Source organism: Mercenaria mercenaria, chromosome 4, assembly GCF_021730395.1.
Source record: "Mercenaria mercenaria strain notata chromosome 4, MADL_Memer_1, whole genome shotgun sequence".
In the NCBI taxonomy this organism is placed as follows: domain Eukaryota; kingdom Metazoa; phylum Mollusca; class Bivalvia; order Venerida; family Veneridae; genus Mercenaria; species Mercenaria mercenaria.
The window spans coordinates 67,628,300-67,690,230 of record NC_069364.1 but is presented as its reverse complement, the minus strand read 5'-3'; the positions used below and the strand labels follow the sequence as shown (position 1 = coordinate 67,690,230).

Below are 61,931 nucleotides of genomic sequence, written 5' to 3'. Positions count from 1 at the left end.
TTCACTGAGGTTCCATGTCCACAGGTTGGTTGGTGTTGGCAATACATCATACACAGAGCGCAGCAGAAATCCTATCCTATGCTGGTCCATCTTCATCATGTCATTACACGACACATTCCTTGCCTAGACCCCTTCTCAATTCAGCCAACTGCCCTGCTTCTTCATAGATACTGCCGCCGCTTGCCTTGTTTCCTCCTCTGCTGACCGGACTTCTTCTGCACTAGCTTTCTCCTCTGGAAGCGTTGTGTCCTTCCAATTTGCTCTTGTAACACATCTCAACCCTAATCTGCCTAATGTAATCGTCCCCACGATATCGCTGTGTCTGAGTCTGGCCTCTGCGTTGCTGACAGCCTTGTCTGCACTTCACTTAAGACCTTGTTGACTTCCACCCGAGCCCCACTTACCTTCTCATCTAAGCTGTCTCTTAGCATCATGACTTGCCTGGCCTTTGTGACCTTGAATTCCTCTGTGACTGAAGATAGTGGCAGTTGAAGCTTGCTACCTGAGTTGTAAAGGCCGATACTTGAGAAGCTCCTTGGAACTCCGAGCCATCTTCTGATGTAGCCACTCAATGTTCTTTGAATGACCTCGAATGTCGATATTGAGACGTCATACACCAAAAGTGGCCACAATAGTCTTGGTAGTACTCCATGCTGATAGATCCAAGCCTTGTACTTCCTTGGTAGCCCGCTCTTGTCAACAGTCTTTATCCATTCTTCGCATTGCTGTCTCATCTCTCTCACACTCTTCTTGTCACTGAGTGAGCTCCGGAACCACTTGCCTCTAGGCTCTTCACTGGCTGTTCGGTCACTGTTGGGATTAGCTCTCCGTTGATCCTGAAGCGGAAACGGTCCTGGACCTTTCCTTTCTTCAAGACAAGGCTTCTAGATTTTGCCGGCTTGAACTTCATCCTTGACCACGAGATCAGTCGTTCTAGGTTTTCCAACATCCATCTTCCCTCTGGATCTGACTTCGCTGTAATCGTCATGTCGTCCATCAAGGCCCTTGTTGGCGGCTGGTGAATCCCTGAGATTTTGATTGGACCTCGGCTCATCTTCTCAGCTGTCTTCACTAAGAGATTCATTGCTACAGAGAAGAGAATCGAGGCGTTGCCAGGACGTTGTATAGTCTATCATTCATATTGTGGTCATTGTTTGTGATTAAAGAGGACAAATTGTCTCAAAATGGACAAATATCAATGTGAATGTTACAAAATAAAGAAAAGAAAATATTAGTTTCAAAGTGTAAAGTCAATTTAATGGAGCAAAAAGTTTTAATCTGGTCTTAAAACTTGTCAGTGTTGTCTTAAATAGTATTTCATAACTCTAATGATATTTTCTTAGTCCAAATAGGAATATGATTACTTAGTTTGCATAAAATGAACCACTGCCAAAACCTACGTCTTAGGAAACAAGAGTTCTATATAACTGAATAAGATAATAAGTGTGAAACATCCTTACACCCTCTAGCGCCGGTCTAAGAAAAATTCTGTTTTAGTAAAATTTAACTGACTACAGAGTCCAAATGGATCAGAAAATTTAACAGCACTGATTCCGAGTACGAGGAGACGTTTTACAACCATCACCTACTCTTGTGATATTAAATATTTTTAAAAATAACCATTTAGAAGCATAGAACTTAACCAAACAAAACAAACAAACAAACAAAGAGAGCAATTCTGCTAGATAACATATTTATCGAATTTGGCAATAAAATTTACAGTCAAGTATTTGGTTTCACGATGGGAAATAACTGCGTACCACTAATTGCTGATTTATTCTTATACTGTTATGAACGAGATATTTCATGTTTACTTTATCCCCTGAGACACAGTTTGAAATCATTTTAGCTTTTAATGGAACCTCAAGGTATCTTGATGATATTCAAATATGGATAATCAATATTTTTCAGAAATGGTTAAACATATATTTACCCAAAAGAGTTACAGCCTAACAATGCTAATACGTCAGATTTAAAAGCGTCACTTTTTGATATAAATTCAACAGTTGTGAATAATTATCTAGAAACGAAAATATATGATAAAAGTGATGATCTTTTTGAAATTGTCAACTTTCCCCACCTCGAGCAACATGATACGATGTTTATAATTTATAATGCCCTCGACACTTTTATTATTATCATTTATGACTGCACCACATTTATATAGCACTCTTTTCATACACATGTACACGTTCAAAAGTGCTTCACAGAATAAATTGCAAACATAATAACAAATATGCATACCAAAAGTAATGCATTCCACATTAACAGAAATCATAAATGTAAAACGTACAGATTAAACAAGACAAAAAGCATCAATGGATCTGTCTGTTAACAACATATTGTACAAAGAAGTAGGTTTTTAGTAGGCTTTCGAAAGCAGCTAGCGTGTCAGCTTCCCTGATCTTGACGGGAAAGGAGTTCCAAAGCTTTGGAGTATTGCACGAAAAGCTCCGATTGCCATACATCATGGTTTTAGATTTTGGCATAACTAACTAGTGACAGCGTGTCTTGTGATCTTAGGTTTCTGACCAATGTATACACTTCTATAATATCCCTAATATAGGCAGGGGACTGTTTTTTATAAAGCCTTAAAGGTGTGGGTCAGAACCTTGTACTGCACCATGTATTTCACTGGCAACCAATGGAGCTCCTTCATAACCGGTGTTATATGATTGCGACGGGGCGTCTTAGTGATGACGCAAGCTGATGTGTTCTGGACATGTCGCAATTTGTAAAGTGTGCTGTTTGGAATAAGACATAACAAGACATTACAGTAGTCTAACCGTGAAGTAACCAGGCTGTTGATTAGGGTCTTTGTGGCATCACTGGTAAGATACCGTCTGATGAAAACTATTCTGTGAAGTTGTGTGCATATCCAGCCCGGTACACAGAATTGACAAGTTGTTTCTTTCCATATTGTTGTCAAATACTGCATCGACCTTCACAGAGACGTCATCAGTGCACTTGGAGTTACGCTTTCATGTGAATAGCCTTACCTCCGTTTTATCAGCATTGTGCTTCAGCATGTTGCAATTCATCCACGAGACAGCTTCAGCCAGATAGCCCTTAATGCGGCGCAAAGATCTGAAACCCCAAGTTTCCTTTTATTCCCAGGTTCCAGGGCGGTGCCCCATTTTCTCAACTGGTTTTCTGGCTATTTTTTATTTTCTGTTGCGTACATTTAAGGCAGCAGTGTTACCAGAATAACTATAAGATGCGTCTTAACAAGTGAACGTCGAATGACTTCAGACACGATTTTTTTTATCGAACGGTCATGAAGAACAGAGGCTTCATCCAGATATCTGACTCAAAAACCCTATATTTCCTCCTAATATGCTAACTTGCTTTTTTTTTAAATTCTTTTTAAGGTGACTGTTTCTAGAATTCAAAGAAATAAGTTTTATATATTAACTTGATTTTTATTCACAGGAATGAATGCACATAGCAGCTTTATAATCGTTTGAATGCACATATTTGTTTCTTGTATTGAAATTCCATCTAAAATGATAATAACAAGGATGGTGTAATACATATATTAGGCAGTTTCTCAAACAATCTAAAAGTTTACACCTAACAGTTTAAATCAATCAGTATATAATAAGTATGGCTAGAGCGACCTGTGAAGTTTCCACCTTTTTCTATTTCAAAATATAATAGTCGTTTCTGGTCCTAGTACAATTTGATTTATAATTATAATGGAGAAAAAATATCAATGATCTAGTAAGTGTTAAGAGTCGTCTCAGGACCTACTTTGGAAAATATGTCTTAACAAGTAACAAGATTAGATTAAATGGCTTATATTTAGTTCTTAAGATAACCTTTTCTTCATTTTGTCGAAAATTCGATATCTTTTCTCTCACACAATAACCAAGTTTTCTGAGCAGATATGATGTATGAATACATGATCAAAATGAGTGTTTATTACTTTCATTTTCTGCATTACAATATGAAGATAGAGGCGTATTTCTTTTTTAAGTTTAAAAATGGAATAGCCTAACTTAAAGCGACTTTAATACTTTTGTCATATATTTTACTGCTTGTTCGCATTCTTCGCATGTGATTGGACATTCGCAAAAAATATACAAGTACTTGCAGTATGTTTTCATATTTATTTTAATTTTTTGGGTTTAACGTCGCACAGCCACAATTGTGAGTCATATGGCGACCTTCCAGGTTTGATGGTGTCAGTTTATGTAGGAATTTCATAGGACTACCAGAAGATTCTTTTCTGAGTAAAAGTAAGCGAGATAAGCACGCTGCGACAGCACGATAACACGACTGCAGGATGGACAGTACGACATTAATGACGCGTTACCGCATTGTATGTCGTGCTGTCGCATCGTGTTGTTGTAGAGTCTAGGTAGGCATTAAAATAGTATGGCCCTCTTAAGAATTATAGAACATGGAAAAAAAACTGACGGCTTTCATGATTTTTTTAAATGACGTATTAGATATTTAGAAATGTCAAACTGTCGTTTCGAAGGAAGGGTTTATTTTGTAATCGTCACGTTAAGATTCTACACGTGTTCTCTTAATCGAACGCAATCATTTATGTCGCATTGTCATACTTCCAACGTCCATACAACGACAATAAGATGCGAAAGAACGACAATATGATGTGATAACGCTATATTTCTACATCACCGTGTTATCGTGTCATCTCGGAATAGGCTAGCGTATTGTTTCTTGCTTAGTTTCTATCGATATTGTAATGATTAAAAGACCAATACTTAACTGTTGCCTTTAGACGTATTGCAATACTTCTCATCTATAAAACGACAGAATGCTAGCCATTTTACACATAGCTGACGGATGCAGTGAAACGAAGGTAGTAAATCATTGGTATTCGATTATGTTCCTGTGGACACATACCTGTGTCAAATCAGAAGAATGATAAGGTGTTGGCAGTGTTCGTTTTTGACATGTTTTAAATTAAAATTCATATGTTAAATCAATTACATGCTTTAGTAAATAGCTAAAACACCTTTGGCAAAAATACTATCATTGAACATAATTTGTACAGTGGTAATGTAGTAACTGCTTTTTAACAACACTAATAAATACATATGATTGTATAAAGTAACTGTCGTTGATGGTGGATGGACACCCTGGTCATCCTGGTCTACTTGTACAGTGACATGTGCTGGAGGAACACAAACCAGAAAACGGTCATGTACTAACCCTGTACCAGAAAATAATGGACAACAGTGCTCTGGTAGTTCAACTGGTACTCAGACCTGCAACACACAAAACTGTCCCGGTAAGGCTTCATCTGCCAATTGATAGTTAAAAATCGTAAACTAAGCTAAGCATTTTATCGGTATGCGGAAATCAAAAACGATTTGGTTAAAGTATTTTTGAAAAAGGTTTTTTACAGTACGTTATATAAACTTCTCTGCTTCTTCAGTGTTATTACAATACTGATGAACTCTTAGATGTTCTGAAAATCAGCATACTGTTACTTTGATGCGTGTTAAAGCTGTGGTTTGTGGAGGTTTACGATCAGCAGTTCGTTTGATATGTAAACCAATTAGCTTAGTCAGACACAAATGAAGCATAAAATATAACATCTGTAAAATACAATAACAACAAGCAACAAATGCATATCAGAAGACTTAAGTTTAAAATAAAGCCATTTGTTTTTGTTTTTCGACTCAATGTCGTCGAAGATTAGCTTTTTATCATAAACTGATGCTATATTACCTTGATACTGCACCACCATTGTAAAAATAATCCAGTTTATTACATTTACTATTTCTCTTTTTAACGTTATCGCTATTGGAAAATGGCAGAGGTGTGCGATAATGTTCGAAATTCAATTTATTTATTTATTTTATTGAGTTTAACGTCGCACAAACATAGCTTTAGGTCATTTCGCGGTTTTCTGGCTTTTTTGATCGAAGAAACTCCAAGGTGCCCATTCGTGCCATATTTCACCACAAGCAGGTACCTGGGAAGAACCACCAAAAAATTGTAAAGGTTTTGGAAGATTTACAGAATATTTTCATTTTGATAAACTTGGGCTTGTGTTATGATAAAATAATTTGCTTAATAACTGGAAGAAAACTTTTTAATGGCAGTTGTTCCTTATGGACAATCATGTACACCGTCAGGAGACAAATGTGCAGGTGACAATACAGAGTGTAGTAGCAGAGCTTGTCAATGTGTTTTTGGATTTTACTGGAATGGAAATGCTTGTGTTTCGAGTAAGTACTAAAAGAAGTACAAAACAATACTTGTTGTCAGACTTATGATTGATGCCATTTCGTAGGTGATTTATCTGTTTTGTTTTTCAAAAGTCGTACATATGCATTCTGTCCACTTGTTCGTCCAAAATATGACGAGCATTACAGCATAAATAGTTGATGTTGTTATCAAGAAGAAAGAATAATTAAAAACGTCTTAAGTAATAAAATATAAATAAATTGTGTCATTCAATGACTTCCAAAAAATCATGCTATCCTGCAATTATATCGTCATAACATTTTAAAGATCTTCTAATTGCTATTGTAAATTTTTATACCTAATGGAGTGTCTTCAACATGTCGAGTTGAATGATCGGATGGAATGGCGATAAGTTTGTTTGTCTTGCTTTATAGAAACGTGACAAATAAACGATTTCATAATGACCTTCACATTATTCAAAGGACTGAGATCGAGGACTTTCTGAGATAGTATAGAAATATCATTACAAAATCACTTGCTCTAACGCGATCCTGTTAAACAAAGAAGACTGAAACTATGTGTTATTATGGTGTTTTATTATAGGGAAGTCATTGCAATTGCATAAAATTGCTTTTATTTTAAAGAATGGTTCATTTTATTTATTCCTACGCTTGGCGCATAATCATAAACGAATGTTCCGTTTAAGATTTTGGAGAATATCATCAAAACAAAACAAACAACATGTTAACCAACAATCTACGTCAATTACATATTCTACTGTACGACCGAGGACTTAAAATGAAAATCCTCAAAAAAGTATTTACAAACGTTTTGATCTAGGGTTGGCAAACTTCAATGATTGCCTGTGGTCAGTTGATAACTCCTATTGTTTTTATGGCCAAAAGATCAATTGTCTAGGCCGCAGCGACCTTGAGACTGAAAATGTATTCTGCTAAGAACTCTATGGTTTATTCAAATATCATAGGATGTTTGTAGGTAATAGTGAGATGACCTCTTTTTTTGGGATCAATAGGTCGACGTTAAGATTACAACCTTTACACTGTAAATGGTTCACTTTAATAACAAAAATACGTTTTGACCTACATTTCTCAACATTCATAGGTATATTGCCATTGGTCAGTACCTGACGCTCTTTAGATTTCGGCCAGTGGGTCAAAGCGAAAAATCTGAGTGATGTCATGTCTGAAAATTTGGTATGCCAGCATGGAGGGCATTTGCATTCAGCAAACCGCTTTCATATAATTATTGTTATTACAGAAGTTGGACTTGGTTACAGCTGCCCTAGAGGAGACGCATGTAAAACTACCAATGCAGTTTGTATGAATGGAAAGTGTATATGTAACAATCAGTTTTATGATGACAACGGCTCAAGTCATGGAGGAAATTGCATAATCAGTAAGTTTTTAAAAGGATATTGTCTTTACCACAAAGGTCTTGATTACAGACCTCAATTATTGCTGAAATATGGTATTTCAATATGACCTGCCAATTTCATTTGCTACCGCAAATATTCAGAATGTAACTGTAATACGCAAGTAATTATTCAGCGTATAGTAAATGTATTCTAGATGTTCTAGTTATCCATTAAATACAAATTAAAATGGCCGTAAATTAAAGGTTTATGCTAGTCAAGATATGCGTTTAAGTTTACAAAACAACTGAAATAACTAAAAATGTTGTGGGCCAATGTAACAACTTTACAATGAAAAACTCCATAATTGGATATTTTTAAATGATTTAAACTAAACTTTCGAGACTTTCGTAGAGCTACTAGACTCAATATTTCGTTGGTAAAGCCTTTGTCGGTCCGCTTATATCTACGTAATGGAATAAAACTTCTTGGCACTAGTCTTATTCCTGTGGATGTTTGAACGTTAGATATGTCAGCGTTGTTTTATTTTCTAATATTTTGGGACTTCTGGGGTTATTCTCTACATCAGTGTAATAGAATGTCACTGAAGACAGCGCAAAGGGTCGAAAAGGGTATTTCAAATTTTTTGTTCTCCCTCATGAAAGACTAGACCAAATTGAATCCCTGTGGTACGTTCTATGCTTCCAAATGGTTCTCTCAAATTCTTGGAATTGATTCACACGTCACACACATATTTCAGTGAAGGCATAACATGCATTGCAAAGGCTATTGTACTCCGATTTGCTTTTTTGCTTTACTTTTGTCCCTTTTGCGACTGAACGTTGTTAATGTTTCTTGTAGGCAAACAGATAGGATGAACCCAAACTTATTTTGTTTGGAAAGAAATAGATCTTACATATTTCTGAAATGGAACAAATATTCACAACATATAATCCACCAACAGCCAGCCAATGCCACAAACACCTCAAAATAATATCGAAATTTCACATCAAGTCATCAAATGCACAGTGTCAGTCTAATAGATACTGTATATGTAACGGTGGCTACTATGACTCAAATGGTTGAAATAATTTGGTTGAAAATTGTAGAAAAGTAAGCTTTAGTTCCCAGTGTTATTTAATAATACTTTTTAATAAACATTTACCATTGTACTGTTAATGTTTGTAGAGATGTGAACATTCTAAACATGCAGTCAGATTTTTGCGGTCACATATTAGTAATATAATTGGTCATGTTGGTACAACTGTTTTGAATTTTCTCGAACTTCAGAGATAGAATTAGGATCTTATGGATGTTCAACACGTGTATCAGATTCCTGCAAATCACAACATGCACACTGTCAGTCTAATGGATATTGTACATGTAACAGTGGATTCTATGACAATAATGGTGGGGAAAGTGGTGGAACCTGTGTACAAAGTAATGAACTTATCACTATAGCATGTTGAACGTTTCAAATTTACTTTCTCAAAACCGTTTTATGTATAATTTACTGATCTTACACGCACGCGATTCTGGTACGAGCATGATAGTATCTTTTGCGTTGGTATTTCAATTATTATTACTGTTATCCCTATCATTATTATTATTATTATGGTTATTTATAAGGTTATTGTTATTATTATTATGCGCCTTTTACATAATAATCACGCTTTACATATTGCAAACGCAGCCACACAGGACGCGAAATCCATCCTCTACTAGCGCAGACACAGAGCAGTCCGACCAGAGGGACAGAGTGAGATGAAGCGCCAAAAGGGATAAAGAGAAATCCTTTTTAGATACAAGCCTGTACGGTTAACTTGGCCTAGCTCTTTGCAGATAGGCAGTCTGATTCTTTAACGTGCCCAGTGTATAGTTCCGATACACGCAAGAACGTCTTTAGTAGGAAGAACCAGTAGAGGCCTCTTAGTTAGGTGGAACACACTTTCAGAACTTTCAGTGTCTGGACCGCGATTCGAACCCAGGACCCCTGGATTAACAGTCAAGCGTGTTACCACTAGACCATCGGTCCACCTAATATCTTCATATATACGCAAGCTAAATGTATATGGGCATAGTGAAATAACGACATTATAGAATTTACTTCAGTTTATCAAATTGAATATCAAAGCGACACAACTCTTTTCGACTTTGAAAATTATACATGTATCTCACATTTAAGTTACTGATCTCCAGTGCAAACTTAAACATCGTATATCTAAAAGCACGTGATTATAGATTTGTGTAATTATAATTATTATTATTATAAGCAATTCTTGACGGGTGATAAATCTTATTCTAATGACTTACAAATGTACATAAGCTCTGTATCTTAAAGACACTGATTCTGGTATGCCTGGTATGTGGCCTATGGAGATGATAAGGTCTGCGTATTGGCGATAAGGGCCAATACACAAGTCAGGACCATTGGTAGACTTGCTTCTGTTTATCATAATAAGCTACTGTATAGCTACTGTGCAGTAAATAAATTGCAGGTGATATTTCTCACCTTTATAGCAAATCAGTTCTCACCTTTATAAGGAGTTTAGAAAGCTTGATTGAATTAGGGCTAAATAAACAAAGTGATAAGATACAACAGTGTTTTATCATATTTTTAATAAAGTAAGTTTTTTAACAATTACATCTCATTATTGCTGTTTTTTATTATCAAAAATATAAAAAATGCATTCAGGCACATAGCTTTTAGAAGTAATAAATTATTGTGTATTTTGAACAATGATATATCTTTATTGCTGGATTTTATTATACATAAAAGAAAGTTAACATTATTTAGACAACACGAGAGGAATTAAGCATTTTTAATATATAACATCCTTCTGTCTATATACCTTCTTTATCTATTAAAAATGCAACTGAACGCTTCTTTAATTTCTAATAAAATCCAGCAATTATCTTTTTTCCCCGTTTTTATTTTGTTACTTTTGATAAAAAGATCATAATCATTGAATAAACAAACTTGCTATAAGAGTTATAATTTAATTGGCCAGGACATTACTCAACATGACTGAGCAATCAAAATTAGTATCTTATCAATTAAAATAATTTTGTGTACATGCTGAAAAAAGACTAAAAAAAACAACAGCATTTCAATTAATACAAGAGCTGTCCGTAAGACAGCCAAGCTCGACTATGCGAAATATTGTCACAGAAGCTGGAAATTATTACCCAAAATGTTTAATATCAAAAGAGTTTTAAGTTCAAAAGGGGACATATCAGAGTTATGGGACTTGATGCTATCAACTAGTTTTATAACCCCGAAGAAACATGTTAAGTTTCAATTCAATATCTGCATTAGTTTTGGGGATAGTAACTTGCATGTAAAACTTTAACCAGAATTTTCTAAGTCCAAAAGGGGGCATAATTTGCTCAAAATACATGTTAAGAGTTATGGAACTTGACCCAGTGAGGTTGGTAATTGACCTAGAAAAAGAATAAATAAGTTTCAAAGCTATATGCCTTTTGGTAATAGCTGTATGTGCTTGCACGCAAAACTTTAACCAGGATTTTCTAAGTCCAAAAGGGGGCATAATTTGCCCAAAATACAAGTCAGAGTTATGGGACCTGGTGCTATAAACTAGTTTTATAACCCCAAAGACACATGTGAAGTTTCAATTTAATATCTGTAGTAGTTTTGGAGATAGTTACTTGCATGTAAAACTTTAACCAGGATTTTCTAAGTCCAAAAGGGGGCATAATTTGGCCAAAATACATGTCAGAGTTATGGGACTTGACCCAGTGAGGTAGGTAATTGATATAGAAAAAGAAAAAATAAGTTTCAAATCTATATGCCTTTTAGTAATAGCTGTATGTACTTGCACGCAAAACTTTAACCAGAATTTTCTAAGTCCAAAAGGGGGCATAATTTGGCCAAAATGAAGGTCAGAGTTATGGGACTTGGTGCTATCAACTAGTTTTATAACCCCGAAGACACATGTGAAGTTTCAATTCAATATCTGCATTAGTTTTGGAGATAGTAACTTGCATGTAAAACTTTAACCAGAATTTTCTAAGTCCAAAAGGGGGCATAATTTGCTCAAAATACATGTTAGAGTTACGGAACTTGACCCAGTGAGGTTGGTTATTGACCTAGAAAAAGAATAAATAAGTTTCAAAGCTATATGCCTTTAAATGATAGCTGTATGTACTTGCATGCAAAAACTTAACCAAGGTGTGACGCCGACACCGACGCCGACGCCGACGCCAGGGTGAGTAGAATGGCTAGACTATTCTTCGAATAGTCGAGCTAAAAATGCAAAACACAGGAAATAACCAATTTACCTGTAGGCAATAAAATTTATGATTCTCTGACAATAATTAGGCTACATGTCAAGTCTACAGGGGTTTTATGGACCCTTATCAGACTGGACCAGACAGGATCTTGTATATTGTGGATTAAAAAGTCTGGTATTTGTGGGGGGGGGGGGGGGGTCACTTATATAGGAGATTTTCTTTGCCTTTAAGTAAAGGGAATCTTATATATATATGCGTGTGCGTGTTCGTTTGTACTGCTAGGCGCTTTGCCGTAATTGGTCTGGTATATTGTGGTGGTGATTTAGTTCGTATAAATTCTCTCTACTATATATAATAATTTATAATGCGAACTTGTATCCTAGCGGATCTCACGTATGGGAAAGTCAGCTGTTCTGAATATAATTATATCCCTTAATGCAAATTATCTATATATATATTCAATGTATCCTTGAGATCCAGTTAACTTTCAGAGAGAGAAAATATAGCTTCTCTGGTCCCAAACAGTTATAAAGACTAAAAAGTCACAACTGATTTGTGAGACATGAAAACAGAGATTTGAGTATATATATGCAAATGTTGAACCTGTACGAATGTGTAGTACAATTCGGGCTCATATATAAAGCAGCATCGAAACTAATCTTATTGGGTTAGTGGACTTGCTGTGGCATGTGCGTGTTCGTTTGTACTGCTAGGCGCTTTGCCGTAATTGGTTTGGTATATTGTGGTGGTGATTTAGTTCGTATAAATTCTCTCTACTGTATATATATATATATATATATGTATACCTTCTTCGTATGAATGAAATATCTTCTTTCTTTCTTTAGGTAAGGATCTCGGCAAGTCATGTGCAGGAAAGACACGTGAGTGTGCAGACTCTAATGCAAAATGTTTGGATGATAAATGTATATGTGGTAACAATTACTATGATTCTAATGGTTTTACTGAAGGTGGAAACTGTGTTAGTGGTAAGTTTGATTGCATCAGTTGCTCTTTTAAGTATGTAGGAAGATGCTAAATCCCCGATTAAGAATTATGAAATAATAAATAAGCATTTTATACCTACAGGTGAAATACTGAAAAATATCAGTGAGATACTTCCCTATATCACTCATAGTGCCAAATTTCTTTTTTTTTTCAGGCAAAAAATAACTTCTTTCAAATATATTATGTTTAACATCCCTCTGTTGCAGGTACTTTTGGTTATCCTATTTTTAAGCCATACATGGGTCATGTACAGGTAGACAATTTGCAATCTGTATAGAACAACCTGGCTAAACAACAATTTTCAAAAGAAATAATGTTATGCTCTAGAAATGTTACCTCGGTTATTTCAACTTGTCATTTATGTATGTATGTGCTTTCTTCACTATTCAACTGTTTAGTATCGTTTGGTAGATTATGCTGGCGACATCACATCATCAAAATTGGTTGTTAACTCAACCTTACGTGATATGCAGGCATTAATATCGATGTATTTTCCAAGACTGTTGTACGAGTTATTATCCGTCCCAATAGCGCTACAAACTTTGTTACGCTATGCAGCCCCATATCAATATTGCCTAGCTGTTTCTATTGCATCTATGATAATATTGAAAGTTGAAGCTAGATTTACCCAGGTCTTTCTGTTATTCAGTAGTTATATACATTTTACAAGATGTTTATTAACCTGAACCTCAACGCGTGTGTTTCTGTGGAAAACAAATCAAGCTTCCAGTCATTCAACGAACTGACATCATTGACCCAAAAAGTATTTTAAATGCATATTTACATTTGCTACTATAGGGATAACGCATGCTTTTTCGTGTTATAACGTTTGCAGAATCTTGAGAGATTGGTTGGTGCCAGAGAACGTAGGACGATGGTACCAACGTATCCCGAAGCAATCTTAAGATGTTAAAACACGAAATAAACATGTGCTTACGCTATTCAAGCATAAAACGCGAAAAAAACAACTAATTAATGAATACATTGTACCTCAACGTCATTACATTTCCATGGAATATGCGCGAATATCTGAGTTGTTTTTCATTTTGACGTCATTTCCATTTGAATTATCCGCTTTGGGGCAGTAATACGTTTACGCTTTGCTATGGAACGCACATATATTAAAAGGTGTTATATCAACACGCGAGCACAAGAATCTCTCTGTAAACACGAGTTTTCTCTCTTTTCAAAACACCCCCGAAAATTGACAAGAACAGCAGTTTTATGTTAGAATATCTGATAGCCGCGGATCTTGTATTTTAAACAAAATGTTTAAATGCAGCTTCTTTGTTTAGAAAGCAAAATGGCGTCGTGTTGGTTTCTATGACCTAAACCCCTAATATCTGAAATCAGTTTGTATAAGTGCCCATGGTAATTTAGTGCATGCACCGTATGTTCACGGAACCCTAAATAAATTCGAATTTATTGGTCTCATTTGAATATAATGTCGTTGATCTTCACAAACTAGCGTAAGATAAAGAATAAGTCGGAAGTAAAATATTAAATAAAAAGTAAATTTATTTGTTATCAGTAAGATATCAAATATATATTCACCATCAAGGAACACACGTATAATAATTACCTTCGATATCACACTGGAAGCAAACAAATATCTCTATGTTCCTGTATTTTATTAGATAAACATATTGGCAGGAGTCCGGGTCTTTAATAACTAAATCACGAGCAGGTAATAAAGTTGGTAACATTATTCGTATACGAAAAATTCAAGATATTATATATACATGAGTACTCATAATAGTACCAAATATATACTGGACATTCTCCTTGGTACACTGTCACATTATCATGATTGACCAAAGTGTCGTTACCGATAATGGGCCTGACGTTAGCGCGGAAGTTACATCCGTTCACAGAAATGACCTACGAGCTATTATCTCTTATCAGGTTCATTACAATCAAAGGCATCGGTCTAACATTTGTAAACCTACATAAAAGTTTATTGGAACATATTTTCATTTCAGTTATTTCGTACTTTACAGCACTATATGATAGTTCGATACATCCTTCAGGCCGTATGCTGTTATTATTAGCTCTCTGCATTTAGTGAGCGTTGGACTGATAAAGGACATTGGTACTTTTTAAACACGGATACCAAACAGTGCCTGTGGTACCGCCTATGCCGGCGAGGAATGAAGGCACTTCGCAAATGTTTACAAAACAAGCGAAATCTGTGAGTGCTTTTTTTTTTATTTTTGTCATTTTGTAACTGCATGGAGCATTTTGTCAAAGATCGGGGTATGTACGGGGTGACCAAATGTAGATGTATCTTATGTACATATCCATGTTAAATTTATTGGCAAATGATCAATATCCTAGAAACGCAAGGACAAATTGTGTATGCTGATATTTGTGTCGTGTCTGGTGCTGGTCACTTGATCCCTTTTACGCAATGTATACGCATTAATTTAGTGATTTACAGGATCACGAGAAACTTTATTCAAATCTTCATTTGAAATGAAGATGTAGATTGTAATAGAAATTTTACAAACAAAATAAATCTGAAAGCTCATAAAAGGAAGTGTTGTAAGCAACGCATCTTAAAGTTAATATAATTTATTGCACAAATGTTTTCAGAATGGACGACTTTGCTTAATTTCTAAAATATCTTCGTAATATCTACCAAATATCTCATGACAGTTACAGGCATTAACGCGAAATTTTGCTCTAAAAACTTTCAGGAAATAGATTAAAGAATCTCGAAATCATTTTTTTTTTCTTCAAAAATATTTTCAGAAAAAATGCGCACATTTCCTGGAAAGGTACAAAATGATATTGATAGCTACTTAGCTATCGCGTAGCATAAATATGCCACCATACATAATCCATTAAGGTTGAAATATACATAATACATTGCGTAAAAGGGACCTTGTGACCAGCAGACAAGACACAAATATCAGCGAGCACCATTGTCAGAAAATACAGCAATTTCATAAATATACCAGTATAAGAAATTTACAATCGTGCAGTTTTGTGAAACAGAATGTACAGCTCTTAAACATGCAAATAGGAGAATTTATAATAAATCATAAACAGAATTTATTTTCCTTTCCTGAAAACAAAACTTTGATGAGAAAGAAAAAAGCATATCAAGCAGCATAGAACGGACAAAGAAGATACTTTCTAAAAAGCATGTTTTGGAAAATATAGTTTGCTTCAATTGACCAAAACAATTTTGTACTGAAAAGAGTTTAAGATTATCCGTGAAGACAAATAGATTGCTACACTATTTGATCTGATAATTCATCATTTTGGGAAATTATCTATACGGCATTGACGATTTTGAGTCAGTGAAAAGAAATGAGTCTAGGCCTAACTATACTAAAGGAACCAGCGTGGGAGGCATCTGGTCTAGTCGCGTAATGGCTGCCAGGTATTTGAACACTAATTTTTCACTTGGCATGGCAACAGAGGTCTAAATTGAGGCTAGTTTCTGTTGTTGATGTATTTTTGACATTTTGGTAGGAAAAATGGGAGAGCAGGTTGTATTTGGTGAAGTCAAGCTCAATTTTAGTATGAGAAGTACTTCCAGGTCACAGCAGTATGATTTTGATGTCAGTTTACAGTAAGCAAATGTGACCAGAGAAATCTCTCTTTGAAGATACATGACCCCTACGTTTCTCTTCATTTTATATCAGTTTTATCATAACTCTTTAAAATGGGTCTAGCTATGTTTGGTAGCTCTTTGAAAAAGGTCAGTTTTATATAGAATATATAGGGAAAACTATTTACTAGGCTATTGTGACCTATAAGAAAATGTGGGCAAAAATTGAGATTTGTCCAGATATTGATATAAATGAACTAGTTTGGTCAGATTTTGGTAAAAAATGAGCATTTCATTGAAATTTTGCTGCAAAAATTGATAAAAACCTAAAAAATCACATTTTCACTGTGTTGGGTGTATTTTTTTAAAAAATGCACATTTACACTCTAAAGTTTGCCCATTTATACCTTTCAGAGGGGACATTTGGTATATTTCAACGTGTAAGTGTTTAATTTATGCTAAAAATGTATGAAATAGGGCAAAAACCAGCTCTGGCTAGAAGAACTGGTTAAAAATTATGTCGCGACATCAATTTCGAAGGAAAATTGGCACAGGGACCCGCATTACTGAAAATGCCATAAAACCTGGGAAACTGATTTAATCAAGCTGAAACTTGGTATTTTTCATGCAGATGTGTTACTGGTACTATACAAATGAAATTGAGACTATTACAGAAAAACATTTTTTCTTATAGGCCTAACTATACTAAAGGAACCAGCGTGGGAGCCATCTGGTCTATTCGCGTAATGGCTGCCAGGTATTTGTACACTAATTGTTCACTTGGCATGACAACAGAGGTCTAAATTGAGGCTAGTTTCTGTTTAAATTTCATTGTGGATGTATTTTTGACATTTTGGTAGGAAAGCAGGTTCTATTTGGTGAAGTCAATCTCAATTTTAGTATGAGTAGTACTTCCAGGTCACAGCTGTGTGATTTTGATGTCAGTTTACAGTAAGCAAATGTGGCCAGAGAAATCTCTCTTAGAAGATACATGACCCCTACTTTTCTCTTCATTTAATATCAGTTGTATCATAACTCTTTAAAATGAGGTAAGAATTTGTTCTTTGAAATGGGTCTAGCTATGTTTGGTAGCTCTTCGAAAAAGGTCAGTTTTATATAGAATATATAGGGAAATCTATTTAGGCTATTGTGACCTCTAAACAGTAGCGGATGTGAAAAAATAACCAAGTTTAAATTTATTCCCAACTATTTCGTCAGAGGAAATTGATAATTTGCCACTAATTTAGCATTGATATCTATATGAGATACATCTACAGCCCCCTACATTCCCCGATTTTTGACAAAATGCTCCATGCGGTAACAAAATGACAAAAAAATGGAAAGAAAACACTCACCGATCCCGATAGTTTTGTAAACATTGGCGAAGTACCTGAAGTACCGGAAGCAAAGTGAGCAACTTCCAATATCATCTTAACAAAAATCAAAAATAAATACTTTAATCAAAGCTGACGAAGCCTGTGCTCTAATGGCTTATTTGTGCTATGTCGACTTCTCGCACTTTAACCTCGCAAAGCGAAAACATGAGATTTAACAAGTTTAAATGGGGGGACGCGAAAGGAAAACAGTCGAAACAGCGGGGCCGAGGGGCAAATACCCGCTAATAAGGAATTTTCGAACTCAAACGGTGGGATTGCTTAGTGAAAAGTCGACGTGAGAATAACGATTTATTTCGCGACACCGGCATTGTGTCTTATGTTTCTCAACATTTCAACCCGCGGCCTCGCTTATTAGCGTGCTTTCGATCCGCGTCCCCGCCCTTTTACTTTGTGCTAAGGTGAGATATTGTACCTGCTCACCGTCCAACCTCTGTCCGTCCGTCATCCTAAACCACCAGGTCAATTTTGATAAAACTGCACAGAGATGTTCCTCGGATGGTCTTCCATTAAATGTGTTCAAAGAATTGAATTCCATACAGACTGTTGGTTGCAATTGCAACAGAAAGGAAAAACTTTAATAATTTTCTTTTTCAAAATCACAGGTGTTAGGGCTTTGACATTTGGTATGTAGCATTATCGAGTGGTCCTCTACCAAGATGGTTTCAAATTATCCCCTAGGGTCAAATATGGTTATACAGACTTACATAAGGAAAAATTTGAAAAATATCTTTATATTAAAATCCATAGGGGATACAGCTTTGATATTTGGCATGTAGTTCTACTAGCATCATCTAGATGTTCTCTACCAAGATTGTTCAAATTACACCCTAGAGTCAATTATAGCCTTGCATTGGGGTCACATGGTTTATATAGACTTATAAAGGGCAAAACTGTGAAACTCTTCTTGTCGAAGACCGCATTGTCTAAGGCTTTGATATTTGGTATGTAGCACCTCCTAGAGATCTTGTACCAACATTTGTTTTCAAATCATTCTCCTAGGATTAGATATGGCCCCGATATATGCCACACCCGAGGGGTCTCTCGTTTTACACTGACTTCTATAGGAAACAATTATGATCAACGTCACAAGATACGTCACAAGGCTACTTATTTTTAAGGTAGGAAACTGGAGAAAACACGTTAGTTCCGCACGTTATTCATTAAAATGTGACAGAAGATCTATGGACCTGATACGGCGAATCTATGTGTCATATATTTAGATGATAACTGTGTTTAGAAAAGATGCAATATGCACAACGTGCATGCGTCCTTGCAAACAAGCATTTTACAGCCGAAAATTACACATGTGGCAAGCTTATAATTTGCAGTAGTAGCAACTCTTATAATTTCCAAGAAATCAAATAATATTTAGAATAAATATTTCAATCGACATAATAATTTTGGTTCTCGTCTTTGCTTTTTTTTTTTTTTTTTTTTTTTTTTTTGTTTTGCATTTCGGTCTTACACTTTTAAATCAACAAATCCATGTCCGAAAGAAAATTTCTTTTTTTAGCGTAATCAAGATATTTTATTTCTACCTAATGGAATGTTTTTATAATATTAGAAATGATGTAACATACCCTTCTGAGATTTAGTCAATAATTTCGCGGCCTACGTGGTTCCGTTTTACTATTTTCTCGACTATTTTATGATAACATAACATAACATACCATAACATAAATTTTATTAGTCTTAAGCATAAACAGCTCATCGACATAAACACACATATATATTCACAAGCATGCGTAAAAACATATATGGAGCACAAACATATTATACATCGAGAAACACATAATGCAAAATTCTTCTGACATAACATTGCATTAAAGTTTTATATTTAAGTTAACCCATCTCAATTCTGATATTAGACTGTCTTCGTTTAAAAGCCTTAGTAATGAATAAGGCTAGCTTATTAAGCACTGACTTGTTTGAACAATTTAACAATTCGATAAATTTGTAAACACTTGCATTCCAATAGTAATACATTTTAATGTATTTTTTCCTTAAATCATTATACAATGTACATTTTAAAATGAAATGAAATTCATCCTCTATATCATTTAAAGCACAAAACGAACACAGTCTTTCATTTCGTGGAATTGGGTTGGTACTATGTCTAGATTTCTCTACCAACAGACCATGTGAGCCGAGTCTTATTTTAGCAATTGCACGTTTATATTTCAAACTGTTTAACACTTCAAGATATTCAGCCATTCCAAACGTTTGTTTCATTTCCTTATACAGGTATAGGGATGGATAACTGTTCAAGTTTTCAGACCAGCTGGATATAAATGTATCCTTTAGCCTTTGTTTTAAAACAGGCAAAAACAGGTTAATATTTACTGATCTGGGAAAAACCCAGACCTCACCAAATCCTAGCTGATGCAGCACTATTTTATGATATTTTGAATCCGTCACTCATTTTATGATACCATTAGATTTATTTTGTAATTATACTTTAAGGCATAAAGTATTTATTGATGATTTAAGATATCATTAACTGATTAAAGGATATCACAAAGTACCGTTATTAGATGAATTTTAATACCAACATTTTTTAAACCTATAATTTAGTGATATCCTATTCTGTATCATATATGATTAGGAAATCACAAAATACATTTAATGATACGAAGAAATCATTAAAGTATTCATTAAAATATATCTTATTATAACATCCTTATTTCGATTGTTTTGACATCAATAATCTAAGCACAATAGTATTATTGTACTGTTTTATTATTTGTAACGATGTAAAGATATTCAGAAATAATCTTTATCACAAAATGAATTTGTGATATACATAAATGAATTCATGATATCTGAAAAGTAAGTTGTGATATTCGTAAATGAATATATGTTTTATGACATTTAATTTAGTCATATTGATCGACCGGCAATTACTCTGGGTTACCTTATATTTGCCAACAAATTTTAACTATTCAAAGTAACTCTGCATTATTTTCTAAAGACCACTGGGTAATATTTAAGACTTAAATTTGCGAGGTCATGGGCGAAAACTCGCTAAACAGTGGATGCGTTGGAAAAACACACTGATAAGCAGGGGCGCCGGGAAAAAAAGGGCGAGTTGTAAGAGAGGTAATGGTGAGTCGCGAAGCAAGAAGGCGCTAATTACCGTTCTGAGTAAGTCAACTTTTTGCCCGGAAACCCCGCCGTTTAAGTTCTAAAATCCCGCCCGGAGAGCGAATTTCTCGTTATTTTTCAAAGACCACTGGGTAATATTTAAGACTTGTAAGAGAGGTAATGATGAGTCGTGAAGCAAGAAGGCGCTAATTACCGATCTGAGTAAGTCAACTTTTTCTGCGGAAACTCCGCCGTTTGAGTTCTAAAATCTCGCCCGGGGAGCGAATTTCGCCCCGCCTCTTGCTAGCGAATTAGCGTTCCGCGTCCTCTTGCTAGCGAGTTATCGTTCCGCCACGAATCTGCCATCAAACTTTGCAGTTTCTAAAATTTTGACATCTCGAATATACGAATATATGAATACATGCTTAAACACTTAAATGGAGTCTGTACCACTGGAAAACTGTTCATTGTAAGTTACTTACTGTTACAACAGTAGACATTGGTGCTGCCAATGTTAACTGTAAGACGGTCAGACAGATGACCCTAATGTTGAACTGATATCATATGGGTACTGTAGACCGCCCAAATATTTTTGATTCTTATCCCTTACTTTTGTCTACAATAATAAAATTTCATTACACGAGAAAGAGATATTTTGATTATCAAAACTTTTTCAAACTTTTTGACACGTGACCAAGTAAAAAGTGACTGTCAGGCCATGTGACCGCGCTGATATTTTGAATGTCATATAAGGACAAATAACTGCCTCAATTTCTTAGCCAAATTTGTTCAAAATTATATAGCTTAATTTAATGAAATTTAAATGTATTACAGCTCATTTAAAATTGCATCTCACTCTATATTTTACATAAGATGAGATTTTGTTTTGATTGATTGTTTAGTTTCTGTTGTAGTTGCAGACCTGAGGGTGTTAACAGTTACGGTGCCTTCTGGCTCAGTAGGACTTACAGAATTCAATGTAACTTGGAAGCCCCCCGCTGCAAATAAAGCGTCACAAATAAGCAGTTTTTTAATAGACTGGAAACCGAAGACACGGCATAATAGTCTAACTGGCGGAGACAAAGAAGTTTCAAGAAAAGCCACATCCATGGTGATCAAAAATGGTGTCACATCGGGAAAAACATACATTGTGACTGTGACGTCAAGAAATATTTGGACACAGTCTAATGTACCCAGAACGACATCTTTGTCAATTGAACAAGCTGCAAGTATGAAAGCATTTTATTAAACACTATCAACCGTTCTGTTGCATTTTATAGGAACAGATTTTAACTAAGGAAAGAATTGTTGTGCGGTGAAAAATCAGAAAAAATCGTGAAAAAATCAGTATCATAAAAATGTATATCTTTCCTCACTCCCCTTATTGTCCGCTCCGTTCCCTTGCATTTATGCTACTTTTTGCATCCCCTCCCCTTTTACTTTTAGTAAGTTTTCGTGGTTCCCCTTTGTTTTGGCAGCCGAATCCTAAGACGTTATTTGATTGTTATTTTCCTACTTGTGTAAAGCTAGCAAACTGCTAGGAGAATAGACTTGGATTTCCAAATAGAAGCACTGGCTTTTCGCTAGAACACGATAATATTTTAATATTTTAAGCTTTTTACTAATTGTTACAAAAAAAAGTAATTTATACGGAAATCCGTGTGAAAACTGTAGATTGCTGATGTGTATTTTTCCACTGAAGAAAAATAAAGAAGATAATCTGGAACTGTGTTTTAACATTTGGACATAATAAGTAGTGTCATAATACCTACTACATACATCATATTTTTCGTCATTACACTATTAGTTGTTATGCATATTTGTTTCAAAAATTTTCTCTAAATATAGAACTAGTTTTATTGTATGTTTTGAAAAGTCAATAAATGAAATGATAGCGTCGGGTTGTTGAACCAAAAGATAGTTTCCACGAGAGTTTCTCAATTTTGTCAGTTACCAAATGTTATCTCTGTAAAACATTAACTAATCACTGAATTGAATGAAATGATATATTGATAGACTAGAACCAGTAAAAATTCATTAAGTCATGTTCATAAATTATTGACCTATCAGCCAGTGCACAATAAAAATACAGATAGTGAGCAAATTATGGCACCGTCATTTATGTAACATTATGATGTCATTTTGACTATTTGCTTTTGCAGAATATGTTACATGTATTTGTTGATAGATCTATGTAGTTTACAGAAAACTTTGGTTGCTTTACAATATAAAATTCATGTTTGTTTATTTTTATTTGTGTGGAAGAACATTAATTACATTCTGTAATACAAATAATCTTTACTTTTTATTTGCAATACTCTTTAACAAGAGGACTTTATATTTCTCTGTACTATTTCCTTCCCCGTGTAAGGAATTCGCATAGTATAAAGATAGTGTCCTGAACATTGTGATTCCTCTTTCAAGTTATTTGAACATTTTATATTTTACCATAATAACATTACTTACTTATATGCAGGTTTATTTCAATATTTTTAATGGGATTAGGCTTAACAGTTAAGCTAAATAAACTTTCTTTAGAATAGAAGGTCATATTAAGAACATCAGAACACCTTTTTATTTGTAAATTATCTTGAAAACTGCAAAATCAAGAAAAAAATGTCCGAGACGGGAACTGAACCCGGGTTGTCGTGGTTAAAAAATGCCCCCTTCTTCACTAATACACCACGGAAGCATTTGTGCTGCTAAAAGGCTTTACTAAAAGTGCAGTTTACCTCTTGTACCCCGTTACAAACGCTTTAAAATTTTGAATTGAAAAATGATAAAAAATTAACTGATTCTAATGTGCTTCCACAACATACAATATGCCAGTAATTAAATTTCAAGGCCCTCTTAATATACAGTACTATTTTTCTGGTGTCTAAAATTCTTTCTTTCTTTTGTCGTATGATCTAGTGCCTTTTAAACCATACACTGACAAAATTAGCTTGAATCTTTTTTTCAGTTTAAGATTCATACACGCGAATAACTTGCTGTTTGTGACAGCCAGACAAATAAACACAATGTCTTGTCTTTTTGATAATATTCTGTGGCATTAAATGGTTCAAAATGTTTTTACCACGATATTTTTTAATTATTTTCTATGGTTTCAAACCTTGTGGTTTTCCTCAGATAGTGTACGTCTAATAAGGATATGCCAGTTTCTTGTGATTAAAACAGTTCAGAATAGAAAATATTGTGTTTTCAGAACCTGATATGCCAAACTCATTGACAACCGAAGATTTAAATGCTAACGATGGAACAATTACATTTGGATGGAGTGCTCCTGAAAGTGGTGTTGTTTCTGGTTATAAAATAAAGTTGCAGGATGGCACAAGTGAAATAGAGAGTGCTGAACAATCATCTTCTCCAGTTAGTTTTTCTAGCCCAAAAATAAAACATGGATATAGATATAACATATCAATTGAAGCAAAGAGTGAACTCTATGATGATATCAATTACGTATGGAGTGATGCGTATGTTGAACAGATCAAAACTGTTGTACAAGGTATGAAGTGAAACATGTTTGTATCTTTCATTAGTTTATGCGAGAAACATTTAAGGTCCTGGGGCCTGTTTCACAGAACTTCGTACTTTTTTTTTCGTACGAACTTCGTACGCGATTGGTACGATGACAAAGCTGTCTCACGAAAGTTCATAAAATTGTGACAATCGTAGGCAGTTGCGATTTTAAGAAAATGTTATCACACGGACTATATATACAGTCAAATACCGTTACCTCGTCGATATTCAAAGGACTGCAGAAATTGCATCGACGTATCCGAAGTTCGACGTAACGATATCGACTATCTGGAACTACATTTTGTATCTGTGTAGGACGTCTATATTGCCATTATATTCCATGCTTCTTTCAGTGGGTTTGAAGTGGGAAAGAAATAATATAAAACATAAATACGATCTTAATTTTATTGACAAATAAAACATCTTAATTCGGTTGGTTACCGTGTTCTTCTCCATTAACAACATGCTCGGAAGAGTTGCTAGGTATTCCCCCGGGTTGGTTACCGGGTCCTTCTCTAAACAAGTCTGAATGCAACGGTTATGTTCCTGGTTGAGTAGTCATTTTTACTGCGCTTCGATAACAACATTTTTCGAGTTAAATACGCAAACTGTTACTCAATCCTAAATGGCAGATTTTTTCTCCGTCAATCAGAAAAATATTTCGTCTAAATTAATTGTTATACTAGAAACAGCTTGCCCGCTTGCACGCTGTTTTAAAAGACTAATTACTGGGAATTAAATGCAAACTTGCTGACATTAAAATTGGGTTTAAAATTAAGTAACAAACAAAATAAATACACACACCTGATTATAATTCATACATCGCCGGACAACGATATGTTGATTTTCATACCATACAAAAACATGGATTTGTTTTGACAAGCTTTGATATCGATGAAACCAGGTATACAAACAGTTGAACAGACTTAGAAATCTCATCGAGCTAACAAAATTTCGAGCTAATAATATCGAGGTAATGATAAATGATAACATTAAAATATATAGAGAAAAATCGGGACCGACTAAAACACATCGTGTTAACCGGAGTACCGAGCTAACCAATATCGAGGTGAAGATATTCGACTGCATGTAGTAAAACGCAGAACATGTTGTGTTATAGTATTTTTCATTATTGCAAAACACTTTAATGCAAAGAATTAAAATGCCCCATCATATTTTTACGTTATCAGACTATTAGTATTAACTTAGGACAAAACAAAAACAAACCCTGAGAATATCCCTTTACGCACATGTCACAGGGTCAGAAAATATGCAGCCAGACCAGGACTGGAACCCGGGGCCTCGGAATGCCGCTCTACCGACTGACCTATTCAAGTTCTATACTGTGAAATATTTCCCGAACATTTTGAAATTTATCTTAGAATTATCAGCGGGTACCTTTATATATAAGCAATTACAGTCGTCGGGAAATAACAAATGCAATGCCGCCACGGTCCCATGTTGGGTGCCAAATGTTACAGGGTGAGAAAAAATGTGCAGCCAGACCGGGACTCGAACCCGGGGCCTCGGAATACCGTCCGGATGCTCTACCGACTGGTCTACCCGGCCGCATTCACATTTTCTCCCCGTTTTAATATTCAAATGTCACACATATCCAGTACAACCTTGTTCAAATGTCAGCAAACAACAGATTTGCGTGTTTTTCAGCTTAGTCAGATAGTACTTTAATGCATTAAACACCGCAGAAGTGCAATTCTAGAAATTCTCTAATAAATAAGTCATGCACGAAAAAAGGAAGAAATAAATATCTCTAATAAATACCACAATACTGATTTATGGTTGCTCTACAAGTATTATGTACATGTGCGGATACATGCCCAGTTTAATACCATATCATATAAGTATATCCTGAGCGAAATAATAAAAACCTCGCGTTGCTTTCTCTTAAAATGTCGTAAAAGAAAACATCAAGTCATCAAGAATGACGCTTAAAATAGTTATTTTTTAGTATCATAAAGTCGGGAGGTCAAGGTCTTTTTGCATTTAAGTTGAAGAAAAAACATCATTTTATTGATTTTGTTGATATAAATAGCTACTTTGTAATGCATAGAAGCGGTAGCCTAAGGGATATTATCACGCAATACGTGTACATAATTTAATGTCAAATGCATTACGCCATAGCGTCAGACGTTATTGTGGCGCTTGAAAAAGAACAACTCACTAAACAGGCAAAGGAATTTGGCGAATATCTTTAGAGATATAGATTAAAATACTTGATAATGTGTTAGGATTGAAATAAAAAGTCTCAAAAGTGGTTTGCTCCCGAATGAATTCGTTGTTTGGCGTTCAGATGCGAAAGAATTATATCACGAGGATGCACCCGACGACAAATCACTGTTTGGGATATATCGTTTCTAGAATAAAATCTTATCGGCAATATATAAAATTATGTTTGTTTTATGCGATGGAACTTGAAGGGCTTGGTCTTGCGGAAGATATGATTCTTTGGTTCAGGTCATATTTATCGGAGGGACAACAACTTCTTGATGTTTCTGGTACATGTTTTAAGCCTAGTAAAATTACATGTGGTGTTCCATAAGGGTCAATTCTATGACCTATTTTATTTTTAGTTTATGTAATGATATGTCCGCAGAAGTCAAAAGTACATTATTACTTTATGCTGATGACTCCGCTAGCTTGGTATTTGGAAAAATCGGTCAGCCATTGAAAAAGAGCTAACAGAAGATCTTGAATCAGTTAATCAGTGATTAATTGATAACATGCTGTCCTCCTATTTAGGAAAAACAGAGTCAATTCTATTCGGCTCAAAGCCCAGTTTAAGGTCAGATAATAACCTTCATATAAGTTGCAATGGTCGAACTATAAATTCCACTTCATCTGTCAAGTATTTAGGTGCAACTTTAGATTAGAGTATTAATGAAGAATACATAGCTAACTCTATTATCAACAAAGCAAATACCGGGTTAAAATTTCTGTATAGGAAACAGAATTTTTTTTCCTGATCATACTAAAAGACTTTTGAGTTTTAGCTTTGATGCAGTGTCATCTTTTTGGTTTTACGGCTTATCTCAATTTCGGAAAACAAGCTACATGTTACCAAAAATAAATTAATCAGGTTTATACTCAATCTGAAAAATGGGTCCCATATTGCCCAAATACATTATTTTCATTGAACTGGTTACCCATCTGTAAAAGGGTGGAACAAATATAATTGTGACATGTTTTCAAAATTAAGAATGGTCAATCTCCTGACTATATGAGTCGATATTTTTTGTGATCCAAGATTCTGTGCATTCATATAGAACAAGGTCTAGTGACAGTGGGTATTTTATGCTACTATGCTACCTAGGGTGAAAGGCTTTGGTTTGAAGTCTTTTTCCGTTGTAGGTTGTACAATATGGAATATTGCTTCCATCTCAAATAAAGAATCTGTCTAGCGTTGCTTTTTTCAAAAGTGTTGTTAAGGATGTTTTCTTATTTTTTGTTATATATTAGATAACATTGGCATAACTTTGTCCTTTTGTGCAAAACTTTGTACCTAGTCTTTTATTAAATGCATGTTTTAATTAAATATCTTAAGTCTTTAATACAGTAGAATTAAGGGATTTCTTCCCTTTCTCTGAGTTATCTCAGATATTGATTTACTGATATGGTTCATTACATATGCATATTTCATAGATTTTATCATTTTAACCTTGCTGATAAATTTTAACATATATTAAATGCTGTCATTGTTACCATGTTGTCAATATCGAAGTAAACAAATACATATCGTATTAAATATACCATACAAAGAAGCGTCGAAATGTAAAGCCCACTTTCTTTACAACGATATAATCCAAGTTGATCAGGTCGGTGTGGGTGTTAGTACACAACTTCACATGTTGACAATAAATGTTCATGGGAAAAAAGAAAGAAATCTTAATGAAATTTTAGCAATTTGTTAGTTTTTTATGTACAAATATGTGGATTTTTTTAAAACAAAATTTACTCTGAAATACCTAAAGCATTCTAGACGAAATTGTCTTTGCACTAGCACATTATAGTGATCTAAATTGAGTCCAGGTTTCATAGGTTTATGTAAGATATGTCACAAGTTATGAAGCCGAAATAGCTATATCGATAGTATCCTATATAGTTAACACTACAAACTACCAAGGGCCATGACTCTGATTTTACTTGGGCAATCTGACTGAAACTTGACGTGCCGCATTTTCATATTATAGTGGAAATGTGCCTTTGGCGGGGGATAAAAGAAAATGTGAAGTATAATTCTCGTCACTTGAACGCGGGATGCTCTTCTTATATATTTTGCTGTAAATAAACACTGCGAAGAATGATATTATTATTTATCTGAAAAAGGAGCCTCGATTATATTTATTCATTATTCTATGAGCTTTCATGAAAGGATAACGAACTTTCAGATTCTTTCATTTTCTTTTCATTTACATCCGTTGTAAAGTATGTCTGGTGCTTATGCTTACTTTGGTCTTTATTAAAGATTTCATCATTATACACTTAATTGTTTTCTACACTGGAATAATCTGGCTTTCTGTAAAAAAGGTTTTATTTATATTCGCACTGACTTCGTACGAACGCTTTGTGAAACAGACGTAAAAGCTTCTAAAATGTTTGAACGTTTTCCGTGCGCAAAGTCGTACGGACTTCGTACGAAAACGTTTTGTGGAAAAGGGCCAAAGATCAAATATGTGTATCCAAATATGTGTATAAATCGTCTTAGGAACATGGTTTGATGTGCAATAAATTAACCACCATACTCATTATGAATTATCTTGGAGTGATGCTATTTTGGATGCATTTTGAAATGACCGTAAACTTAACATTATTTCAAAAAATAAAATACGTTAATTCCAGGTGTAAAACTGCAAATGAAATAAAAAAAGTCCAGTTTATAAATTATCATTTATATGCATAATTTACTTAGACGTGTTTCGAGACATACACGATTTAAAAAAAAAAAAATATTCAACGTGAAATGTTACATATTTCTGTCTTACCTTTGAGTTGATAAAATATAGTGATTTTTTATTGTTTATAAATGACCTTAAATGTGTCATGTATTCAATATTCGTAGTAGAACAAAGTGGAGATCCCACTCTATTTCTCCGTCAAACCCAGATAATAAACGGATCCGGAATTGATTGCAGTTTTATAAATGGCAAATATAAATTGCAACTCATCCGCTATATAAAAAACCAGGCTTTGTCCTAATATTTACAGTGCCGAGCGCCCCGCGAAATGTGCAATGTGACACAGTCAAAGATGAATCAATTACATTGACATGGCTGGCTCCGGAATTTCCTAAAGGAGATCTTGTTAGATATTTCATACGGGTCCTAAATTCAAGCCAGCAACAGTTGTTTAGTACAAGCAGTTCACATGTCGTAGAAGGTTATACAGTGACGTCGCTGAGGCCAGGTAATGTATATGATATGCTTTGATCGCTTGGTTCGCACATGTTGAAAGGAATTGTTAATGTAGTTATATTTATCAATTTCACGCATTAATTCAAACTCCGAGCTTATATATAGGTAATTGGGCTTTGTGGTGCCACAAAAAGAATGTAAATAAGTAATTATGATATTAAATGATTTTAGTTTAATTTGAATCCTTAATATTTCGGACATTGGTAGGAAACGAGTCTGAAGTAAACTGAATAATGTATATATTGTGAGCGTTTAACAAAAAAGTCACAATTAGTCAAGTTTTGCATAAAAGCTGATTCTTAAAGTGGTCAATTTTGGCATCACCGTTTATCACGGTGTATAATTAATAGAATAACACACATAATTTATATTGCTTGAATAAGAAATTATCACTGACAATTAAAATACTATTACTGGTACATCTCAGTAACGAAAGCAGTAGGCGACAAAGGAATTTTTCAGGTCAATTACATTTCAGTTTTCGATCTTTTTTTTTCATTGGTATCGTTTGGTGTGCATGCTCAGCTGCACACTCATTCTCCCTAACTTTTTCAACAGCCTGACATTGAATACTCTGTATTCCTGATATTCTTGCTACGTAGTTTTTTTTTCTTTGTGATTGCTGTCAATTTGCAATTGGCACATCTATGATAGAACATCTATATAAATACTCTAAATTATTTGACATAAAAGATCTTCTATACATGTACACTCATTGAAACATATTTTAAAGGATGATATCTGTCTTTAGCGCCCTTACTTGGATTCAGTACTGTTATATTTTCTGGACCGTATTGATCATTGAGTCTACTCAATGTACATGGGTTATAGAGTTCTGCTTGTATAAATCAAGTTGACAAGTAAACACCATGAGCTAATGTAAGGAGATGAAAATATTTCAACCTTAGAGTTAAGACGATGCTAGAGGAAATGAGGGATGTTGCACTTATAGCAGCAAACAGACAGCAATTATGATTCAGAGTCATATCGAACACTCGCATTTAAAACTTAAATAAGATTTGATAAATCAACCCGCAAGTACATAACGTGCTCACCGCAACCGCCAACTTCTACTTATTCATATTCATAGTTAAAACATTGTCATGACGTCAATCCTTTGTACTCGCAGTACTGTATTTTTAATATTGGACTGCTTTCAATGGAACGCAGTACAATATTTCCCACGTGGAGTCCAATATTTTAATATTGGACTATTCAGTTTAATATTGGACTGCACGAGAAAAACGATTAATTTACAGAATCAATGTACTCGTAAAGTCCAATATTTAGCAATTATCAAATCCATATAAAATATTGAAACCAAATGAAAGCAGTCTAATATTTTAACAAAGAACTGATAAAAAAATGGAAATTAATATAAAAACTAAGTTGTATGTATATATGCCAAATAAATATGGAAAAAAACGCAAAATTTAAAAAGTAACTTTTTACATTTTTTTTGCATGCGTCGACGTAGTTTTACTTCCTAAACAACAACTTACTGGAGCAACAATTTCGTCAATATTGTTTACGTTTCCAGTTTTAAAAATTGTGCAAGAATTTATTCCTTTCTGCTAAAAAGCTGTTTTATAAAACCAGTCATGATAGTTCTTTGAGGCTGTACTGTGGTAAATTCCTAGATTTCGAGACGAGGGAGGGCCTTCTAGTCATACAAACTCAAGTTCTTTACATGTAACAAAACGGTTGCATTAACTGAGAAACTTTAAAGACTTAATACAGTACAAATCAACAATAATAATTCGGTAGTGCTTTTTTACGTTTAACTACCTTTTTAATAGTATTTCAGTCGCAACAAGGAATCGGTAAAGCCGAATGATGCTCCCCAATGCATTTGCTTGAGGGAGATAATCCAAAAACCAGATAAGGTAGAGTTAAGGTTCTTTGAAACTGCACTTCCCATCAATGATCTCTATCATTTTTGTAAAGTGTCAATGAAATGCCGTTAATACTTTATGAAAGTAAAGCTCCGAACAAGCCTTATTTGTATAAAAATGAAGTCGACGACACTTAGCAGTTATAAAAATAGCAAAGCAATTACTAGCCGTGGCTTTTATTTATAGATTTGAAAGGTTACTGGAATAAACACTTCAGTACAGGGACCCTACCTTTTTATAACTTATCTATTTAATAAATATTTAAATGACTTCCTCCTTCGATAATTAGACGCCGTAGTGCAGTGGTAAGCGTGTCTGCTCTAGAGATCAATATTTGTTTTCATTTTATATTTTGCTAACATACCCTTTAAAATGATGATAATGTTAAATATTTGAATTGCACTACTAGTATCATTTTGCTATTTTCGCATATAACATAGGTTTTTCAAATATCTTATTGATTGTGAATTATTCATCATGGTGTTTCCTTGCACGGGAGTGCACGAACTTTACGAGGATAACATTGTTTAATCGTTTGCATATTACATACTCTGTCACATTGAGAAAATAGCCGTATTCAGTTTGGCAAGGAAAATGACACTCAACTCTCTCTACAATCGAACGATAAATAGAATTAGGAGAGTATATATTTAGTTCCTAATTGCACACTTCAGTTCCTCTTCGCGTGACTTTGGTGATTCTGATTTATCAGTGTTCTTCAAATATATTTCAAACCCTTATTTAATAAATAGAACAGTCTGGAAAATCCAAATCTAAAAATAAAGGCGACAGCTAGTACTTTCAATTTCACATTCTAAAATAGGTTTAGGTACTGCGATAGAAATACACGATTACAAAGTAACAAAATGGAATTTAAATAAAATAATTGCTATTTGCATAGTCTAAAATCATAAAGAAAATATAGACAAATGAAAAGATTGCTTGCGATTCCATGGAAAGTAGCTTTAATTATGAATTTTATAATAATGTAAACATTATGACAAACCATGTGTATCGGCATGATTCCTAAATTTGGCAGACATCTCGAACGTCTTTTTGGATGTCCGGCGACTTCCAACCCTGTTAGTCAATGGAGGTGCTGTTTCATATTCTTTTGGCCATAAAATCGTTTTGATGTGTAAATAAATTTTGAAATCCAGTCTGATAGCCCGCGTGTGTCCGGACTTTATAAATAGTTACGATTCAATTCAATCTATAGAATTAACTATTTATATATAGTTGAAACACAAAAAAACAAAAGGACAAATTTATCCTTGTGGGTCAAGACCTTTTTAAAAAATAAAATTGCAAAACTACTTATAATTGTGTTTTGTTTTATTCATTTTTTAACATTTGACTTTGTCGTATGTAAACGCAGTGTTGGAATCCATCGTGCATAAACAAAAATGTGTCATGGCGTGTCAAAGGCGTTATAAAGGTAAAAAATCAAATGTAACGATACGGTGTTGTTTTTTTTGTAATAAATGAATGTATATAATATATTAAGTGTTATTTGAACAGTAATGTAGCTTGACTTGTAATCTTTTATTCGGCTCGGGTAGAGGGCACCAGCCTGGATAACAGCGCGTGTGAGCCTCGAGTGATCCAGATCTGACAAAGTCTACATGAGCCAAATGCAACATTCAAGTGCATGCTACTGATATATATATAAGTCTTTTCCGGTTTCACCATTATTATTGAGCTTCAGGAGAATGTTCTATTGGCTTTAGACAACGATATATATATTTTTGACTCTCGGGATGAATATATTTTACTTATTATTACTTGCATAGATTATCAAGCAATAAGAATACATTTTGATTTGAAATTTTCCTAATATGTGTGAAATTAACGATCATGGTTTATTTACACATTATACTATTATTCAATTAAACGTAAATGTGTAACTTTAACCAAACAGAAATTGAATTATATGAAAATTATATTTTATATTTCTGTGCATGTCTACCATAATATTTCAAAGCTTGATTTTTATTGCAGGAACCACATACATGTTTAGAGTACTTACGGAAAATGAGATGTTCAATTCCACAACATATGGACAGTCGCAATGCATGACAAAGGCAAAATGTAAAAAAATCCCATAAAACTCAATTTGTTCAGTATCAATATAATACTATTTTTGAGCGAAACTGATTCTAAACCATTAAATGTCAAATATTTAGGATCGTTATAAATTATAAGTACTATTCATAAGAGCAGTTTTTAATCCCCTGCTACGAGTGATGGGGTTATAGGAATGATCTCCGTCCGTCCGTCCTTCGGAGCCCATATTTGCATACTTAAGTGGCTATAGCAACAATAGGTAACTGTACTTTTTCTTTAATGTCATTCATTCCGTAAGGCTTTTATGAGGCTATTTTTCTTTTACTTGGCTAAAAGTACAATAGAGAGAACAAAAGATCACCACATAAGTACCCATATGTAGGAACTTCCGTGCTTCAGCCCGTCCGTCTGTCCGTCTGTAACACTTTCATGTTCACTATATATCTTCTAAACCCCTGGAAGGATTTTAACGAAACCTAGGTAAAATGGTCACCTCATCAAAAGGATGTGCAGAATATATTTGTCAGTCATGTCAGTTCAAGGTCAAGGTCAAAACTCAAGGTCAAATGTTTTAACCTTCCATTTTGTGTCCGCTCAATATCTCCTAAACCCCTTTAAGGATTTTTTTTAATACTTGGGATCTCCTCATCAAGGCGATGTGCAAAACCCATGAGTCAGTCATGCCAGCTCAAAAGTCAAGATTATAACTTCGGGTCAAAGGATTAAGCCTTCCATTTTGTGTCCGCTCTGTATCTCCTCTGTATCTCCTAAACCCCTTGGAGGATTTTAATCAATCTTGGGTCAAATGAAGACCCCACTTAAGGCAAAGTTCATAACTTATGAGTTAGCCATACCGGCTCAAGGTCAAAAGATAATAGGTAAGGGTAGATTTCTCGGAAGCACAGAGCACCAAAACCATAGCCCTAGAGCCACGCATTTACATAGTAGGCCCACGACAAAAAGAAGCTGTAAAGCTGTAATGGAAATACATTTCAGACAGGTTGCCTCAAACATCAAACAAGTACATATTAATTTATGCTAAATATTGATGGAGGGGAAGGAAATGGTAAGGGGCGAAATGGGGTCGGAGCTAGGGGGAATCAGAAGGGAAAAGTTGAACAAGGACGAATCTACTAGAGAAGGCCATATTCTTTATAAACAGTTGCACTACAACGTAAACCACAATAGCGCAGGCACCCAAGTTCTAAAGAAAAACACATTTACGATCAACTGAATAACATAGAAAAATGAACAAGCAACACATAAAAAAGAAAAAGGTCACAGCTTAGGGTCAAACGTTTGAGCCAGTCATTTTGTGTCACCTCATCATGAACTTAAGAGTCAGACATGTCAACTCAATGTCAAGGTCACAAGTCAAGGTCAAAGGTTTGAACTCTGTATATCCTAAACCCCTTGAAGGATTTTCATGAAACTTTGGTCAAATGATCACTTCATGAAGACGATGTGCAGAATTCATGAGTGAGTCAGCCATGTCCGTTCAAGGTCAAGGTCACAGCTCAATGTAAAAGGTTTCCTCTTGTACTATCCATAACATAACGGTGGCGGGGTATTAAGCTGTCTTTCAGACTTTAAAACATAGGAATATGCCAATTTGTGAAATATGTACAAATAATAAACAATAAATATGTTAAAGTATAATCATAAGAGGTTATTCTAGTTTTAGTTCAAGTATATTCAGACTTCATCACATGGCAAGGGGCTATCAAATATAACAACATTGTAATGTTTTATTCCCATGCCCTTCGGTGAACACGAAAAAGATATAAAAAAAAACTTGCTGAAAACCAGTTTGTGCTCCGTCAGTCAGCTAGTCCATCCGCTTGTCTGTCCGTATGCATACATTTAATGAGATTCATAAACTTGCACAACTATTACGGTAACAAGTATGTGTCGCGTACATGATTTTGTCATCTCTTTTAAAGCTAAAAGTCTCATTAAAGAGTTCAGCGTTTGCCGCTGGTTTATACTTTGTTTATGCGGGGACGGATATTCAAATATGGTATACATGTTTTAAAAAAGTGCATCCTATTTAGGACTTAGACCTTTAACTCAAAAGACAGGTGTCTCGTGCAGGATTCTGTCTTCTATCTCAGTGGACAATGTCATCCATAGATGTATACCTATTGTATGCACAACTATGGATCATAATAAGAAGACAATGTTGCAAAAATCAAATCAGGTCATCATAATCACTTAAAGGTCAAACGGTTAGACAACATTTCGTGTTTGGTCTATATTTTCATTATACATGGATGATCAAAGATGAAAGTCAGTCTTACATGTTAATATGCGGGTTCATATATTTACTTCCGCTGATTGGAGCTGAATGTTTAGATGGGAAAATCAAATTATACATACAAAGAAGAAAGTTAAGAATATACAATCCTTATACATTGTTATATAAATTATGTTAAAAGGGTTTCTATAATTGAAAGTGTTAAAACAATCGTCTAAATTTATTCGCTTTACACTTTACGGAGTGCGTATTACCTTTACTATCATATTTACAGTATCAGAGCCTCCTAGTGACCTGAAAGCAGCTGCAGTTTCCAGCCGTAATATCACTGTCACATGGAATGAGCCTAGTAACATATATAGTGAAGAAAACTATGGATATGTTATTCAGCTTAGAAGGAATGATGAATGTGTAAAAGAAGTTGTGTATAGATGTTCAAATTGTCTGGGGACGTTCCAGGTAAACTATATGCTTTGTATTTACTAACGTTCCACTGTTAATAAAATTTGTTTTAAGGAATCAAAAACTAGTTACGCATCATGTCTGATCCTTTGATATTGTAGCCTACAGATCTTGAGAACATGTGTGATAGTGAAGACAGACATCTTTTGTCAAAAACAAAAGTTGAACTGAGTGGTTTACAGTCATACCAGTATATCAGTCTCCAACCAGACACAGCTTTTACTGTATCTGGCACAGCAGTTAACAACTTGGGGAAGGGCAACACTGTTACAATATCAGCGACAACTCGAGAAGAAGGTAAGAGCTTTCATGTACACGAAACTTGTTTTGTGCAATAAACGTGTACATCTTTATATACATATGTAGATTATGACAGTAGATAACAATATTGAATATTATTGCCTTAATCAAATTTTGTAAAGATTGTTTATACAGCGTTGTATGCCATACTTGTCAGGAGTAGTTTGAGAGACAACCATAACACTCGGTTTTAATAAAAAATCAGAAGCTAGATGTTACACATCCAATCATTACCATCTATTGATAAAACATAAATTAACTTCGTTCTTTCAGTGAAAGTTTCTGAGGACTGAAATGTAGTCATGTGAAAGATAATTCAACATTATTATAAACATATCTGTGGTCCCTGTGCTTTTTCCAGATCTGGTTTGAAATATCATCGTAATGTAAAGACATTTTTCGCAAACAGATTGATCAAAACCTGTGTGTCTTTTGTGGGAATATCATGTACTTGTACTTCGTAAAATTATGGCGAATCAGTTTCTTTATAGGAGCTTTTGACTGACACTTCTTTAAATATTTCATGGTTTAGTGTTAAGATCTTAAACTGTCATTCATAAGACTTTCCTCTTTTATTTTGTCCGGTACAGACGAAAGCCTCCATCACTGTGACTGAGCTGCCTTGATATCCTCTTCTGGCAAGTTTTGTAAAAACTTTAATGGTGTTTCTTTTGCTACTCTTCTTTCTACAAAAGTGTTCAATACATGCGTACACGGTTCTTTAACGTCTCATATATGTTTACACGATCATTTAGTGGCATATATAATCTGCCTCCTTTTATCACCACAAATATAAGACGGTCTCTTCCTTAATTAAGAAATAATAAGGTCTTAAGTGTGATTTATCGTAGAATAATCCGTGTTTTCAGTTCATTGTTATTTCGATTCTAACACGACATACTAGTATAAACAGTGTAAGAAAAAAATGGTTAATACTTTTCACTTGATCATGTGCACCGGATGACGCCATTGCATGCGTGTGGGTTATTGCAGAATAATCCGGGATAGAATTTACTCTACATGCATGTAGCTTATCTGCTGGTCGTGTTACAATGTTTGTTAGTATTCTGCGGATATCTAACAAAACGAATGCTTTTTTTTTTGTATTGACTGTGTATAAATCGTGATTAGTGAATATACCAAGGAGTATACAGCCAAGTATATGTTTGATTAGCAGCAGAAGCCGTTATTGAATGGTATACTGTGTTCCTGCTACGAAGAAAAACGATATAAATTATATGGTCATGAATTGAAGTTTGTGTCCATATAAATGGCTTCAATATCATTCTCATATCAGTGTGCTACCGCATTCAGAATACGACACTGTCGCTCAGAGAAGCGCATCGCGCAGTAACCTAAGGCATTGGCTGTAATACTTTTAAGTTTTTGGTGTTCTATGCGTCCTGGAAAGCTAGCTTACCTTTTATCTTTTGTGCTTGTTATAAGGATAGCTGGTAAAGCCTATTTTTCATAGTTACAGTTAAAATCATTATTTTATTATCACAATTGTTATAGTCATTATAATTGTTTTTGTTGATGTTGTTGTTGTAATAGGAACAAACAGAGAACCACTTGATCAAAAAAATGCTGCCTTAACTACATTGTGGGATATATTAAAATTTTGACCGTTTTCTTTCCAAACATTGGTAAGCTTGGTTATAAAATTGTTAGGCCTACTTTACGGAGACTTCAATAGATAGCCTTTTAACTAAGTTTACCTTTAAACTGTCATTGGGTTAGTGTGAGAGTAAGGCAAGATAACTTTCTGATGCATTTTTCAGCATTCTTGTTCTTGCTTATAATTTGTTTACGTCCACTTTCCTTTAATTCTATACGAGATATAGTTTTAAACTTTTGTAGACTTGTTTATCATTCTTAGAAGTTTGATTTGAATAGGTCAAATCGAAGGTCTTGCATTTATTTTGTAAGCGTTATGTCCCTTTTTGTACTAAGAAAATTGATGATTTGAAAAACTTGGTTATCAAAGAAATGCCTCACATCACTTGTGTCTATTATTTATTTATATAAATGTCAACATTGATTTTAAAATGTTTGCTATAGCTTTTTATGCACATCTTTCTATGCATTCAGTATGTGTAGTTAGGGAAGATCCATACAAAATATTTTGCCAAACATTGTATTTGGTACTAAACACAAATTGAAAATAATATTTATTCAGTACAAATGTACTGTATTTTACATTACTGACAAATTCTGAATTAAGATGCCACTAAGTCTTGATGTCTGAAGTCATTGTTTTGTACGTAATTGGTAAAACTAATTGTATTAATGAATTACAGGAACCTGAAATTATATCCATAAGCTAACACAAGTCTGTGAATATATAAAAAATGACCCCTATATATATATATATATATATAAGAAAAACACAAGGAATGCAACGCATTCACACCATTCACACCTACCCTCCACAAATAAACAAACCAATTTCGAAAAACATAATATGGGTGTGATTGGGTGTTGTAATTATCTATGGGTGTCTGAAATATAAACGAAACTGTGCTTACCTGTCGCTGTCACCCTCCAGACTAACACAAAATCAACAGTTTGAATAACATTTCGTTCATGTAAGCCATTGCATGACGTCACATGTTAACTGTTGAGTTAAAAATGGCCTTTCGGCAAATGCCAGCATCCGGTAATACGGGAAGGACCGTGTACAGGATAAAGTGCAGTGTTTTGAACGTATTGTCACAGCAGAATTGTCATTTCTAACATATTTAATATATGAAAACTCAAACCGAACCGTTAGACACAGCTGTCTGACAGTCTGGCCATGATAAAAAAAATATCAGTTACTCCCTGCTTGTTTCAATGGTCGAGTTACTTCCCTGCTTTTCGGAACGTTAGAGTTACTACCCCAGGTTTTTCCAGCACGATTTGGCTATTATATTTTTTGTCTTTAATTGGTAAATGAACTCGGAAATGTAATATTTATTTGAAAGAAATATTAATGATAAAAATAAAGCTTAGAGGTATTTTTTATCTTTTACTTGAAACTATTTATCTTTCATCTCCGGAGCAAATCATTTGAAGTCACGCAAAGTTTTAGACGATGAACGAAATGTTTATAAAACTGTTGCTTTTGTGTTGGTCAATACAGTGACAGCAAAATATAAGGACATTTCCAGTTTTTTTAAGTTTCCCATAGATTGTTACACCACAAAAATACACTCGCGCTTTTGTTTTTCAAAATTTTATTGTTTTCATGTGGTGGGTATATTGACAGACTTGTGTTGGCTTATGGATAGAATTTCAGGTTCCTGTGACTTATTGCAGTGATACATCATCTCAACGATATGAATAATAGGTAGAGATTTAAATGCAAACAATGATTGTTGTAATCACATGATGTAACTCCATATACTTAAGCCTCTTACTGACATTTTTCTTCAGGCTTTCCGCAGTGAAATATTAATATCTTTTTACAATTACTTATTTGCTTTACTTGCTCAAATTCTAGTTTTTATTGTTTCTATTATTCCTTTATCAAAACTATGCTATATAATTTATAAATAAAAATTAAAAACAAGATGTTATGTTGTTTATTATTTTTTCCAATATTTTTTTAACTTTCAATTACGGGTATTTACTTGTACTCGTTACAAGTTATTTGTCATCCTACGATGATAAGCTTCACAGTTTGCTTTGTCAAAGTGGCCTGTTACTTTGTAATATGATTAGGAGACTAATTGAGTGTTCAAATAATTATTAATCGCGTGTTTTTCCTCTGTAGAGCAGTTTACCTTATTATACATTTAATGCCATTTCATGCTGGAATTACATCACAGTTCCAACATAGTTTATAATAGAAATTAAGACATAAAATCAGCACAATTGTCAGTCAAATTTTCAGCATAGACTTTGTTTTACTGAAGCTATTTTCTTTCATTTTCTTTCATCGAACATGACTGTCTTATTTCTTTTAATGTTTGTTCTGCATGGCCTACCTTTTTCAAGAACATGTAAGTTGCAAGCATTTAAAAAGGTTTTTGGTTTACACTGCAGTCTTTAATTACTGTATAATATCAGACAGAAAACAGCTATTTAGCTTGTAATAGAAATTCATGTGTTTGGTCTCCATGCCATTGTTTACATACATGCTGATTTAGGGAGTACAGGATAGTTTTAGTCATTTTTTATTAGTTTAAAATCTACATCTAAACAAATTTCCCGCGACTTTTTTTAATATAAATCAGAATAATAATGTATTCTTGTTTTAAAACTGTTCAGCTTTTTAAATATTCTATCAAGTACATGTCATAACTGATGATATTTTTTACATACACACTGATTAAGGCAGTAAAGAATAGCTTTTATTTTCATATTTTGATGACATATGGAAAATAACACAACAAGCAAACATCTAAAATTTATGTTAGAATGTCTGTCTGTTTGCATGCATGCCAGTTAAAGAATGATATGAAAATGTATACAATAATTAAAGTCTAAATACGAAATTTATCAACCTTTCCTCTATGCCCTAAGCTCCGCTATACCCCAAAGCACTATATTTATACACACTTGTATGTTTCTATTGAGAGGGGCTCCCTTTTTGATCTATAATTTGTCTATTTTAAAGCATAAATTAGGCATACATATTCTGTGGAAATGACATTTTTGCATAAAAATTCAACAGCTACATCACTATTATCTGTGTAGGACATTTGAAAAAAATACCTTTAAAATGGGCCAAAATGTAGTGACAGCCATAATTTTTATTTTAAACATCAAATGTTATGAAGTGTACAATATTTTTATTCATATTTTAGTTTAAAAGGTATGGTTATTGTTCGATGATTTTACAATTACATGTATTAGCCAAATTCAATCTAATCGGAGTGTCATTATGTTATATTAAACTATTATTTTGTTTGAGACCTGCTTGAAAAGGTCCGTTTGTGTATTATTTTGTGCCCGATGAAAAAATATAAATTAACAATTACATTTTATGTTTGTTTAAAAGTCCAGAAATATTCTTACAGTTCCACAGAGACCGTACAATGTGGAAATAAGTGATATTGGAACGACATCATTTACAGTGTCTTGGAGTATGAATGGACCTAGACCTGGGCTGACAAACTTCACTATTACAGCAAATGGGGACGGACCAGCTGCAACAAAAGAATTCGCAACAAAGGGTAAATCTTTCCTGAAATGCTTACGCACCTATTTCATGGGTTCTCCTACAATTCTTGCATAAAAACTACATATTTTCACTGGATCCACCCATTTATTAACGGGAGAAATTCGTGTGCAACCAAGGTTATTCACGTGATGTTAATACCCGATTTCATTTTTTAAATGCTTTCCCAGGGACGCATATGTATTTCTGCGCAGATTGATATTTGGTATCTGCGTCTTGTTTCTTTCATTAAAATCTCTTCTTGTAGCATTAAAGATGCAATCTAAACCATAGAATGTTTTGCTGTATCAGTTTCCGACGTCAAATGCACTGCCCACAACAATGTTCGTACTCGCTTCTTCCCTTGTTTACTCCCCTTTGTGAACTCAGCTTTTTGTAGACAACCATGAATGTTTAAGAATCGCGTGTAACTTGTGCGATTGTTAGTGTTTAGGAATCATATTTATGATTTTGGTAAATATTAGTCGGTATGCTTTTAGCTAACTTTTGGAATAATTTATATGAACAGCTTGAAAGCTTGGCACTGCGATCGTACTCGTCCGTACTCAAAACTGTGTCCGTACTGAAAATAACTCGAATGTAATGTTATCATTCTTGAAAATGTGCTCTTATTAAACAAATGTTGAAGTTATATGAACAAGTTTTGGTAATTTCATGTTTGTAGTAACGAGAGATTAAAAAAAAAACATGTAAAACTCTTCAGTATGTGCTTTTTTAGTAATGTTGTTGATTTTGGGCCCAGGTTATGGATATTTAAAACACGTTTACCGCTTCCAAGAATAACAGAATGTTAATTAAAATGTTCTAGATTGTAAAGTCATTACATAAAAACAATACATTTAGTCGTCGTGTAAGTTTTTTATGCAAGAATAGCGACAACCTTCGGTTTCGGTCACAAACAATCCCGCGGGCTTCTTCAGACATTAATACACAAAAAAACAACGTTTATTATCCCTACATTCATATATGTCAATATATGTATGACAAAGATAATGAGGCCAAATATATGTCAAAAACGTCTTCATTCACCTCTATTTTTTTATATTTTTAGGTATAACATTTGGTATCATATAGATTGTTAGAGATATTTTCATTTATTATACTACTTGCTTGTTATTATAAGAATTTAAAATTTAATTCAGTTCCGTTATTTGTGTCTACATTGATGTTTTACAATTTGTTAAGTCATCAGTTCATTGAACTAAATATAAGAAGTATGTAGATGTTTAGCAACTATCCTTATATTCAATAAATTCATAATTAAATCCGTTCACATTTTTGTGCCATATTTAGACCAGAAGTAAATCATCATCATTCAACTGATATTATGCACATGCAATATCCTGAACGAGATGAATTACTGGCCAATTTCATATGTAATTTAAACGAGAAGCATATTGAAAAGCTAATCGGTTAGCTTGAATCGTGTATCTGTCATCTTTTCCCAAACTTACTTTGCAAATAGAAAGTTTGTGTTTGTTTTTATTTAATTGTTATGGCATTTGTATTGTATTATTTGTATCATATTGGTTTCAAAACCGTTCTTTGACCGCCATGAATCATATTATTAATAAATGTTATTTTATACATTCAACAATCTGTTTTAGTATTGTTTCTGTTTCGCCGACTTGTTCCTATGCCTATGGCCCATTACAAACGGACAAATGTCAGAAGTTTCTTAGGACAGAAAAATTACGTGTAATTGCTCTGATATCGTACGCTCATGACAGTGACAGCAACGTTTGCTACATTGATTTCAATAATCAATCATTGAAATTGTTATAAAGGGGTAAAAAGTAGCATGCATACATGCATACATTATCATTTTGAATATAGATACATTTTATTCTGGTCTGATGAGTGTAGCTATACTGTATGTGAAAACGTGCATGGATTGTTCGTAATCGTTTACCTTTACCCTGCTATCTTTCTAAAATGGCCTGGTCTAACATTCAATTTGGGCAGAACTTTTCATTATTCAAAAGGGTATTCACTGACTATTAACTGTTTGAATAGAGAACGGTGCAGAACATAATCTTTGTCTTTACCCACCACAAAAGTAAACTCACTTGCCACGAGCTCGCTAAAGTTTAATACCAAATGGCCATAACTGCATCAAATAGTTACACATTGCAATGTTCCAGCTTTGGAGAGGTTTGAAAATGTAGATTGTCAATATTGGTTTTTCTGGTTAATTATATTTTATATCATAGATGAGGGATGAAATTAGAATTGATATAATTTTTTATATAGAGAAATACGATTTCAGTTACCTGACTTTTATTCTGATGTTATATTACAGGTGTATACCTGTTGTGCCATTTCATTGAAGTCAAACATTTCATTGTACTGCATCTAGTAAACAAATTGTTGGCACTTTGTAAATAATATTCTCATGTTCTTTAGAGGTATAATGTCTGAAGAAATAAAGACTATATATCTTCAATAAGATGGCTGTTGGATTTTAAGCGGTTGTTGGCACGCCTTCCCATGTGTAGTAGGGGACCTTTTTACATGCAATACTTCAATCACTTTTTTCTGCCAACATACAACAATTTAAAACAATATTTTCTATAGATATATTTGTAGTATAGAAAGTCATATAGGTCTAATTAACTGACAACAAAATTTGTTTGACTTCAGGATTTACTACAAGAAGCTACCTTGTTCATGACCTAGAAGCGTACTGGAACTACAGTGTGACTGTCACAGCCTCAACATCAGTAGGTTCCAAAACATCTGATAGCACACTGCAATATAGGACACTACCTGCAGGTACACTTAAGTTCCAAACTTAATCTTTGGCGTTTGAACAAGTACAGACTATTGCAAAAGTGTTTGAGGACATAGACGTTGAATTCTGCGGTAACTTTTGTTAATGTAAGTTTTGACGTTCAAAATAATATAAATCTAAACAATAGAATAAAACACAGGTTGCCCAACACGACATAAATGAAAATCCTACACATTTGAACTGAAATAGAAGCTAATGTAAACGCATCTAGTCCTAGGTTGAGCGGAACTAAACATTAACACATGTTACAAGTACACAAGACTATTTAGAGACATTCGTTGTAGAATATAAATTTTAAAGCTATTGGAGAAACTAAGATCATTCAGGAATAGAAGATAGGGTCGTGTGCTTGATATTTATTGCTAGACTGGTTAAAAATATCTCCATGTTATATTATATTGAAATTTTCTCGAATTTTGGTGACTCTCGCACGAACAGAAAATTTTCAAATGTATAGTTTAATGTTCAATGAGTCTTCGACATTTGTAAATTAACATTAATATCTATCATATGAACAAATAAAAATAAACGTTGAAGGTCCGCATGTGTAATTTTGAAAATTATAAATCATTTTCTCAAGAATAACGGTGACTTTTTACTTTTATTTCACATTTACACATTAACTACCAATAATTCTCTTTCGATTCCTCATGTCGGGTTCAGGTTTTATCAGGTGTTTACCGGGTACATTATATTCATAATTATTTCATCCGGTTTATCACACGTTCCGAGCATCAACATAACCATTTTCAATTGCAAACTTCAGTAAAACCTTAATCTTATTGATAATAAATACATACATTGGATGACTTCGTTTTTTGTTGCAGCACCCGGAAAAGTTTCAAATTTTGAAATAAGAGAAGCCCCTGGTGACAATTATTCGACAATTCAGATTTCCTGGACTTCCCCAGCTGTATTGGAAAGGAATGGCATTATCAAAGATTATAGCTTGATATATTTTTCTTCTGGGGTACGTAATACATATTCATATGGGGTACGTATACATTTGTAACTATAATTTCATAAGAATAAATAATACACAAAGTGTACGTGAAAATTGAATTAAGAACGCTTGCTATCTGTTTTATAAAGTACTTTTGGAAAATAATGCAGAATAATTCAAAAGATGCGATACACATGTATTTTAAGATCTATTTGTTGTTGATCCTAGGCTTATCTAAAACGCACGTACATTTGCCGTAAATGTTTCAAATGGAATCTTTTATGATTGCTTGACGATATAACTTGGGGTAGTATAGTCGGCACAGTTGGGGAGAGGCCTTGCAGCCCGTCACGTGACCCCATGACGTCATCAATGACTGCGCATGAACAATGGAAAGAGTATCGTATGACTGCGCAGGAACAATGGGGCGGTTATCGTATGATTGCCCGAGAACAATGGAGGATAGGTAAGTCAATCGGAAAAACCCATAACGTCACAATCGAGCAACAAGATAGCGGACAAGTCAATGCCCTAGATCAATGGGGGTGGGGGAGCCGCACCCAACATTTCAAAAATCGGAAGAGAGTGAGTCAATCGGACATTCCTATGACGTCATGGCCACACCCAGCATTCCTGAAACAATAGAGAGTAGGCGAGTCAATCGGAAATTCCCATGACGTCACATGGCGCACCTTAATGTTCCGTTACCATCCAGCTTCTCTATTTTTAGCATTAGACAATAAATTTCTTCACGTGGAACTGGGAGTAGTTTACAGTTATTCAGATAAGAATTTTTTGTTAGAACAATAGACTATTGATAATGTATGATAAAACTATGGTAAGAATATCGTTATAAAAGATCCCCTATTGTCTAATTCTAAATATAGAGAAGCTGGGTGGTAACGGAACGTTAAGGTGCGCCAGATGACGTCATGGGAATTTGCGATTGACTCACCTACTCTCTATTGTTTTAAGAATGCTGGGTGCAGCCATGACGTCATGGGGATTTCCGATCGACTCACCTACTTTCTTCTGATTTTTGGAATGTTGGGTGCGGCCTCATTGTTCTAGGACATTGACCTGTCCGCCATCTTGTTGCTCTATTGTGACGTCATGGGTTTTTCCGATTGACTCACCTACCCTCCATTGTTCTCGGGCAGTCATACGATACCCGCCCCATTCTTCTTGCGTAGTCACACGATATTTGTCCCATTGTTTATGCGCAGTCATTGATGACGTCATGGGGTGCCGACTATACTACTGCTTAGTTACCAGGTACAAACGTATATTATAGTGATTTTATATTACTATTATTTCATCAGTGCTTTTCAGAAAAAAGTATTTTGACTAGACAGTGTTATCATTAACAAGAATAAAAATAAAAATGTAAGGTGGAAACAGTTAGCAACGTAAATACAGGTACTTTTGAAACGATTCTCTAATAGGAAGATATAACAACCAGTGTTTTATATATCAGTCATGTAACAAATAAAAAAGAAAAACGTTTTTATATTCAATACTGAAAGTGTAATAAGAGTAAGACTCTTAATCCAAGAATTATCAAAGTAAAATGTACGGACAAATAAGATTTGACGCCAAAATGTGTTACATCACATTTAAGCAGCATTTTATGACAGTTTTAACTTTTTTTATGAATATCCTGTTAAATTTTTAAAGGCAAAAAGTAATTGATTTTTTTAATTTTGCCCCCCTTAATATGAAAGTAATTTTTTTTTATTTCAATATAAATTCAAGTTCTGTTTTGGTAGATATGGGAGGAGGCATTTGAACAATCTAAACTGAACTGCTTGTAGCTTCAGGTTATAATATGTTTTTTAAACTTGCCTTTAAAAGGGCCCTGGCAAATATATGTTATGAATTTATTGATCATGCCTATAAGCGATCACCATGAAAATGCAGGAAATGGCTATTCGTTAGTAGGAGTTGTCCTTTTTATTGCAATTCAGCTGTAAACATGGATAAAATCCAAAACTGTGACATGTTTACTTTTTTGTGCGTATTTTTAAATTCATCTTTACAGCCTTTACAGCATACATATGGCTTATTTCTATCAGTCAGAGGTGAGATAGTTTAAGGATGTAATTTTTGCCGCGACGGGTAATTGCAAAGAAATATGACGCGTTCCCATGCATTACAGAAAATGTCATGAAACCTGAAACACGGTTTTTATAAAAACAATTTGAAAGCTAAAACATGTAATTTCTAAATACAAAGAAAAAAAAATGCTCATTTTGTTACTAGCAGTATGACATCTGGGAAGGGCCAACCCGCTAATGTTGTTAAAACTTGTGGCCCAACCCTTTTTGCTTTTTTATGTTATCTATATATCCATGCATTTGACATGTCACATATTTTGTTTTTGTACATATCAAATGAAACTGGCACTGTCTTATAATAGCTGGTTTCTTATAGGTTTACAGACACTCATTCGAAACATGACTCGAATAGAATAAATATCATCATATAAAAATGCTCTACAGCATTTGTCATGGAAACGTTTGTCATACACATCTACTATTAGGAAAGTCATTTTTACTGTGTTTTTGTTATATGCTTTTAAAGTGTTTGTTTATGTAAAACGTTTTTTTTCTTATATAAAAAATGATCACGAGGATTTTTGTTTTCATTTCTATCACTGACAATGTCATCAAGGAACATGTTAGTAACGAACATAATTGTACCAAATTTATATCAACATTATATTTTCAGTCGAAAAATCCTGTCTTAGTCTAGTTTTTCGACGTGTTTGGTTTCAAACGCAATTAAAGTACCTGCATCACTAAACTGTTGTCATTAGAAATTTAATTTGGGAGTAGAAATAAGGAGTACAATGAAGAAACCATTTGGAAGCATAGAATGCAACAAAGCAAAGTAATAGCGGTTAAACCGAGTCTGTTTAGAGAGGTAGTGGAAAGTGCACCACCCGTCACGCCCCCTAGCACCGGCTGAAGAGAACCTCTGTTTCCAATAATATTGAGATTACTCAATGATTCCAAAGGACAAGAAAATATGACAATACTGATTTCAAGTACGAGGAGACTTTTTGAGGTCAACATGCGTCACTTGAAGATTTCTGTTGCAATAGTTATCAAAATCTGTATGAATTTTTTTTCGGATTTAACGTCGCACCGACACATGATAGGTCATATGGCAGCTTTTTAATGGTGGAGGAAGACCACAGGTGCCCCTCCGTGCATTATTTCTTCACGAACGGGCACCTGGGTAAAACCACCGACCTTCCTAAGCCAGCTGGATGGCTTCCTAAAATCTGTATAAAGATCCTTTGATAGCATAGAAAGTTACCAAGAAAAACAATAGCAAACTCGGTTTGATTGAGTCTGTTCTTGAGAAGTAGTTCAAAGTGCAACACCCTTACACACCCCTAGCACCGTTTTAATCGAAACTATATAACCCATGAGAATTGAGTTGACTCCATGATCTCAAAGAACTCCAAAATATAAAAACTCTGAATGGGTTTGAATGAGTCTGTTCATGAGAGGTAGTAGAAAGTGCTTAAGCGGGATCTAATACCCATGAATATTGAGTGACTTTACGATCCCAAATGACCAGAAAATATAAGGCGGAACTAGTTAGTGGAAGTTGGTGAAACAGTACCGCTTGGCTGCTGAACATATGTAGAAACATATCTTCAATTGGCATCTCATCCTAAAGCACTGGGTGGATTTTTAAAATTAATTCCAGGTCTAGGATTGGGAAGGGGCATGGTCAATTTTCTATATATGTATTTAGCTGAAAATTATTTCGGAAATCGCATGCCCGATGTAAAGATAATTTCACACGAATAGTTGATGGGTGACCTAGAATGTACATAGTATTAAGTCTTAATATAGACTGGTTAAAGTGTATGGGCGCCAGAGGGCATTGCCACTTTTATATATATATATAATATATCTATAATGAAAAGTGAAATAAAAGTTTAAAATGAACTCTGTAGAATAAAGCTCTCGGAAGCACCGAGAACAAGGCAAACTGTGAAAATTGCAGACTAGGTTTTGATTGAGTCTGTTCATGAACAATAATGGAAAATGCAACACTGCCCACGCCCTCTAGCACCGGCTTAAGCAGTATTCAATTTTCAAATCTGAATGAATTGAAATCAATGATCCCGAAGGACCAGAAAATATAACAACACTGAAATGAAGTTGGGCGACGTTTTTCGGCCGCCACACAGCACTTAACTCCCGCTGTTGTGAAGTAAATAAAATATGTTAGAAACAAATAGTCTGTCCTATCTACAAAATACATATATTATACATTTGGATAATTGAATAAATGGATTGATGGTACATAACTGTTTTTCTCTTCAGACCCAATAACGAAATAATTTTACAAGAATGTATTTGTGTAATACTGTACCACAAGTGTTTAAATCATTTTGATTTGACAAAATACTAATATACCTTGATTTTAGATAAGTTTACACAAATGGCCACCGGGCGGCCTCGTACAAAGAATCTTCATATTGAGGTGTGACAAAACGTGGGCACTAGAAGGCATAGTATTTTTCATCCTTTACATATATTCCGAAAACTTCTTGACAGAAAGCGCCGTCCAAATTCTAGAAAAAGAAATACAATGTTTCTGGGTGACCCTTTACCAAGATTGCTCTAATTCATGTCATTCATAGAAAACTTGGCACCAAATAGAGCTTTAAACTTGTAAAATATCTTCAGAACATTTTCTATACATTTTGTTCGGTTTTGAATTAATTGCATTAGAAAATTTTCTTGGGTGACCCTTTCCCAATTCATTCAAATTACTACGAATCATTGCCACCTACAAAGAGTATTTTTATTAGTTTTTATCAAAAATACTGTCTAAGAGACTTAATGATATTAAAATTTTCAAAAAAAAAAAAAAAACTTTTCATAAAGTTTGGTTTCATTTTTAAATAATATCACATATTGTTTTTTAGTAAACCTGTTTTGCTTCGTTAAAAGAAACATGGCTGCTGTTATTTTTTTTATATATATATAAATATATATAAACTGTGAAAATTTCCAAATCTCCTCTGTACTGCAGACCAGTCTTTAAATTCATTTGGCAGAATTGCTACTTTTAACACCTTTTTTAGCTGTGAAATTCAGGGAGCGTTGTAGTCTTTAAATATCCATCTTATTTTGTTTTAAGAAAACACCAGCAAAGAAGATTTTGGCAAATACGTTTGTGGAGAATTTTATATACTTAGCGATTGTGGACATTATACCTAATGAGATATATTTGTTTGAGGTAAGTGTTTAAACTTTATAAACATATTTAAAAACGTAAAAAGGGCGGAAAACACCTGATTTAGCTTATCTTATCATAATAGCCAAGAATAGCTTCAAACAATATGGGACTCGCACAAACTATTTCGAATATAACATATAGAAGAGGCTCTGTACCGTCTACATAAACAATGCATGGGTAACATCAGTCATATTATAATATATTCACACAAAGCACTGTTGCCGTGTTATGAAATCAGTTGTATTGTTGATGTCTATTGATGCTTTGAAAGAGGCTTTATTATATGAGGCGATGAATGTATATTGAGATATGAGGAATATGCCTTTTGGAAACTATATCTTACTTCTTCACGTTTTGTCTTTAAATATACATGTGTTTTATTTCAAATATTTGTTATTTTCGTGTAAAAGAATATTTTCTTCTGATTTATGAGAAAGCAAAAAAAAAAAAAAAAAAAAAAAAAGAAAACATACTTCCCGATCAAGTGATGGTCGTTATACGGAGTGGCCGATAACAACTAATATGCAATTTCCAGCATATATTAATTTGCTTGAACAATTTCTTAAACAGGTTTATGCTACAAATGAATATGATATGAAAGGTGAAAGTACGACAAAACTTACCAAGACCCCTGCTGGAGGTATGTTCTTTAAGGTTTCTCACGTACAATGTTTGGGTTAGCCCCTCAATATTTAGTCACTAATATGCTGGTACAGACCTGTCTCAAATCTATCAGTCTCTTATGTTTTTTAATTTTTCTTCAAAGAGTTGTTTGGCAACATTCAGGGGCCAACAGAGATAAAAATAGAAAAAAAAAAAGAAGACATTTAAACGACTTCTTTTCATGAACCACTTGACAGATCTTAACCAAACTTGGTCCGTTGTATCTTTATCAGACCTGTCTGCAATTGGCACAAATATTTTGCTCGGAACCTTTTAAGAGTCACAATTGCTTAAAATAGGAGATTCTGAAGCCGTTTAAGCGACCTTTTCTTATGAACAATATGATGAATATTTACCAAACTTAGTTTGCAGTATTTTTCTACATTCCTCTTACATTTTGTTCTAATGCGTCTGCTTGGTCCTTTTTAGATGCTGCCATAACTAAAACTGGAAAAAAACTTAAAATGACATATTGTCACAAATCACCTAATCCATCTGCACGAAACCTTAACATTCTTGATTAGTCATCTTTTCAATTTCTTTAAACATTTCCAACTGGCGTCTGTCAGGGACCAGGGACCGCCAATCGGTTAAAAAAGAAGAAAAGAAACATATCATGTTCTTCACCAAACTTGATCTGTAATATCCTTGTGTGTTCCTCATGGTTATTCAAATGCTGTCGCTTGACCCTTTTTGTGGCCACCAAGTTAAAGTAGAAAACCTTTAAACGACTTCTGTTCATAAACCAAATGATGTATCTTTTCTAATCACCAACTTGGTCCAACTTTGTATAGTAACATGTATGTCCTTTCTAATATTTGTTTAGTTGGGTATGTTATACCATTTTACGGGACACAAAGTATAAAAATAGAAAACTTAACGTTAATGAACCTTTGTTCCTATACAGCGTTTTGATTCTGACTGAAATGCTGTTGAAATACGGCGGTAAATCCAAAACAAACATACAACTCTGCACCAAACATCAAAGTGTTCCACTTGGGCATTTTGTTTTGGCTGCTTTTTATTTACTTCTTTTTATAACAAACCAAAGTAAGAGTTTAAGGCGAAGTCAGGTTCAAAAGGTAAAAGTCATCCTCAGATGAGTACATTAAGCCCAATTAGACATAGCCTTGCCTTCTGGAACGTGTAAATGTCATTTTGAAAATGAAACAGACATTTTGATCTTATGTTCATGTGTATAGTTACTATATTAAACTTCTGATTTTCTAGTAAAAATGTTTTCATCGTCTGCTCATCTTTACAATAATTACACTCGGAATAAATTCTGAACGTACTTGCAAGTGGCAGCATATGTTGTTTAGCGAAACGCCTGTAGTCAGAAAAGCTTCATCGCGATACTTAACGATTCAAATCAAAGGTGGACAACATGCCTGTCTTTGTATTAATAATAATTTGTGCATGTATGGTAAAGTAATAGTTTGGCATGCATACGAATTGTTCTTTGACAGATGAACATACAGCCTTTAACCAGTAATATTTATATTCTCCCTATCCTTTTCCATTGGAAACTATAAACATTCATTTCGCATGAACAATGGATATAAGAGGCAAAGCGTACAAGTTTCCCACGCATTAAATTTCAACAAGAACTATACTTTGTAAAAAAGGATTATCGACGTTACATGACCTAAATGTACACAACAGTTGCGTTTTCTTAATTTCTTTTAATGACCAACCACAACATAGTGACATGTCTTTTTCTCCCACAAGAACTTGGTGAAAATCAGTCTAATAATACAGCTATATTACATGATGACAGGTGAATAATTTAGGCCCTCCATGAATTAATATATTTTTACAACTTACCTATAAACTTATTCAGTTAATCACTTTTCAGTATAAGTTTAAAAACATTGATAAACAATTACCTTGCGATGTAGAAACAAAGATTGATCTAAACTTAGTTTTATATATCAAATACTGTTCTTAATGCTACATTCATCCAAAACAATGTTTAGACATTAAACACATTGTCTTGGCCTTAAATATCTCAATACGTAGGTACTTTTATTTCTCACTTTTTCGTGCAATATTTCGTGTATAGTTACCATCATGGAAACACAAAAGAATACTGTTATTTTGTGGTGCCTCTTTAATTACAAATCAAGTCATAGAAGCTGAATAATTAAGGTTGCTAGTATTTTGTCTGCAATTAAATCTGTAACGAAAAAAATGTAAGAAAAAATATCTTTGATCTCAGTATTTGCGCCCCATTTTGACAACTGACCTGTTCGCAGGCTAACAAAAATGTATAAAATACATGGCTGACAAATGCATAAGCTTCACCGTACACATTCGCTACTGCCGGAGCTTAACAATAGCGATAATGATTTCATGGGTATTATAAGCCTATAAAATCGTGTTCAGTCGTCTCAATGCAAGAGATGGAGAACAAGTTAAGTTATCACCGGGAGCCAATCAAGACAAGGTTTAAATCATTGATATCGGCCAGTTGGACGAGCTGGAGAAACAAAGACAGCCGTTGTTAATATCTTGTTAGAAAATACAATGCAGTGCGTCAGTGTCGTTCAAATTTTTATATAAACAAAGACACGTTGCTGAAAACTTTAAAGTACTGTTAACCGCCACAGATATTTCTTTAAAGTAGACAAATGAGAACTTGTTTCATGTAAAATTGCAAATTTTCTAGTCGAATTAAATGAACAAATATTAAGTTATTAAGGTAATGAATTGAAAACATTATAACGCAAATGACAAACTGCCAGGCATGCTTCGTTTACAAAACTTGTACTTTTAACAGCACAGTTTGCATGAATATATCCCATTTTTTAATTATCTTGGAAATTTGTGTTTTATTTCTTAATTATTCAATAGTAACAATTCCCTTCTTATATTACGGGTCAAGTACATAAATTATATGCATTTCATAACACAAATATTGTTTACAAAGTCTGTCACTTTTGGCGGTAATTATCACCCTAAAATTTGACCGATTTCACCTCTTTGCCATTTTATTTGGCACCAAGTCTAGATATTAAAAAACTGTAGTTCCGATCCGTCTGGTTTGGTCCGAAACTTTATGACAGAATTTTCTCGAGGAAACAGCAGGTGTGTACAACTGAATTTTGATTTTTTTCATAGATCTTAGATTATATAATCAAAGCCTTGAGATGTCTGGTGGTTGTGGGTTTTACTAGAGTTATTTTCATTTTAAATGCCAATCTATAGATATACATTTATAAGAAACAAATACTAATGTGCCTCATTTCTAAGATAAACTCTGCCTGACCTTACATGAACAGCTGGAAGTCAGTGATGTAACCATGGGCTGGAATACCTAATCATTGACAGATCTTATAAAATATAAATGGCCAGTGTGAATGGATAGAGGATGAATAAGAACTGCTTGATCATGGATAATTTATCCGCATTGTTCATGAATGAGAATACTTTGTGTAGCACATGAACAAATTCATTTGGATGTGATTTGCCACATGATTATCAGAAATACACTTAAATTTGGTAGCGGGATAAACCCGCAACCACAAATGAACATTGGTCGAAATACTTGTGAACATTAATTTTGTTAATGTTGAAATGTCTAATGCTTTGTTGCAAATATTTACTATTTGTTAAGTGACACGTGCACAACCCTTGGTATAGATCTACATAAATATAAATATTGTTCAAAGTTTCAACTGTCAAATTGTTGGAAGGAATGCTTTGTTCCGAGGTCAGACATGCAAACATGAAAATACATTGGGAAGAGAACAAAAAAGAACAACAAGTTAATATGTTTGTAAATGTAATAAAACAATAAAAAGTACGTAAGTAATTGAAACTATTCATCTACTAGTAGAATGTTTTCCGTTAATTCGTGAGCATTTTCAGGTGTGTCTTCGTTATCAGTCATCTTGTGTATCACTTCCCTTTATGAGCTTTCCCATCATTCATTTAAAACTCTGTGTACAAAATAAATACTGCATATGAAATTTATTCAACCGCTTGTTTAATCTTGCGATTTGTCCAGTATCAGTATGTAAATAATTTTATCGTGATAATTTAAAGGTAGAGGATTGTATTTTGTTCGCAATAATCAATACGTTATGCAGTTTAAAGGGAAGAAAATAGCTTTTTTAAAAAGTATCCAAGCCCACAGTAATTATCTCTCTTGATGTATAAGTGCCGCCTATCAAGTCCAATTTGTGACAAATTTATCAAACGAAACGGAGCGGAATACATTTGCCAACCCCATCCCCTCGTTAATTTTGCATGAACACCGAGAGAAATCATCAAATATTTCTTTCAATTTCAGAAATATCTAAGACAGACTGTGACTGTGCCGCAACTTCAGTTATTATAGGTGTTGTATTAGGAGCGTTGCTTGTTATTGTATCTGCATATGCCGGATATGTGACAATTGCGATCAGAAGAAACAATACAAAAACAGGTAAGGTTTGGATATGAAACCTGCTTTTATAGTTGTTTTTTTTTTTTGTTGGCAGTTTCTTTGATATACAGCCTCCCATAGACCCCTTTTCTAAATTCCAGTTTGTTTAGATCTGCCAGTTGTTTTCTCCTTTAGGGCAAAGTCATTTTTATCTGGGGACCATACGCCGCATTTCATTGAACTGCACCCTGCGCATTATTGAAAGTTCTATGTACACCGCCGTGTGAATACACCTGCGGTTGTCTCTAAAATATATTCTGGTATTTAAAACATGTGTAAATGTTGAGTTCTGCTAGAGAGCGTGGTCGGTAGCTTCCGTTCCCACTACCGTCCATGAACAGGCTCAATCAAACCGCGCCTGAAACATTTTCATTTATATCGTGTTCGGCGGCATATGAATTTCACTTTTTCATTTTTGTGATAACAGTGAGAATAAAAACCAAACATAATTTATAGGGAAGCATTTCACTTTAAGGTAAAAAAGAAACAAAAACATAAAATGATAAATGCTAGCATCGCATTATAGTACAGTATTATGACACGATTACTCCGCACTATGATAAAACGACATGTTCCATAGACAGGTTCACATCATTCTTATTAATGATGACAAAATTTTCTGACATAATAAGACACTATTAGGACAGCACAGACTCAATAAACTGTTCCGATATTAAACAGCTGTGACGTTCCATAACTCCATAATAGTGGCTTTGATATAATTTATATTTCACTAGGGCAAACATTTACTAACGAGGCTATTATCTGCAAAATGCAATGAAGAAACTGATAGTATTAACTATATTTTATGAAGCGGTTCAGATATGTGATGAATATATATGAATGTACCATATCAGTGTAACGGAAGATATGATTAAAGGCCAAACTGCTCTTATTTATAGATTTCTGCAATGTTACTATTAAGCTTAGTAGACAAGTGAACGTTGCAGTGATTAGGTGAACTTTTTTACAAGAAGATATAAGTTCTTTTCAATCATTATGGTTCTAACGGACATAACATGTCTTTGATTAAATAAATGTTTATCCTATTCCTGAGGATGTTTTTGATCTATTAAAATCCTTTCTGTTTTCGTTGTGATGCTTAAACTGTCATGTGCTGCACAATTTCACGAACAGATTATAAACATGTCCATCATCGGTAGTGTGGTCACATGTTAGACCTAGCGTTTTAAGCTGTAATGAGTCGCATGGTGAAATAATATATAGTAATACATAATTTTGTTTCCATATTAAGGATGATAAGTCAACTTTACTGTAGCACAAATCATTTTTGTGATACAATATGTTTTTTTAATCTCAAAAACATTTCATGCATTTTGAAATTTACTTTGGAAGAAGTGATGAAAGCATTCGAATGGTAAAACATCGCTCAAAATAGTAAAAACAAAATCTCGAAGAACTACTTAATGTGACGTATTTGCTAGATGCAGAATAAAGTAACATATCGATGGTATGCTTTTCAGACTCTCCAGAATCACGCAAAGACAGAACGTAGGTATTTCTTTTTTTAATATCCACCGTTTAATCCAAAACCTGCCGAAAGCATGTTCCTTAGAGACAATTGGCGTCTTATCAATATTCAATATGTCTTATAGTTTGCCCTGCATTTTGAAATCGCATGTTTCTTTTCCACAATACAATTGAACACAATTTGGCCTGTTTGTTTAATTCAGGATCACCTTTGATGCTAAATAAATACAATACTTCTGTATAGGTAAATAAGATTTTTTTACTGAAAAGCAATACGTTTTAACTTTAAGCAAAATTCATTTTTGAATTGATTTGTTTGTTGCAAAAATTAATCTTACTGTTTTTCTAAATTATGATTTATGATATGAAAGGAGAGTAATAGTTCACTTGCCAGACAGGAATAAGCATGTCAGCTCAATTGTTTGAGGACTGTATTGGGACAATACTCCGAAAATAATAAATGATTGGTAGATAGCTAAACAATTGTATGAAGGATTGGTTATGTATAAACAGACAAGTTGTATCTGTTGAACTTATTCCTTAAAATCCACTTATTATTTAATGGATTGAAAATATTGAACATATGAAAGTAGAAACTTTCTTTCCCTTTTTAAAAAGTACACTGTTGTATACTTTATTTGCAGTAGTCAAAATTTTCCATTTTTGCATTGTTTTTCAGAAACGCAAAACGTGGCCCACTGTACGTTAATACAACGTTAATGATAAATGAAACAGAAGAGACTACTTTCTCTAATCCAGCTGCAGTCCCAAATTCTGAAACAGAATACTCACAATTGGATGACAACTCTAGAAATGACAAGAGTGCATATGGTGTTATTCAAGCTATGTAAAATGACCAACCATTTCGTATCTTTACCTACTGAAATAAGAAATTTCATTGGGTCAAATTAAGAACGGGCTCAATTAAACCACGCCTGCAGCGTTTGTCATTTATGTATGTTGGGTGACCTTCGATTTTCCACTTTACTTTTCTGTTTCAATATTTGTATTTTTTTTTTTTGGTGTAAATACGTTTGATTTCAATTGTGTTTCTATTACTGCTACGGACATTCATTGCTTTCATTTTAAATCTATTTTGACAATGTTAAATTTTAATTTAGGTACTAATCTGTTTGTGTTGCAGGATGACGAAACTATTACACAGTTAAAGTGTAGTGCAATATTTTATCGTTAACATTTTGCTAATCAGGAGGCTGTCGCGAAATATTTATACTTAATATTTGTTGTAACACATGCGTCATGCGTCAGCTATTAGGAGGATGCATTATTGGAACGTGGCTGTCCCTATTGGATGCTTTGGCTTACTACAAATGATTACAGTTTTAGGGTAAATAGATCAAAATAGAATATAAAGAATTGGTTAAAACCATTAACAACATAATTATAAGTTAGACATATGCTCTCCATATATAATTATACGTTAGACATAGGTAGTGTCACTATAAAAATTTCATGATCATCATCATCATCATCATCAGGGATTTTAAACATTTTGGAATAATTAAGTAAATAAAGTTTTACGTTCCTTTTTCATAATTAAAACGGAAATGAAATTGTAAATATCTATTAAGACTACTGTTAAGAAAGAAGAGGCATTGATAGACTGTATATTTTGTTTCAGACAAGTCTAAAAGCTAATTTATTATCTCCCTTTATTGTTGCCTCGATGTCCATTTTTCGACCGCTTGACTGCAGAATTTCTAGAATTTGTATCTTGTAGTAAAGATTTTATCTTTTTTTTTCTATAATTATATATCTGCGGTTAGCTTAAAAATTAATAATAGTACTATTGTTATTACTATTATAATTATTAGTATTTTTATTCTCGCATATGCTTCACGAGTATATTTCAAACTTTGTCATGTAGATATGTTTGGTTTTATCTTTTTTGTTTTTATTTTTTCTCTACTTTGTTTTGAAGAAATATTTAATTTCGATAAGTATCCGCCGTATCATTATAATCCATATCTGTATGTACATTAATTATAATATAAGCTATATATGCGCTTTTTGTCACGTATAGTACGTTTTTATTTCTGACGAAGACATTAAAGTCGAAAATAGTAAAGAATGTGTTGTCTTGGTAATTTTAAATCCTTTTGATCTATCAATTTGAAGGTTACATAAAACTGGGCGATTTTCTGCAGATATATAAAAAGCAACATAATATGTATTTTACCAAACGTCTAGATAGACTATTTCGTTTTGTAATAACTTTTAATTTATTTTAAAACAATACTACTTTGATATGTTCATCATGCACTTTGACCGTTAATTGTGTATTTATTGAAAGACAAACCTTTTCACCATATTATCGTCACTGGCCATGAATTCCATGTGCATTTTAATAATAATAACACGCTTTTTACAAGATCAAAATAAAATACTGCAATCGAAATGAAATAGTCAATCTTTCTCTAAAAACGAAAACACAAACAATTTAGTATGACCATAGTGTCAGACGCGCGACTCATAAGGCTTGACCACTCTCTCCGAGACATAACGTGGAAATTAACCACAGTAATATCATACTGAATAGCAAAAGCAATTAGGAGGACAACAACCTTTGGATTTTCAAAAGCCTTGTAACACCAGACTAGTACACAAAACTTACAAAACAACTGATAAGTCGAAACAAAAGGGCATAACCCGGTCCGAATTTGGCAATGCAGCTCGTTCTAATTAAATAAAATGCAGAACGGCTTAGGAAAACATAAACAAGTTAGCGTTTTTCATGTTCAAAAAAATATAATTTCAACAATTATTTAGTTGCGTTGCACTCTATGTCATTACAGTACACGATTGTATGAAGTTTTTATTTTTTCCAACATGTTGTTACATAGCTATCCGCTGACATGCAACGCTTCAACTAAACAATAATACGTTTAAACACTGGACATTACTTTGTGAAAAGGCAAAATGGAGATATGAACTATGTGCATTGCACGCAAGATTTTCACAGGAAAAGTGTGAAGTTTATATTCATTTCAACAAGTGTTTACTGAGATAACAGCTGAAAACCAACTTCTTATATAAACATTCGTTAGTCAAAATTGGGCACTGATTTGTGAAGAATGCAAAATGGAATTATATAAATCTTTGCATTGCATATTATATTTTCACAGTCTACAGGAGTGTGTAGTTACAATCCCTTTCCACCAGTGGTTGCTGAAATATAAGCTTATATGCAAAATCATTTGTTTGGTCTGAATCTTTTGTCATGGAAAGAAGTTAACGGAAACGACATTATATTTCAATACAGGGTATTAATTTTGGGTCCTTCAGATTATAGGGTTGGTGTAGATTTGTTGTCATTGTAGCGTCAGTTCCAAAATAGATTTATCAAAACTTAATAATAGAACGCGTTACATGATGATATTATTCTATGTAGAATTTCAAATAATTTAGTTACTTAAAACCATTTAAACAGTTACTGTTGTGCGGGTTCTGCACGAAATGCTTTTGAAAATGACTTTAGAATGAATGTGGTTATTAGTATCTGTTATACAGGACTGGTGTATATGTTGTGATTAGATTTTTGCGGGCCTTCATCATATGGTCAGTCAATAACCTAATTCATATATGCAATAACATATGTCAGTTTTACTTTTTAAATAACTTGATTAGAAAAAAGACCCTATTATAATCATCATTATAATGTTAATGAAGCTGTGTTTTCACATTAGCCATTTGTTTGTTCTAAGGCGGCCAAAGCTGCAGGTAGATGGCTATCACGAGGGAGGATTCTTATGTGTTTGTCTTTTAATAATTCAAGGGGCTTCCGTGCCCGAGTGGTTAAGGTCACATGCTACTCTCTGATGTGACGTTAAATTCTTCATGTAAAGAAGGTTTTGCCTAGGTCCCTGCCTTTTGTAATACATTGCATATATTTTTTCTAATAAAAGTACCATAATTACAAGTACAATTATGTACCAATAATTCTTTGTTTAATTTTGTTAAAAAGAATTTCAATTTTTAATTGTTCGTTCCAAAGATACATTACCCCTAAGTCGGACAATATTTTTCTTCAGTCGGAAAGCCAAGTTTGTTTGGTATTGACCTTTATCTGTTTTAAGGAGTAAATAAGTTTTCTTTGTAATAAATAAATCATTAAATGTAAGATATTTAATACAGTATTTTATCATTGATATTTTCATGTATGAGTGGTAGAGTGACGACAGGTTTGTAGATTTTCTTGGCACCGATAACACGACGTAAACAGTTAGTATGTATTAATTCTTTGCGCTCGTGCTTTCTCTGAGCTAAAATGTGTTGCAAAATACGATGCCCGGAGATGAGTTCCATGCATTAATTAACATTATTGCTTTAAGTGTTGTATGTTCTTTACAACCTCTGTTGACCTGAAAGAGCTACAATT

General features: G+C 33.9%; 1 protein-coding gene across 1 annotated transcript; it reads left to right on the top strand.

The window, feature by feature from the left end:
- Positions 1-4,288: 4,288 nt before the first annotated feature.
- LOC128556655 (fibronectin-like) lies at positions 4,289-60,227 on the top strand. Its single transcript, XM_053542256.1, has 20 exons — positions 4,289-4,295; positions 5,084-5,263; positions 6,084-6,209; positions 7,447-7,584; positions 8,831-8,980; positions 12,640-12,780; positions 21,757-22,071; positions 24,048-24,347; positions 29,585-29,782; positions 33,687-33,776; positions 36,284-36,468; positions 36,573-36,768; positions 41,778-41,933; positions 44,582-44,713; positions 45,560-45,702; positions 50,848-50,946; positions 51,517-51,586; positions 55,907-56,041; positions 57,526-57,553; positions 58,212-60,227. The coding sequence occupies exons 1-20, from the start codon at positions 4,289-4,291 to the stop codon at positions 58,381-58,383; spliced, it is 2,961 nt and encodes a 986-aa protein (XP_053398231.1). The 3' UTR covers positions 58,384-60,227.
- Positions 60,228-61,931: the final 1,704 nt, after the last annotated feature.

Coding starts and splice junctions, on each gene's coding strand:
- LOC128556655 (XM_053542256.1), top strand. Junction 36,469..36,572: donor ATTGTCTGGGGACGTTCCAG/GTAAACTATATG, acceptor TTGATATTGTAG/CCTACAGATCTTGAGAACAT. Junction 44,714..45,559: donor ATATAGGACACTACCTGCAG/GTACACTTAAGT, acceptor TTTTTGTTGCAG/CACCCGGAAAAGTTTCAAAT.